Source organism: Monodelphis domestica, chromosome 8 (assembly GCF_027887165.1).
Source record: "Monodelphis domestica isolate mMonDom1 chromosome 8, mMonDom1.pri, whole genome shotgun sequence".
Taxonomy (NCBI): Eukaryota; Metazoa; Chordata; class Mammalia; order Didelphimorphia; family Didelphidae; genus Monodelphis; species Monodelphis domestica.
This window is the reverse complement of record NC_077234.1, coordinates 40,292,341-40,364,429: the sequence shown is the minus strand read 5'-3', so window position 1 is coordinate 40,364,429 and position 72,089 is coordinate 40,292,341. Positions and strand designations below refer to the sequence as shown.

At 37.3% G+C, this 72,089-nt stretch overlaps 2 long non-coding RNA genes across 2 annotated transcripts; one reads left to right on the top strand and one right to left on the bottom strand.

The window, feature by feature from the left end:
• Positions 1-25,436: 25,436 nt before the first annotated feature.
• Positions 25,437-27,076, bottom strand: LOC130455924 (uncharacterized). The gene is made up of 2 exons (XR_008914199.1): positions 26,894-27,076; positions 25,437-25,693 (listed from the first exon to the last, which is right to left on the bottom strand). It is a non-coding gene; the product is annotated as an uncharacterized LOC130455924 (long non-coding RNA).
• A 78-nt stretch (positions 27,077-27,154) lies between these two features.
• On the top strand, positions 27,155-47,606 carry LOC130455789 (uncharacterized). The gene is made up of 3 exons (XR_008913908.1): positions 27,155-27,469; positions 44,360-44,599; positions 47,212-47,606. It is a non-coding gene; the product is annotated as an uncharacterized LOC130455789 (long non-coding RNA).
• The last annotated feature ends 24,483 nt before the right edge of the window (positions 47,607-72,089 follow it).

The following is a 72,089-nucleotide window of genomic DNA, read 5'->3' as shown; positions in this document are numbered from 1 at the left end:
TTTTTCCTGTCATACATCTTTCTGATGACATCCTTAATGTCTTTGCCTGTGTAATCTTTCATTTGTAATGACTTACAGTCTGCTCAGCCCCAACATATACTTCTCCATTGCCCTTTGAATGACCCTCGACTGTAATTATTTGGGGACTCTGCTATTCCAAGAATAGCAATGATACACCATCCCAGGCAGAATATTAGGATTTAAAAACCAGACTTCTGTTTTGGGGAAGAACTTGGGCTGAATAAAGTAGACTGCTTAAATTCATAGTCATCCTCCATGGCTGACTTCCTCGCCCATCAGAATATCATAGTGAAACAGAGTTAATGAGGGTTCTTTTATTTTAATGAAAAGCATATTATCATATTTTCATGTATAAGAAGTACCTAAGTGTCATATCATCCGGAAAGGAAAGCCACGTGCAGAGGGAATCCCACTGAATTAGCCCCTCATTGTTATGTCTTTCTACAAGCTCATCATGATAAACTAATTATCTAATCAATGATTTAAAATGAACAAATTAAGGTAGATTTTGATGCTTGACAAAAAGATGTTAATTTAAAAACATGAAAAGATTTTTTTTTTGAAAGTGTTGGGGATATGTTTCAAGTCTTTAAGGGGTCGAATAGAAAAAAGAAAACAGAATTAAAAACAAAACTACTGAACATCCTGACACTTAATCAGAAATGTAATTAATTTCCTCCTCTTAAATATATGGAAATGATAGCATTATGTGTATCTATACATAGATAAATATGTGTATCTATATTTACATATATATATATATATATACAAATATACATAGGCATACATTAATCTGGGGATAGTTTCTAGAGAATGAATTAGGAGAATCAATCTGATATGATTAATGAAAGACTGTTCTCAGAGTCAGGAAGGTTCAAGTTATGTCTAGATGGCTATGGGTTTCCAGGTAAGTCATAAGTCATAAGTCAGGGTTCCAGAAAAATCACTGAGGTTCTAAGTTACAGAGTTGGGGCCAAATGATGTTGGGATGTTGGGATGGAGGGGCAGTTTCTTTACCTGGAGTTCACCGTGTTGATGAAACCAAAAATTTGAATTTATTTATTTTGGAAGAAAATTGCATTTATTGAACCCCTGTTAAAAGCCAAACACTGTCCTAAGCACTGTACACATTGATCTTTACAATAATTCTTATTGGTCAATGCTATTTATTACTATTCTCATTTTATAGATGGGGAAAATGAAAGATACAGATATTAAAGGACTCCTTTAAGGTCACACATTTACCATCTATGAGGCTGGAGTTAAATTCAGTTCTTCCTGACTCCAATAGTCAAGAAATATTTTTTTAATAAGAATTGTCTTCAAGATTATCTGCAAAGGGTACAGAAAATACAACAAATATTCTTTTCTTATGAGAAATAAATGAAAGGACTACAGGCATCAGAGATTACTTTGGATCTGAGTGTTATTTAATGCTTAGGAGCACCAAGCCACTTTGAAATCCCCACAAGACTCCAGCGAATGTTATGCTGCTTCCCTTATCCATTGCACAGTTTTTAGGCAATGACTCTATAGTATGTATAGATCACCTCTTATTTATTATCCATGCAGTAAATGAAGCTTGAACACTTGATGGTACTTGCAAAGGGTTATTTAGCCATTCAGTGTCCAAGGTAGGATTTTAATGCAAACACTTTGGTTTTGAAGTCCAAGACTCTGTGTGCATACACTGCAAATAGAGAAGTTAGTGAACCCATTTTCTTTTCTATCATCTTTTAATTATGGTTCAAAATTTTCTAAAGTGGGGGGTCAAGAGCCATCAATTAGTAGTCTGATGGCTTGGTTTGAACCCTATCTCTTTGACTTATTACCTGTGCGACCTTGAGTAAGTCACTATATTTCCTTTGGACCTCAGTTTCCTCCTGTAACAAACGAGAAAATGCAACTGAAGTCACCTTCTAGCTCTAAATTTATGATGAGTTTTTTAATTTACAACCTCTCCAAATATTGATATAACTATTAACTAGAAGTGTAACATTGGGCAGGTTATGCCACCTCACTGAATCTCAGTTTCCTCCTATGTAAATGGAGTTTGACTTGCTGATCTCTAAAATTCTAAATCTACAATGATATTTTAATCTATGATGCCTTCTAACCTTGGCCATTCCATTAACTATCTGTGTAACACAGGGAAATCAGGGTCACAGAAGGCAGCATTTTATCTTTTTTCAGTCTCCATTTCTTCATCTTTAAAATATAAAATTTATGCTAAGAGAAAAAAATGTCCCTTTTCCAGTCCTTTGACTCAAAAGTGATGAGTAATTCAGTTGAAATAAAGGCAGTATGAACTAAACATAGCTCTTTTTCCAGCAGGTAAAGATTGTAAGACTAATTTTTTCAGATGGCCTATGGTCTGGCTCCATGATATACCTTTGAATGGTTGAATTTTAGACGTGCTTTTGAAAAAGTCCCTAATCTCCTATTGCCCGGATTTTTCAGGCTGTGAAATGGAAATGATAACATTTAACCACTTTTAAATAATGAGTGGAAGCACTTCCTATCCTTGGAAACATGTCATGGGAAAGAAAACAGATAGAAGATTTGATATTTGAAAAATGTAATTAATCTGTATTTCTCAAAAGATCAATGGTGGGAAATGAATAATGCACCCACATATAAGGTTTATTCTATAATAATTCATATTGCTTATCCCTCATGGTAGAATATGCATTATTAAAATTACCCAGTGATCCCTTAAATATGTATAGAGAATATGTATATTCCCTATATGCTGTAAGGCAGCTAAGTGGCAGAGTAGAGAGAATGCAGTTCAAATCCAGCCTCAGACATTTACTAGCTGTATGACCCACGGCAAGTCACTTAACCATGTTTCACTCAATTTCATCATTTGTAAAATGAGTTGGAGAAGGAAATGGCAAATCACTCCAGTATTTTTGGCCAAGAAAACCCCAAATAAGGTCACCAAGAGTCAGACGGGATGGAAATGACTGAATAATAATATATGCCTTGCCTTTTCTGTATTTGATGTTAATGAATGAATCATCTGGTATTGCCAGGCCAAAGAGGCAGAATACAGGCTTGGTGGATGGGTCAGAAAACACTTACAGGGTTCTAGGGCAAAGCTCACACCATGGCACCAGAGCAGCCTTCTGAGGAAGATCATGGAAGATCCCAGGAATTGGCCTTAAGGTGAGAAATGTGCAAACTTGAGTCAGAAATATGAAGGTAGACATTGCCTTTCCTATGTCTTTGTGAGGCCAGAATTATCCATAAGCAGCCTGGGAAGTCACTTTCATATATTTTTAATATATTTTATTGTATTCCTCAGATTTACCAGAGTACCCACCATATATTAAGCATTTAATAAGGGTTATTTATTTTATTTTGTTTTTTTTTAAACCCTTCCCTTCCATCTTAGACTGAATACTGTGTATTATTGGTTCCATGGCAGAAGAGTGATAAAGGCTGGGCAATGGAGGTTAAGTGAAATAAGGGTTATTAATTTAATTTAATTAAAAAAAAACACTTCCCTTTCATCTTAGAATCAAAACTGTGTATTAATGTTCCAAGATAGAAGAGTGGTAAGGCCTAGGCAATGGGGAATTAGTGTAATAGGGCTTATTTATTTATTTTATTTTATTTTTTAAAAACACTCTCCTTCCATCATAGAATCAATATTGTGTATTGGATCCAAGGCAGAAGAAGAGTAGTAAGGTTAGGCAATGGGGATTAAGTGTAATAAGAGTTATTTATTTATTTATTCATTCATTCATTCATTCGTTTGTTTATTCATTCATTCGTTCATTCATTCATTCATTCATTTATTAATTTATTTATAAAACCCTTCCCTTCCATCTTTGAATGAATATTGTGTATTGGTTCCAAGGCAGAACTGTGGTAAGGGCTTGGCAATGGAGTTTAAGTGAAATAAGGGTTATTAATTTAATTTAATTTTTAAAACCACTTCCCTTTCATCTTAGAATCAAAACTGTGTATTGTTTCCAAGGCAGAAGAGTAGTAAGGACTAGGCAATGAGGGTTAAGTGTAATGGGGTTATTTATTTATTTATGTATTTATGCATTCATTCATTCATTTATTTGTTTGTTTATTCCTTCATTCCTTCATTTATTTATAAAACCCTTCCCTTCCATCTTAGAATGAATACTGTGTATTGATTCTAAGGCAGAAGAGTGTAAGGCTAGGCAATGGGAGTTAAGTGTAATAAGGGTTATTTTTTTTTAATCCTTCTCTTCCATCTTAGAACCAATATGTATATTGGTTCCAAGGTAGAAAGAGTGGTAAGGGCTAGGCAATGGGGGTTAATTATAATAAGGGTTATTTGATTCATTTGTGTCCCTAGTACCGACTACAATTCCTGGCACATAGTAGGCACTTTAGAATTTTTTTTTCATTGATTTACTCATTCGTTAATTCATTGTCTGAGCTCCAGCTTTCTGTTCCATAGAATGAGGATGATAACACCAACACCAACTCCATGACAGGTACACTGTGAGGCTAAACATGAAATGATGTATGAAAAATAACTTTATGAATCTCAACTCCTATATAGAGATGGATCCCACACATGCATCCACACCCTAGGGACAGAGGGTCCAGATTTATACTGCAGTGTTCCCAGAGGAATTGTGGGAAAATCCTTAGTTCTCCGAATGGATTGAATGGTCTCATTATGGAATCATGAAGCAGTCGTGGTGACCCGTCCTCTTGCAACTTTAGCAGAAAGCACATCATGGCACTTTCCTCTCGCCTCATCTTATGACAGCCAGATGTGAAGGGAAGATTAACTCACAGCTCAGTGTTCCTCATTTCCCCAACCAACAGCAGGAGCCCTGCAAATCAGAAGATGGATGCTGGGTGCACCTTGGGATTCTGAGTAATCTTTAACTTTCTCAAATAAGAAATGTTATTAGAAATTTAAAATAATTATATGTATTGAAGCCCAGGCCCCCCCAGTGAGCCTGCTGGAGCTCAAAATGTGGAAATGGCAGATTGCAGGGAGATTTTGCTCCAATTAAGATCAGTCGATTCACTTAAGCACTGACTCATTTGTAAATATCAACCAGAGTTGAAACTGTTTAATTAGAAGGAATTTGGAAGCTCTGGAAAGATGAGTAAGACCTTAAGGAAATTAGCTCCAGCCATGTATTTGAAACTAAACCATAGAGCCCAGTCATCAAAGCATGGGCAAAGAGTAATTAGTTGGCCCTAATATTTGCATAAGAAGCTCATCTAAAATAACTCCTTGGTTCCAATTCTTCATTCAGGGAGCCATAAAATTTTGAAAAGAACAACACATGTAAAACCCAGTGGAATTGCATGTTGGCTAGGGGAGGAAGGTGGGAAGAGGAGAGGAAAAATACAAATTATCAAACCATGGAAAATTTTTCTTAATCAATTAAATAAAATTTTTAAAAAATCTTTGAAAAGAAGCTAGTTCTTTATCATACCCAGATTTGCTTTTAGCTACAGTAGGGAAAATATCATCTTTATAGGCAATAACAAAAAAGTACCTGAACTCTGTATAATTATAATTTAAAAACAGCCCCAGAAAAGATAAGTAGTCTGCAGTTCTCTCTCATTTCCTTTCCTGCCCTCACTTGTCAGTTAGTCAAATAAACACTTATTAAGCTCCCACTATGTGTCAAACACTATGTTAATCTCTGGAGATACAAGGATGAAAAAGATAGTCCAGGCTCTCAGGGACTCTCATGAAGGAGATAATATTCAAATGATTATGTATAAGCCAGAAATACACAAGCTAAATTGGAGATAATCAACAGTAGGAAGACCTTATCTTTAAGAGGAACCAGAAGAGGCTTATAGAGAAGGTGGGAGTTTAGCTGGGACTGGAAGAAAGCTAGATAAGACTCAACTGGATTCATTTCCCCCAAATAGCACCTTTTCCAGGTCCCTATTTTTAGTTATCCCTTAGGAGAAGACTGCACGGTCATGCCTCCAATTCCTATACCAAGGCCCTAAGAATGTAAGTTAGCCAAGGTAAAAAGAGGAAAGGACAGGACCCAAGCCTGAGCCCTCTGATAATGGATGACCATCTTCCTGTAAAATAGGAATCAAGGTCCTTTGCCTTATATCAGGAGTAAGAGTGTGCATGAGTAGAAAGTGGATGGCTGGAAATAAATAATCCCTATAAAGATGATCATAGTGACTCAACTAGGGCAGTGATGGCAAAACTTTTAGAGGGGTGGGTGATGTGAGAAATGTCTTCAGGCACCCATGGAGAGGTGAAGGGGAATAGTCAGGCCCCAAGACTGGCTTTCTAGTAACAAACTCTGGAAAACTCTGTGCTAGAGTGATGGCACACACATGTACACAGAGAGGGCTCAGGGTGCCCCTTCTGGCATGCATGCCATAGGTTTGCCACCATGGAGCAAGGGCTTAATGATAGTATCTTTTGAGCATTAGAGATCTGGATTTGGCCCTAATTCTTGTATTATTTCTTTTATCAATCACTTTGATAAATGCATTGGTGGTTTACTCAGTCAATTTTTGATCATACAAAGTTGAGGTGGATTCCAAATATCCTTTATGACAGCCTAAATCTGAAAAAAAAATCTTGACAAGCTAGAACAATAGGTAAGCATAAAGTGAAATTGAAAAAATAAATGCAAAGTCAAACTTAGGCTCAAAAAATAAACTTTGCAAGTACAAAATGCAGGAGACATGGCTAAATATCTTGTTTGGAAAACATATGGAAATTATAGAGGACAGAAAACTCAATATACATCAATGTCATGTGGAAACTCCCAAAGTTAATGAAATGTTGGGTAAAATTAAGAAAGGTATACAGTCAGAAATAAGAAAGTGATAGTTTTTTTTTCTCTGTATCCTATTTTATTTAGACAAAATCTGGACTGTTTTGTTCAGTTCATTTGTGACACCTCAAATTGGGAAAGACCTAAATAAGTTTACATAGTGTCCAGAAGAGAGTTATAAATTGTGAAGGGCCTCAATTTCATACTGAATGAGTATCAGTTGAATGAATCAGATGTGCTTAGCCTGAAGGAATCAAAGAGGAATCAAGAGGAACATACAATGCTATTCAATTATGGAAGCAGAACTGAGTTTGCTCCTTTTGGCCCCAAGGGATAAAACCCTGAGCAATGAGTAGAAATTCCAAAGTTCCCAGTTATTTATATTTGTCAAGAGAAGACTTCCTGACCATCAGAGCTATCCCAAGGAAGATTGGGGCAGTGTTAGGATATAGAGGCTCCCTTTTCTTTAGATGGTGGTCTTCATGCAGATGTTGGGTGAGCACATTATTAGAGAAGATGTTCCTTTCCTGAATGTGTTGAGCTTCATCGATGCTGAGGTCCCTTCTAGCTCCTAAATTCCATGATTCTTATTCATTTTCCTCCACATCCCCTATGTTTTCTACAAAGTCAATGTCATATCCATTCTATTTTTTTTTCACTTGCAATGCCTAATGAAGTGTTGCCATCTCATCTGAATGACACGGGATTTCATTGGTAACAATAGTTATCTGGGTTGGTGGGTGTCTAATGCAGTATCTTAGCCTTCTGAGGGAAGATGTGTCTACCTCTCTATTTCCAGATTTATAGGCTGTCAAATGAATTCCAAATATGGATAATTAACACTTGCTTATTGCTATTGATGAAGCTAACTTAATGGGTTTCTTTTTTTTTTCTCCAGTGGGAGAAGATTTGTGAATTACACAAGTTGCTTAAAACAAATGCCTCTTCAAACTGTATTATTCATGCAAGCAAATTACATAGCCATTATCCATGATTTAATTCCATAATTAATATTTACTGTAACTGTAAAAAAGCATCTCATGGAGGTGGAAATCAGCATATAGATCTATATAGTACAATCTATCATCATAGAGAAAAGATGGAGGTCTTACAGTTCTATTTAAAAAAAAGAGTACTAGAAAATATATCCAACTATTTGGTTATACTCATTAGAAAGGGTCTTTTCTCTCAGCCCTTTGCTTTCAACCTTACTCTCATCATTTTTCTCTGCTTCTCTGCAGCATCATCTGTATCAGAGGTCTTAAATGTAAGACTAATGGGCTACAGGAGGCTCCCAAGTGAAAACCAGAGTCATATTAAGATGTAATTGGGAAATATTCAGCAAAATAAATATATGATAAAATATCGATCAGGTTAATATTTGTGTTTTTAAGTCAATATGAACCCCCAGGATTCTTTATGTATAATTTAGTGGCCTCTTTTTAAAAAAAATAGAGTTTGACATCACTGATCTATGACTCTCTTATTATTTGACCTACAAACTGTGGGAAACCTCTTTCTCCCACCAGAAAAGTAGAGACACAAGGTAGTTGGAGCATTGTACTTGGAACCTGTATAAACTTGGTTCAAATCCTTCTTCAGCCCTTACCAGCTATATACCCTTAGACAGGGCCATTAACTGCTTTGGGCCCCAGTTTTTTTTCTTCTATGCCATGCAGCAAATGTGAATCTTCCTCTTTTTGCCCTTCTTCCTATTCTATAACTGACTGTTCATCCTTTGACTATTCTCGTTAGATATAGAATTTAAACTCTCCATCAGTAGGAAAGATTTCATTTTTTGTATGCCCAGCATAGAGCCCAGAACCTGCCACAGAGTAGGCATTTAATCAGTGCTATTGACCAATTTACTGATACTTCTCTAAAGTCAATTCCTCTTTTTTTAACCCCTTATCTTCCATCTTTGACACAATCTTATGGATTGGTTCCAAGGCAGAAGAGTGGTAAGGGCTAGTCAATGAGGATAAGGAGAATGGAATACATGTAATCTGTCCCCAAAATAATCTGAAGAAGACATGTAAAAAGATGTGGATCTAGGGCCAATTTTCCATGGATTATACCACTGAACCACTCAGGATCCCTCTGATGAATAAGAAAGAAGTGACTTGCTCAAGGTCACACAGCTAGGAAGTGCCTGAGGTCAGATTTGAACCCAGGACCTCCCATCTCTAGGTCTGGCTCTCAATGCCCACCTGCCCCCTAAAATTAGTTTTTACTGTCCTGCTTTGGAAATTCCTTTTTCCCCTTTTGAGTATCTGAGTTTAAACTCGAATATCCTCTTCAGTAAACCATAGCTACTTAATGATGTTTTATCCTGTATTTCTGATCCACAGGGGAGGACCTTGTACCTTCCCATCCAATAAATAAATAAATAAAATATTAAAAAACAAAACCAACCTATTTCCACCCAGTGCCCCTATTTGGGTACATAGGTGGTATAATCCATGGAGTATTGGACCTGAAGCCATGAAGACTGGAATTCAAATCTGGCCTCAGACATTTTGTAACTGTGCCCCCGAGCAAGTCCCTGAACCTCTGTTTGCCAGTTTCCTCATTTGTAAAAAGGGGGGTGATAATGGCATCTTCCTCCCAATGCTGTGAAGATCAAATGAGATGCCAATTGTAAAGCATGTAGTGCAAGAGTCCGACATACAGTAATTGCTACATAAACGTTTATCACCATCATCATTATTATAGTGGTTGTTACATGAATCAGAAGACAAAGATCCATACCCCTTAGCTGTCCCTTACCCGCTGTGTGACTGTGAGGTAGTCAAGTTCCTTGTGACTCAGTTTCCTCCTCTATAAAATCAGAGGATTGGACTAGATGAACCCATTGAATTTAGTTCAGCCTTTTTCATCCTTCTGAATAATATTTAGTATTTTGGTGTTCTGCAGAAGCTCGGGACTGTGGATGTTGTCCCTATTAATAAAATCCCCCGAGTGTCCTTGATATGCTAAGCACACCACGGGGTACTTGGAATCCCAGGGCTGAATCCACCTCATTTCATTGCCTTGTTATCATTTGCATTCCGATGGCAAATCTTCCAGACACTCCATGCAAGGCAAGATGCTATCCATAATCAGTCTTTTTTTTTTTCCTTTGGCTTTTGCACAGTGGAACAAAATGAGCATGTAATGAAATTATTCAGGCTCATGGAAGGGAGATTTTCAAAGTATTTAAAAGGGTTCTTTTGGATATCTGTTCCCATGCAGTTTATGGAGAATATAATCTGTCTCAAAAATAATCTGAAGAAGACATATAAAGATCCCTGGACCACTCAGAATCCCCATAATTAATAAGAAAGTAGCCAATGCCTTTAGCTTTTTTAAACCCTACCTTCCTTCATGGAATCAATACTATGTATTGGTTCCAAGGCAGATAGTGGTAAGGGTTGCCAATGGGGCTTAAGTGACTTGCTCAGGGTCACACAGCTAGTAAATGTCTGAGGATGGGTTTGAACTCATTTTTTTAAACCCTTACCTTCTGTTTTAGAATCAATACTGTGTATTGGTTCCAAGGCAGAAGAGTGATAAGGTCTAGGCAATGGGGGTTAAGTGACTTGTCCAGGGTCACACAGCTAGGAAGTATCTGAGGTCAGATTTAAACCCAGGACCTCCCATTTCTAGGCTTTACTCTCAATCCGTTGAGTCACCCAGCTGCCCCAGATTTCAACTTTTAATTTCTTTGTCTTCCACTGAAAGATGTAGATAGTTAGAAGGATCTTAAAGAAGAGCTTCTAGTTTAGATTTGGCAAGGAACCACAAGAGGTGGTGTAAGGTTGCTTATTAGCCTCCCAAGGTAGGTCTGATTAGATTGCATGATTTTATACAGGAGGCTTACAGAGAACAAATGACTGCTCTGATAGCACAGTTATGTGGTCCCTCAGCCAGTTCTCAGGTTACTATCCTTTGGCTGACGCATTGCCGTCTCTTTTGCCTCTCCAAGAAGCATCCTATTGGTTCATAGAGGGGTTCATCTTGGACTGGAATTTAAAGTGATAATTATATTCACAGGATCATTAGGATATAGATTCAGTGATGGAAGGGGCTTTAGAGGTCACCTAGACCAGCCTCATCCTTTTACAGATGAGGGAAGAAGAACTCAGAGAAGGGAAATGACTCGTTCAAGTTCACAAAGGTAGTTGGAGGCAAAAGTCATGCTTTCTAACCACATCCTTTGATCCCAAACCCATGGATCTTCCCATGACTCTCTCTTGAGCCTTTCATTTTAATAAAGTCACTTAGATGTATCCTTTGAGTGGACATTCTTTCAAAAGCTATATTAAATAGAGGAGGATCCGCGAAGCCCTGCAGGGCATCAGGAACAATCCAAATGGAAGTTGTTGTGAGATAGACGTGTTTGGTCAGATGGGAAAGTGCCGCCTGTTTCCCACAGCATTTTGGGGGGTACCTTTCAGCCGGACTATAAAAGCAACAAAAATAAGGAATAGGCGATGGCCCTGAGACAGTCAATGGGATCCAGAGAGGAGAAATTAAGGAGCTTGAATTATGGGGTGAGTAGTTTGCATTTTCTCCTGAGGGCAGTAGGGAGTCCCCAGTAATGTTGCATGGAGCAGAAGAGACACACGGTATGGTCTGGCTTCAGTAAAACGATCTGGGGAGTTGTGGGCAAGATAGTTTGGGAGGGAGCACTTCCGCAGATTACTTGGCTTTTACATTCTTTTCGGAGATGCTAGATCCAAAGGCACCATGCCTGCGATTTGTCCTCAGATTTACATAGAACATCTCCGTGCTCTGGGTGTGTGAATCCCTGCTTTCCAGTTGTAAATGTCCCTGTTGCTCTGCTTATCAGACAGGAGTAAAGCCAAGTGATGAATGCCTTGGAAACAAAGATAAATACAGTTTAATGAATGACCAAGAGACACGTTGAGGAAGCAAGAAAGCTCGTGTCCCAGGGTGCCGTGTTTTATGAGAGCATGGAGAAACGTGATGGGAATGTCCGAGTGGAGTCACAGTTAAGTTGAGTGTTTAGGTCAAGCGAACAACTTAACATGCAGTCAACTCAGAAAATACGCAATCCTCTGACTGATGAGCTTCAGAGGGAAAGGGCTCACGGATCCCTTCAATAAGCAAAAGTGTTGAGACTTACAAAGTTCTTGAAATTTTACAAAGCATTTTACGTGTATGATTCTTCTTGCATCTCAGAAGAACCTTATGGCATAGATGTCATTTTTCCTTTTATTTTACAGATGTGGAAACTGAGGCTGGATAGTTGATTTATTTGCTCAGTAAAATGGTGATACAAAGCACTTAAGGTGAAGTTTGAACTCAGGTCTTCCAGGAACCCAAGACATTAACTAATGCATGAGGCAGAAGGGGTCCCCTTAGCTCAGTATTGATGGAATTGCCTTTTAGTCTGTACTGCCTTCTGTTTTGATTGCTGAGAACAGACAGGTGTATACAGGAGTTGTGGAGACCTCCCAGAAGCCAAGGACAAGGCTCATGAAGCCTTGGATAGGAAGCTGGGCAGTCACTGATCAAAACTGCTCTAGGCAAGAATCCTTCCAATCACTTATCCAACAAATGGGTATTCAACAGAAGCTAGAAGGTCTCCATTGAAGGGATTCCTCTCTTTTGAGGAGATCCTCTACATACATACAGAAATGTCGATTGAAGGATTGAAGTGAATGGAGGGCTAGATCTGGAGTGTGAAAGACCTACTTTCAAATCCCATCTCATAAACTCATCAACTTGAGGAAAACTCTGTTTCACCCATAAAAATAGAAGGCTGCACTGGATCTGATCATTGCAGAAGTCTCTTCTATTTCTAAATCTGTTATTGTGGACTTGTTTTAGCCACATAATGACTTTTTTGTAACTCTGACTGGGATTGTCTTAGCAAAGATACTGGAATGGTTGGCCATTGCCTTCTCCATCTTGTTTTACAAATGAGGAAACTGAGGCAAACAGGGGGAAGTGATTCTCCTGTTATCACACAACCATTATGTCTGAGGCTAGATTTGAACTAAGGAGGAGGAGGCTTCCTGAGCCCTGGATCAGTACTCTAGCCACCGAACCACCTACCTGCCTCCATTTCTAAATCTAAGATGTTCCCAAAGAATCTCATTCCACTTTTAGATAGTTATTGATAATATTTTTTGTCCTCTGTTCTTTGCCTTTACCAGTTCTACACATTATTCTCCTTTTCTCTAGTGCTAAGTAGGAAGAAAAAAAAAACACATTTAAAACTTCAAATAGGTGGCGGTCCTTCAAAATCTTGAAAATGTCTGCCATGACTCTCTCCTCCTTTCCTTCTTAAAGTCAAGATCATAGGATTTAAAGCTAATAGGGGCCTTAAAGTTTATCTAATCTAGTCCTTACACCTAACCTATGAAGGAAGTCAGGCCGCAAAAGATTAAATGACTGATCCAAGGTCACACTGGTGGTGTAAATTGCAAAGATGGAATTTAATTTATTTTCAACAGGTTTCTACACTAATTCATATTTGTTTTAGTGCCAAGAAGGAATTTAGGAATCATCTAACCCAGAGGTGTCAAATACATGACCTGGAGGCCACATGCAGCCCACGACACTCCTGAGTGCAGTCCAAACCAGATTAAAATGCAATTGGGAAATATTTAGCAAAACAAAAATAGAGGAACACATAAATTTTAAAACTAAGTCAGGATGAGTGAGGCTTTCAGGGATTGTCATTTATGGCGCCGACACCTCCATTTCTATCTGAATTTGGTCCCAGTGATCTAGTTCTTCATTTTAGAAACAAGAAAACCAAGAGATAGAGGGTAAAGTAATTGCCCCAGGACACAGCCAGAGGCTGATGGAATGAGGACAGAACCCAGATCTTCTACCTCCTGCTTCAGGCATATTCATTCCACTGCAAAAGCTTTAAACTTCTCCTTCCAGAATCTTCTCAAAGGGTTTGCATCTAAATTTTCCTTCTTTCCTGTTAAAGACACTCTATAATATTTTTCTATCCCTTATTGTTTATCCTTACAAGGCAAAAACTAATATTTTGGGAATAATTTTCCTAATGGGAAAAAAGGCCCAAACTACTTAAGTCAGAAGCCCTGTCTATGCTAAGAATGGCAAGGGTCTATGGGTAATAGAAATAATTAGAAGATAGAGTCCTGGGACAGCTAGGTAGTATAATTGATAGAGTGGTAGTCCTGGAGTTGGAAGGACTTGGGTTTGTATTAGCATACAAATGCTTCTTTTACCTATTATCATATTCAAAAAATTAATTTAAAAGAAGGCAAAGATTTCAGTCCACAAATAAAATGTTAAAATGCAAATACTATCTAGATTTGTAATAGGTGAAGGAGTTCTATTAGATGATATTGAAGGTTCCTTCCAGTTCCATTTCTATGTAATTTCCATGATTTCCATGATGTCTAGAATGACATCTTCATGTAAGCCCCTCACCCAGTTCCTTACTGCCCTTTGAACTTGACATCCATTTTCAAAACTCAACTGCAATTGGGTTTTCCAAACTTACTAATGAGTTCATTTGCTCAGTCTTTATCCTTCTAGAACTATCTGTAACCTTTAACACATTTGATTCCCTTCTCAAGATGAACCTTGTTTTCCCTCTAAATATTTATAACTCAGCTCTCCTTTGGTTTTCTTCCTTGCCTCTCTGATCACTCCTTCTCAGTCTCTTTTGTTACTTCTTCATACATATGCCTAAGAATACAACCTGGACTCAGTTCTCATTTTCCTTCATACTCTTTCCCTTATTGATGTCATCAGTTCCTCCGGGTTCAATGGCCATCTCTATACAGATGGTAAATTACCATATCCATATTTCTCATCCTGGTCTTTCTCTTGGGCTAAAATCAACCCTTAGAGACATAGAGTTAGAAGACCTACTAAGGACTCACTATGTGCCAGGTGCTATGCCAAGTTATGGTCTCACCCACACACATATACAAAACAAGATAGACTCAGCCCTTTGGTGACTTATATTCAAATAAAGACAATTCATAAATGGGAGGGGGACATCAGCGAGTGAAGGGCATCTTTAACAGCATGATATGAATATTTGCTCAAAGTCCAATGGCAACCACCTTCTAAGCAAAATCAGTGAAAACTCATCTTTCAGAGCTGGATGACTTAGGGATGGAGTTCAAAATTCTGGGTGATGATGAGGGTGGGAATCAGAAGGATTTCCAGAGTCTAGGAAGCAGAGGGAAGAGAAGATCTGGAGAGGTCCCAAAGGATTGGTTTTGAAAGAGACAATTTGAAAACTCTCCTATTAGAAGCAGCTTTCAATAAATATTTTTGAACATCTCAGACTCAAAATGTTCAAAATGGAATTTATTAACTTCCCCAAAACCATCCGGTCCTCTGTACTTTCCTATTATTGCTAGAGATAGAACTGTGTTCCTATTCATCCAGGATGAGAACTCCAGTGCCATATTTGACTTCCTTTTTTTGTACTCATTCCACATATCCAATCTGTTACTAAGTAATCATTTCAACTTCCATGACATCTCTAGCACAGATTTGTCTCTTTCCCCTCATGCAATCACCACTGAAGATTAAGCCCTCATTGTACTTCTCTTGGACTATTGTAATAACATCCTGAATAGTCTCTCTGCTTCAATCTCTCTTCATTCTAATTCATCCTCCACTAAGCTGCCAAAGAAATTTTCTTAAAGTATAGGTCTGTTGATTTCACCTCCTGTTCAATAAACTCGTGTGACACTATTTATTTATAGAATAAAACAAAATTCTGTTTCAATCTAAATCTTTTCATAATCAGGATCCCTCCTAACTTTCTGATCTTCCAGCTGTTCATTACAAATGGTCATCCATTCCATAACTCTTCTGATGCTAACCAAGCCTGCAATGCTCTCCTTTCTCATCTCAACTTCTTAGTTTCCCTAGACTTCCACTTCAAGACTCAACTCAAATCTTACTCTCTTTAGGAAATGATTTATATTCCTCTCTCATCCAGGTCATTATTAATGACTTTCTCTTTCAGGTTGTCTTATACTCTCTCTCTCTCTCTCTCTCTCTCTCTCTCTCTCTCTCTCTCTCTCTCTCTCTCTCTCTCTCTCTCTCTTTCTCTCTCTCTCTTTCTCTCTCTCTCTTTCTCTCTCTCTCTCTCTCTCTCTCTCTCTCTCTCTCTCTCTCTCTCTCTCTCTCTCTCTCTCTCTCTCTCCCCTTGTATTTGTATGTATGGTTTATGTACATACACATATATTACATATATGATATATTTAACATATTGGTTTGCATCTTTCCTTACAACCTTCCCCTTAAAAGCTGAACTCCTTGAGAGCAGGGATTCTTTTGCCTTAGTATCTTCTGCACTTAGCACATAGTAATTACTTAATAAATGCTTGTTGAATGCCTAATTAACATGCTAGAGGCAAAACTATATGCTTCATTCTCAAAAAACCCAAACATTCACTGTCCCTTATCTCAAAAATGACCTTCCCTTCTTTCTCTCCAAAAGCATTGTGCTTCTTTGCTCACACAACCCTTCCACATTGACCCTATAAACCTGGAAGCACAAGAAGGATATGAGAACCATCATGTCTAGTCTAAACTTTGGCTCAGTTCCAAATTCAGACCCAGAACTTCGGAGTGGAAAGGGAACCCAAAGACTGGTGTATTTTACCTTCATCTGAATAAGAAACTATTCCATAAAATACCCGAAATGTTCTCTGCCTTTGTTTGAAATGTTCAAAAAGCAGTGTGATATCATTGCCTAAGGTTATCCCCCTTTGATAGCACTAATTGTTATAAAACATTTCCTTCTTTGTATCTTCCACTTATTTCTTCCTAATTAACAGATGATGAAACTGAGCCTCAAAGATGTGATGTGATTTACCCATTGGCTTGTAGCTAATAAATATCATAGATAGGGTTCCGCCCACTAGGACTTCCTTCCCTTTCCTTCTCTCCAAGCTGCAGCCTCTAGTTCTTTTCTCAACATTTTTTGCTGTACTCTGTCTTTTGTTCTTCCTGACTCATCTCCCTTTGGACTATGTCTTCTATGCCCTTCTGCAGGATATGTGAATTACTGTTAGAAAGTGCTAAGACACTTCAAAAAGATAAAAAGGAAAGAAAAGAACCCAAATGAACCAAAAATATAGCATCTTTGTTTACAGTAAGAAAATATTGGAAACTGACGGGGTGCCCTCATTTGGGGAATGACTAACAATAGGACAGATCAAATACTACTGCACTGTCAGAAATAATCCAGGAGATGGTTCCAGAGAAACCTGGAGAGACTGGTATGAACTAACGAAGAGTGACGTGAGCAGAACCAGGAGAACAATTTGTGTAATAACCATGATCTTGTAAACACAATTAAAACTGAAAGTCTTAAAAACTCTCCTCCATGTAATGATAGAACAGAATTCCAGAGGACTTGTGATAAAACAGGCTATTCACTCTCCTATAAGAGAAGCACAAATAGACACATACATTTTGTTATTCGTGTACATATGTGTAGACATGCATATCCATAACATTTACATAGATATGTGTGGAGTCAGTTCTGCACTAAACTTGTTTTGGAAATGTAAATTTCTGCTAACCTAATTAATAAATTAAGCAATGATTTGACTATAGTTTGTATTTCCCATGTGTTTATATGTGATTTTTTAAAAGAGAAGGAAAACTGCTAATTTATATCTCATAAACTGAAACTCTTTCCCTATTTCCACAAGCAAACTCCAGGTCCTTTTTTTTCCTTCTTTCTTTCTTTCTTTCTTTCTTTCTTTCTTTCTTTCTTTCTTTCTTTCTTTCTTTCTTTCTTTCTTTCTTTCTTTCTTTCTTTCTTTCTTTCTTTCTTCCTTTCTTTCTTTCTTTCTTTCTTTAAACCCTTACCTTCCATCTTGGAATCAATACTGTGTATTGGTTCCAAGGCAGAAGAGTGATAAGGGCTAGGCAATGGGGGTTAAGTGACTTGTCCAGGGTCACACAGCTGGGAACAGTCTGAGGTCAGATTTGAACCCAGGACCTCCCATCTCTAGGCATGGCTCTCAATCCACAGAACTACCCAGCTGCCCCCCTCCAGGTGCTTATTTTCAAAGTAAACTGCTATATTGATTGTCTCTGTTCTGGTGGATGAGGAGAGAAGGAGGAGGGCTGGTTGGTATCCATGTGTTTTCCCTCCACACCACCAGTGAGAGTTTATATAGGCTGTGCAGTAGCCAGAGGTCAGGAACAACACGACTATTTATGTGTTTCTTAAGCATTCAACATGTGTAAAGAAAACAAGAAAACAGCGCCTCCACATTCATTCGCTTCTGATTTTAATGTGTCACTGTTGAAATTTTCAAGTTTTATAGCTCTAAACCAACCCATTAAAAAAATAAATGTGTGGTTTGGGACTTAGTTTTATTGTGTGATGATGTTGCATAATGTTGTGATTTGGGATTTGCATTGTTGCATAATAGTATATACACACATACAAATTTATACACATATACAAGAATATGTGTGTTTATGTGTCTATTTCCACACAGATATGTATATAATACATGTATGTACATATGTGTAGAAATGCATACATGTGTATGTATGTATCTTATCTATATTTCCTGGAAAATTCAAGAGTTTTAATTTGTTTTACTCAAAAATTCAATTCTTTAGCAGAGGATGATGTTCTTCCCGTTTTTCCCCACCCCTAATATTTTTGGGAAAAAGGAAAGGCAGAGGAGAGAGGAAGTACATCCTTGAAAAAATAAAGTTTAATTTTAAAATTGTCTCCAGCTAAATTCTCTTGTAGAGTAGTTATCAGATAAAGTTAATCCCTTTTCTGATGAAGAGTGATTTACATATTTGTCTTGGAGAGAAATTTCCTTAATTTTATCAATACATGGTTTAATTCTGCCACTACATAATCCGCAATCCTCTTTTCAAAATAGAAGCATCACTATTTTTTTTTTTACTGTCTGTGAAGAGGATAAACAAAAGCAGCACCATCGGGAGGAATCCAATTTATGTGCCCCTGTCTGCTGCAGAGGGAAGGGATTGAGAAGCTCTAGGAAGAGCTTAATGGGTACCTCTGAGCAGGAGTTAAAATGACATTGTGGTACTTCATGGCTTGGAGGTGAGTCAGCATAAGGCAGAATGGTGAAAGAATATAAATGTGCTTAAAATTCACATTAACGATTAAGAAAACTAAGAGGATATTGCCTTGCAAACTACTTAGAAGCTTCACGCAGTGTCAGTGAATAAGCATTTGCTTAAGTTCCTACTGTGTGCTAAACCCTAGAGTTACACAGAAAGGCAATACGATGCTTCTATTATAAATGTGGACCAGCAAGAGATGTAGGATAAGCTGGAAATTTTCAGTAGAGGAAAAGCATTAATATTAATATTAAGGAGAGTGTAGGATGTTACCTGAGACCTGAAGGAAGTCAGGGAAATCTGGAGGAGGGATGAGAGAGAGCCAGTGAGTATTCTCAATTGGGAAATGGAGTGTCATGTATGAGAAACTTCAAGGAGCCCAGTGTCATTGGACCACAGAGTACATGAGAGGGGAGTAGACCGTAAGGAAAATGGAAAAGAAGGAAGGAAGAAAGGGACTACCGATGAAAAACTCGTAAAGCCAAAGGTCTATGTATTTTATCTCAGAACTAATAGGGAGTTACTGGTGTTTATTGAATAAAGAAGCAAAAGGAAGATCAATGAAAATAACAATAACATAATAATGATGTTGATGATGATGATAATTAAGCTAGCATTTATAAGGTTTTTAATTTTGCAGAGCTCTTTATAGATATCTTTCAGGAAAGCTAGAAAGAAAGTATAATTATCTCTGTCTTAACTGAGGAAACAAGTAGATAGATATGAAATTACTTGCTCAAGGTCATACAGCTAGTAAATATCTAAGGCTAAATATCAACTAATTTCTTCCAGATTCTAGGTCCAATGATCTGTCCATTTGCCAAAATCAACATAAAATTAGAAGAAAGGCTGAAGATGGTTCTTAAAAGTACTGTTACTACAACTCAGACATAATCTACTCAAAAAGCTATAGATGTCTAAAAATATACATCAATTCGAAAAACAACATATAATTTTATCGCCATTCTAAAGGTGTCATCATGGCCATTATGAGGCTCAACTGAGATAATGAATGTAAAATACTTTGAAAAAAATTAAAGTGTTATATATAAATGTCAGTTATTATTATTATTATTATTTCCATCATCATCATTGTTACCTGACGGTAATATTATTATTTTCATCATCATCATCATTACCTACTGACCACCAAGCCTCTAATATCATGATGATTTCATTCACTGATCCTTCTGCTAAATTCCAGCTGAATTCAAGCCATAGAGCAGCACAGGACTATGCTAATGGTTGTTGATCAACCTAAGCTTTCTGGGAGGGAAATTTACACATATACTTTTAAATTTAATCTGCATTGTTAGCATTCTTAAATCTAGATAACCAACAAAATAATAAATCACATTTTGATTTGTAGCTATTTTGAGTTTTTACGTTAAAAACTACTAGATTCAAATCCTTCATTCTGAAGATAAGGAAACTGAGACCCAGAGAAATTAAGTGATTTATTCAGAATTATAGAATGAGGCTCTGAGATAGGGTTTGAACTCAGGTCTTTATGACTGCAATTCTAATGCTTTCTCCACTGAATGTCATGGAAATCCATCTTCTCCCTCTTCTCTCTGGCAAAGGGAATTTTCTTCAAGGCAAAAGGAGCATAGCTGATATCTATTGTTATTTGATTTCAAGTCATTGGAAAATAATGTCTCTGATGAATGGAAAATGAATGCCACCCAGTGGACAATGGAGTGGCATGTGGTGGGTAAGAGCAGGAGACCTTATAAATAATGACAAAGGAGCAGTGCAAAAGATACCCTTAAAGAAATACATGAGTGAAAAAAAACTACACATGCCAAGAGCAAGGAATTATCAAGGAGCAGTTCATACGATCTGATGTTATCCTCATGATGCCATGAGAAATTGAGGAATGACTCAAGATTCTTGTGTAATAACCTCATGGTAGGATAAGGACAAGAGCTACACAGCCTAAGCAGGAATGGATAGATTCTAATCTCCTCAATGGAGTGAATGCCTAGATACATGAGATCACAGCTTCCTAGAAATATAGAAGACTTTTGCACCCAAGGGAGAAAGGAAGGTAATCAAGATGAATGATGGGCAAAGTCATATCTGTAAAGGGTTCTGTGCTTGAAAGGATTTACATCAATACAACTATCATTATCACATTTTTCATCATTTTAATGGAAGGGCAAAAGTGAAAGAAAAAGAGGATGATCTTAAGATTAGAATTGTCTACTGGGTATTAATGTGGACTCTGCAACCCACTCCCCTCTGCACACAAAAGACCTTAAAATGGCTCATTAGTGAATCTCTTTCATAACATTGGAGCAGGAGTTACATTTGATTTGCAATCTCCCTGACAGCTCTCTATGGTTTTTACAAATTCTGGAAGCAGATGAAGAATTGTTAATGACACTAATGAAGAGGTGTGAAAGCCCCTGGCAATTGGGTGTTCTGTTCCAGCTCAGGAAGAACACACAAGAAATTAAAAGTCATTTTTCTCCCTAGCCCTTGGCAATTTGTTTTTTTTTTCTTTAAACCATATGTGCTTTTAAATTATTATAGTCATCTATACCAGTTCATTGAAAATATACAGGATGTATTTATTGGAGATAAATATGATTTCCCTTGGTATGTTTTCTGAAATAATCACACCCAATATGTATCAGGAAATAAGGCAATTATATAATAATGTGTCTATTTAGGAGCTGCATTTCCTTCTGCCAGAGTTTATGAAGCATATAGAATTAACATATGTAAATGTTTATCTGAGATCATATGGAAAAGGCTTGGAACATGATCTATTTTCATCTATCTTTTGAAGGCATCATGTGATACATATTTCTTCCCAGGAGAGTTATTTTAAGTTGATTTTGAGGCTTGGAAATGACTCTAAGTCACTTCCTCATGACAGTTGTAATACTGGCATTAAGAAGAATATGCTGAATTCTCACAAACTCTTGATAACAAAGAATGAGTTCCATTTCCCTACCCAAAGAGAGAGATATGTGGATCATAGATCTAGAGCTTTACTGGCTTCCATCAAGATTTAGTTCAAATCCCAGGTTCTACAGGAAACAAAAAATCCTTAAAGCCTTATTATAATATAAGCTTCCTGAAGGCAGGGGGTATTTTTGCATTTCTTTGTATCCCCAACACTTAACTCAGGATGTGGAAAATAGTAAATGTCTACCAAATGCTCTTGACTGACTGATTTCTCATTATCTATAGAGCTTACTTAAGAGGCTGTGAAATTCTTGGGCTTTATGCAATCAGAATCCTGTCTTGCATAAATAATAGTATATGGAGGATCTATATGAAATATTATTTTGCAATGAAAATAATGATTGTGATTTTTTGCTAAACTGTTTTTACACCACAGGACGATAGATTGATTTGCAGAGGAAAGTCTTTTCATAAGGACTGCAGTAAAGAGAAGTATCTCACTAGTTTTAAGTAATTTGAAGCATCCCCATTTTCTGAGTATTGGGATTAGACATGATTTTATTACCACCCATTATTTTTAAGACTTCCTCCCCCCGTTTCCCCTATTCACTTAATCTGATAAAAATCTACTTTTTTTCATAATGGAAGAATAAGTACACCTTCCACCTTGAGTGGAAGAATGCTAGCAGAACTACAGTCAAACAAGAATGATTAGAGAATTAGATAGGTTTCTTAGATGAATTTGATCAAGTGAAGTAGCTCTGAGTTTGATTTTCTGAAGATGTATTGGATATTGAGGTCAATTTGAAAGAGTACAATGCCGAGGTCTGGGTTCTACTTCTGGTTCAAAAGTAGAGCAAAATCAAAGATGATGAAGAAAATCAAAGATTAAGCAGGATGAAAAGGTATAAGGCAGAAATATTCAAGAGGGAAAAGGAAAGTGATAATGAGGGCTAGACTGAGCATGGTAGATGTGCGAATTGAGAGAAGAGATTCTGAATATATAATGGAAGCAGTACTAATAAGAATTCACAAACTATTTAATAAGGGGAATGAGATAGAATGAAGACTGGAGAATACCACTACTTTCAGCATTAAGTGGGAGGTTTGTAGCATCTGTAATTTTGAGGAAGGATGAATTTAGTATGGAATGAATGAATGAATTAATTCAGTTTTGGACATGTTGAATTTGAAAAGTCTTTGAGACATATAGCTGGAAATATCTGATAGGTAAATGGAGATACAGTACTGATGATCAAGAAAGAGGTTATGGTTATATCTAGAGTTCTATTAATCATACATAAAGAAGCGGTTATAATTAAATCCACTTGAGTGGGTAAGATTGCCTAGGGAAAGAATGTGACCAGAAAAACAAAACAAAACAAAAAAACAAGAAAGCCCAAGACAGAAATAGGGAGAAAATCTAAATTTGGGAGGATGGAGACAGATGATGAAATAGTTCTCAAAAAGCCAGGGAGAAGCATGAGAAAATAGTACACAGAAGTCAAGGGAGAAGAGAGTATTTAAGAAGAGACCAACAGTATCAAAAACAATAAAGAGGTAAAGTAGGACAAAGATTGAAAAATTTTCTATTGGAGATGGAATTTAAGGGATGTGGTAACAATAAATTGGCATATTAGAACTCTTTTATTTTCCTTGTTTAAAGATGTGTTTTAAAATAATGGGAAAATATTTACAGATATAGCAACTGCCACAATTTAGGAATACTTGAAAAAGTATGTTAGAGTATTGGAGAGCTGGTCCTAGAATCAGGATAACCAGATTCTCCTCCTGCTTCTAACCATTACTTGCTGTATGACCCTGGGCAAGTAATTGCATCTTTATTTTCCAGTCAACTCTCTTAAGGCTAAGCTGGAGAATAGGAACAAATAACTTGCACTAATGAAAAGAATTTCCTTGTCTGGAGAGTTTTTCCACCAGTGAAATTGCAAGTCTAGTTTTTATCCCTGTGTCTGAATGTATGCTTCCTGGAGCTCCATTGAATTTCAATGACTTATTAATGAAGAATTGAAATCACTACTTAAATATGTGGCAGTTTATTATAGTGGAAAAAATGATAAATGTGGAAACAGAGGGCTTGGGTTCAAAATTCTGCCTTTGCCACTATATAACCTTGATCAAGTCATGAAACTTCTTGGAGCCTAGGTTTCTTTATCCACAAAATGGGAGTGCGGGGCTAGATGACTTCTGAAAGGTCCTTCTAGAATGAAATCCATGATTATCAATTTGTGAATCAGGTCTGGAGAAACTGGCATCTGCGGTGTTGGAGATCACAAACGTCATTTATATTTCATGTGTAAACTCCATATGGCACAACATTTCTCAGTAAGGATAAAGATAGAGGGCAGGTAGGTAAATCAATGAACAGAGAGCCAAGTCTAGAGAAAAGAGGATCAAGCTTTAAATTGGACTGCAGATGCTTCCTAGCTGTGTGACCCTGGGTAAGTCACTTAATCATAATTGCCCACCTTTTACTATTCTTCTGCCTTGTAATTGGTATTTAGTGTCCATTCAAAGACAGATTGTAAGCATTATTGTTCGTTCCATTTTTAGAGGATCAGTATAGAGATGGAAAAAGGAACTGGATCTATGTCATTATTGGTATAAGAAACTGGTGGAGAATAAACCCCCTGTAGCAATGCATGTTGGTACCTTTAAGGTTTTAGAGTGCTGTTTACAGGGACATTGAGACTTCTGACAGTTTGCCTAGGGTCAATCTTTATATTCAGAAGCTTGGCTTGAAGTGAGGTCTTCCTTTTGCTGAAGCCAGCTCCTCTATCCACTACAAATTATTTTAACTTAACTCAACTTACCCATTATAACTTCTCTTATTTCTCTGCGAAAACTTAATTTGAGTGAGTCAACAAATCATCTCTGAGACCATTTTGTCCTATGTCCATTGTAAAGGCAACCATAGACAGAGGGAAGCTAACCTAATAAGTGTCTCTCTTCTCTAATTTATGTCATTGAATCTGAGTTAGCTTGGAGCTAGTTCCTCTGTTCTTCCATCTGTTCTATTAGACACTTTCTTTCTTTAATATGTGATTGCCATCCTGGCTTCTCTCATATTGGTCTGAATATAATATGAGAAGAAAAAGAAAGAGAAGGAAGGAAGGAAGGAAGGAAGGAAGGAAGGAAGGAAGGAAGAAGGAAGGAAGGAAGGAAGGAAAGAAGGAAGGAAGGAAGGAAGGAAGGAAGGAAGGAAGGAAGGAAGGAAGGAAGGAAGGAAGGAAGGAAGGAAGGAAGGAAGGAAGGAAGGAAGGAAGGAAGGAAGGAAGGAAGGAAGGAAGGAAGGAAATAAGGAAATAAGGAAGGGAGGAAGGAAGGGAGGAAGGAAATAAGGAAGGGAGGAAGGAAGGGAGGAAGGAAATAAGGAAGGGAGGAAGGAAGGAAGGAAGGAAGGAAAGAAGGAAGGAAGGAAGGAAGGAAGGAAGGAAGGAAGGAAGGAAGGAAGGAAGTGAGGGAAGAAAATAGTTTTATTTGGTTTTATTTCTATAGATAGAACGTATTCTATCTATAATATAGAATGTATTTAGGGATTTTCTCCAAGTGCATGACCTTGTAAAAATGGGTTGCGTTAAAAAAGACCAGTTCTGTTCTGCCTTAGAGAAGTCTTATTTAATTTCCTTTCAAAACATATGGAGCCAAGGAAACTTGCAGACCATGGAGTCACCAGATAGATTCTGAACCAAAAGAGGAAACATGAAGAAGAGGAAGAGTTGGTCCATCCCTGATTATCTCAGCATTATTCCTCCTGCAACCTGAAGAGCAGCAAGGCAGACCATCAAAGAGAGGATGTGCAATGTGGATCAGGTAGGGAAGATGGAGAACAGTCTTTCAATAAATATCAAGAACCTCTCCTAAAAAAAAATTTTAGCTTTTATATTGTATAACCTGGTAGCTAAGGAACATTTGTGCTTACATGAAGAAAACTAAGTGCCACAATGGATGTAGCACTGCATTCATTGAAGTTAGGAAGACCTGAGTTCAAGTACTGCCTAAAATATTTGGCTGTGACCCAGGACAAGTTATCTGCAAACTTGAGAAGCTTTACATGCAGGTATATGTATGTATTTTTCACAGAGACATGCATGTGTGTATGTATAAATATGTACATATATATGTTTACGAGTCTCATTTCTATAGTGTGTGTATGTGATAGTATTAGTTAGGAGAACCCCAGCCATTGAGCTCTGGAAATCCAAAAGCTAAAGAGGATGGGGGGGAAGCCCATTCCTCTAACTTACTGAATGCCAAGGAACGTAGGCTACTTATGCCATTTTAAATGCCTTTTCAAAAATTCAGTCCCTTTAAATACAGAAATCAGCATAATCAGAACAACCAAATCCCATCCTAGCTGACTCTCCCTAATCTGCATTTAAGGCAACAATGCTTCTGAGTGGGATTTCTTTCCTTCAGAGCAGGGAGAGTATTTGAGGTCTTTGAAGACCAGTATTTTGATTTCCTGCTGCCCCACTATGGAAAACTTTATCTTTGTAGCTTTCCCTTCCAGGACATATACATGGGTTCCTGGGAACCTGGGAAGCAAAACTTCCAAGGGCTGCCGGGAGCGGGGCAAACAGTCTGTCAACAAAACCAAAAATGACCGAGTCACAGGAGACCCAATCATGACTTGAGGAACAAAGTCATGTCTGTTGTCCTCACTAATTTCTCATTTCAAATGAAATGTTTCTGGGTAGAAAGTGTCAGAGGGAGACAGGCAAGAGATGCTCTGACAAGTGCTATGGAAGATAAATAATTAGTTCCATCCGGGCTTGGAGGGTTTGTCTGGGATGCTCCTAAAAGAAAGGCTCTTTAAGAGTCTGACAACAGGGGGTTTGGGTGATGGCTAGAGCAATGCAAATATAGGCATTTTGTAATTTTAGTGAAGCTAACTTCCATTTCTTGAAATAAACTCTCTCCATCACTCCCCTATAAAGCTTGCAGGCAGCTTCTGGCAGGGATAAATTTGTAAAATTGTAACACAGGTGTCCTTAATGGGGCTGCATTTACACTTTGGAGATGACAGCATCAACTGAAGGCTGGCATGGTTTGCTTACTGGGGTATGGCTGGGGATCCTGAAGGGACAATAGATCTATCAGAGATTTTGGCAAATTAAGTGATCAAATCTGCATGCTATCATAGAATCACAGAGTTAAGTGGTATAGGAGACCTCACAGACCATCTTTTTTCTCAGTAGAAACTGAGTCTGAGAAAGATTAAGCAGCTTTTTCAAAGTTACCTAGGGATACATGTCAGTTGGAATTTGAACCCAAGACTCTAGAACTAATGAACACTCTACCTCACCAAGCTCAGCTCCTCTTTCAGACCAGCATAATGTCAAAAACAGGAGGGAGGCTGTGCTCAGCTTTATATGTTTTGCTTCCAGAATCATAGCTATAGACTTGTAAATGCATTTAGAGCTCATCTAGTTCAACATTTTCATTTTATTTGACACCCTGAGAGTTTGAGTAATTTGACCAAGATCAGAAGTCGGTTTTGAACTCAGATTCCTGGAAAAATCAGAATCAGGATCAGGAGAAGGCAACTAAAACAATTGAGAGGGCTGCAGATCTCTTGCTACATGCAGATGTAATAGATGTTTAGCATAGAGGAGAGAAAACTTGGGGAAAAGGTAGGAGAGCTTCCTTTAACGGTTTGAAGGACTGTCATTTGGAAGAGATTTTAGATTCTTGTTATCCGTGTATTTTAGTTGTGTCCAATTCCCAGTGACCCCCTTTGGGGTTTTCTTGGCTGGGATACTTCTCCAGCTTTTTAGATAACAATTCATTGAGGCAAACAGGGTTGAGGGATTTACCTATTAAGAGTCCAAGGACAGATTTCAACTCAAGAAGATGCATCTTCCTGACTCCAGGTCCAGGACTTTATCCACTGCGACACTTAGTTGCCCTGAATAAAGAAGTCGGGACAGATTTTTGATGCTGTTCAGCCACTTTTCTCATTCCAGACCATTCATGACCCCATTTAGGGTTTTTTTTTTTTTTTTGGCAAAGATACTGGAATGATTTGACATTTCCTTCCCCAGCTCATTTAACAGATGAAAAAAACTGGGGCAAACAGGGTTAAGTTGCTTGCCCAGATTTATATAATTAGGGAGTGGCTGAGGCCAAATTTGAACTCATGTCTTCCTGACTCCAGGCCAATGAGCCATCTCACTGCCCTGTTATACAATAGAATGGAAATGTCTTGGGAATACAAAATAAAGATCTATATGTATTTGGGATTTGGGGCTGCCAAAGGAAAATGCATTAATCACAGTCTCATTGCTATCATTAATGGAAACAACCATAAATAAACATAATTTTTAAATAAAAAAAGAAATGTCTTGGGGGCACATTTGTATCTCTAGAATCTAGAGTAGTGTTTGGCACAGAGTAGATACCTAAGGATATTTCTTTATGCATTGATCAATTGGGTTTATTGTACTTGGCTACAGGGGACAGAAACAGGAGCAAAAATGGCTAAAAAATGTAGAGAAGCTGATTTCAGTTTAGAGGCTCTCAACTCTTCCTCAAGGGATGGGGTCAATGAATCTGGTTTTTAACCCATCCCTTTCTAGCAAGTACCATTCCAGAGGCAGGATTCTTATCCTCTCCCACAATGGGGAGAGCACCCATTAGTCACCCTCCCCCAGCCCTTAGCATTAGATCACATAAAGAAAATTTGTCTACAAATGAAATCTCTATGATCTTTCTCTCCCCCAACAACACGATCAAGCAATCTGTTAGGGATCCTGGTGATCCCTAATCAATTAATGTCAAGACCTTCCTCACCCTCTGGTCAAAGAGCTCTCTGCTCAGGGTCCTGGGAGTTTTATAGCATTTGGAAAGTTATTCAAAATAGAATGGTCATCTTCAGAGTCAGGGGAGACTCTATGATTGGCCAAGGGACATGTCTGTCAATCGTAGTTTTTCAAGGGGATAATGAGTTGTTTTATATATATATATATGTGTGTGTGTGTGTGTGTGTGTGTGTGTGTGTGTGTGTGTGTGTGTGTGTGTCTTGAGGGCTTATCCCAGTGCCTAGCACAAAGTAGCTGAATGAATGAATGAAAGAATGAATGAATGAATGAATTCCAGATAAATGTCCAATCTCCCAGCTCAGTGGCGTAAGCATTGCTAAGTCCAGGTTAGGCACCATGTCTGGAAAGTCACTGGTGAGGAGGGGCAGTGGTGGGTCTCTTGGTTCAGTTTCAGGAGATTCCAGCTTGTCATCAGATAGAGCTCTCATTTATTGAAAAGCTTAGATATTCATCCATATTCCAAGGTCTGGTTTTAAATGATCAGAACCATTTCAAAGCAACACTATTGTGTTTTAATGACTTGCTGGAACTTAAGGAATCAATGTTTTCAGTGTATTTGATCATAGAGATATCTATATCTTGTTTTGAGTTTGCCATAGGATGATTCATTCAGAAGGCAAACACAGCACTAGTCTTCCTTATCAGGATGTAAATCCAGGGCCATATGCAGACCTGAGGTCAGCAGGTCCATCTCCAGAACAGAAAAGCTGGCACCACTAAGGGACCATTCATTAGCAGAAAATAGCACTGAGACTGGGTATGGAGGCCAGGCAGGTATGACAGGGGTTAAGAATTATATGCATTTCTGGGCACTATATTTTATTGTGGGTTAAAAGGACATTGACAAATTTGACTGTGCCCAGAGGAGGGTAACTAGGATGATAAAAGGTCTGGAAATTGGGTTGTATGAGTAATGTTTGAAGGAACTAGGGATATCTATCTTAGAGAAGAGGAGATTTGTTATAGAGAGGGAGGACATGAGTTAAGGTTGCTATATGTTTTGAAAACTGTAAAACACTCTTATTTGGATCCGAGATTTCATTGGGGTGGGAAGGACCTTTCATATGGAAACATCCTTGATACAGATTGGCAACATTTCTCTAACTTATCATGTCAGAGTTACCTGGGTAAAATGACTTGAAAAGGGTCACATTTCTAATATGTTTTAGAAGCAAGATTTGAACCCATGACTCTCTGACTCTAAGGCTGGTTTTATATGCTATGCTCTGTTGCCTTGTGAAGTACTCTAGGAATGTCATGTGTTCTTGTTTCCCCCTCCCATGACTATCATCATTCAAACATTTCTTCAAGAAAGGAAAAAGTAGTTTTGGTTTTTGATGCTTTGAAGGGCAGAACTGGATGAGCAGTTAGGAATTACATGGCTAATAATTTCTCAACATAAAGAAGAACTTTCCAACAATTAGAGATGTCCTAAATTGCATTTGGGCTGCCTCATAAATTTGCTAATGTGCCTGGATGACTAGGTGGGGGGTCATTGAAGAGAGAATTCCTCTATTCAACTTTGGGCTTCCTTCCTTCCAACTCTGAGACAGTACCAGAGATCAGAGCAAATGGCAGGTTAGGAAAGTAGGACACACAGCCAGAGTGATCATAAGATACCAGAATTTAGCCTCATAAAGTTGCCCTAATAATTATTCTGGATCCAGATCCACTTCTCTGAGCTTCAGCTCCTTTATCTGTGGAACTGAAACAATCTAAGGGTCTGCCTCACAGATAATTCAATGGTATGCACTCAACCAGAAGAAGGATAAGAGAGTAGGTAACAGCAGATCTGTTGTAGATTTCAAACTGGGCACCCCAGCCATGATAGTTGTGCTCAAGTAACTGAATGGCTTTCCTATTGATGAATGATTCAATGTGTTCTGTTTGGTCCCAAAGGGTAAAACTAGGAAAATGTAAGTAAGTTGCAAAGAGGATAGTTTTAGGGGAGAAATCAATCATGAAAGTTGTCCAAAGTGGAATGGTCAGCCTCTGGAGATAGTGGGTTCACCCTTATTGGTGGATTTGAAAAATAAGTCACAATGGTTCTAGATGGCCAATGATTTCTCTTCTATTCTTAATAGTCTTTTGTCCTATGAGTTGGAAGTCAAAAAGGGGATTATTTTGGAGAAAAAAATAGAAGCTCTAACTTTAATGATAGGTTATCTGCTCTCTCTCTCTCTCTCTCTCTCTCTCTCTCTCTCTCTCTATATATATATATATATATATATATATATATATATGTATGTATGTATATGTATGTATCAGTAGACCTTCTAGAATGAGATGCAGGAATTTTTTTGAAATTGATAGAGAAATGTCTCTTTGTCTTGAGTATAATTTTACCTTGTCTATGGAGGGAAGAGTGATTTCACTATCTAGACAAGCCCAATATCCTCCCTCAGATTCTTCATTTTTATATTTATTGTACTACAGTGCTTCCCATTCATAATCAAGAGCACATTCAGAAGAGGTCAGCTAGATTGTAAAGGGCCTTATACTCATGTAATTACCGATATAATGACAGACTCAATGAAGTAGTTGTGTTTAGCCTGAGAAGACTTGGGACAAATTATAAGTGCAATTCAGTATTTGATAAGGAAGAGGAATTGTGTGCTTATTCTGCTTGACATCAAAAGACAAAACAGAATAATGGGTAGAAGTTTCAGAGAGTCCAAGTTAGTTTGATGAAAGGAAAAGTTTCCTAACATTTAGAGCTGAACCAGTGGGGAATGGAATGACTTGGGTCATTCCCTTTCATTGGAGTTCTTTATAGAAAGTTGTTCTATGAAAGACATTTGCTCAATGTGATTTCAAGGGAATTCTTAATCAGGAGTAGGTTGCAATAGATGGTTACTGAGCTTCTGGCATCTTGAGATTCTGTGAGCCTTGAATCAATTCTGGTATTGAACTGAATTGAAAATAGAATCGAATGTATTGATGAATACCTCAACGTGACAATTTTCATGGGATCTGAGGAAATGCCTTGTCTCATCTATAACACATAATTTTGTAAAAGGTGGAACCAGGAGCATCTTGATATCTTATATAGTAGAGTTAGGTTAGAGGGAACATTGAATTAAATTCAACATATATATGGAGTTCCAGGTAAGATGCTAAGCAATTGGGAAATAGAGAAAAAAAACAAGACATTCTATACTTCTAGGATGCATACATTTTTGGAGGGGAAGAAATACATAGCAACAAGTGAGCAAATATAATATATATATAAATTAATGTATAAGAAATTCTTGAGCATCTGTTTTATACAATGCACTAGACTGATTTTAGTGATAAAAAGAAAAAGCACCAATAGTTACTGCCCTTAAGGAGTTTAAGTAACTAGACAGACCAATAGCAACTTGGGGATCAGGATAGACTTCCGATAGATGGAGAAAAAGGTAAACTAAGCTGTCAAGAAAGCTAAGGATTCTAGGAGATAGAGGTGAGAAGAAAGAACATTTCAGGCATAGAAGAGAGGCTATATGCAAAGGATCAGAGGAGAAAGATAGATTGCCACCTAGGGGAAACAGCACAGAGGCCATGTTAAGCTGGAATTTAGAGAGCAGAGGCAGAATGAATATATGGAGGATCAACTTGGAAAGACAGAAAGATTGAAAAAGGTTTTTAATATCAAAGAAATGAGAGGTTTTGGAGGGGAGTCAATAGACATACACTGAAAATTCCTGAGCAGGGTAGTGACATGGTCAGAACTGTGTTTTTGGAGTAAGAAAGAAGATATGTGGAGAATGGATTGGACAGGGCAGAGACCAGTGGCAGCTGACCAATCAGGAGTCTGCTGCAGTAACCTAGGAAAGAGGTGATGGGGGCCTGACCTAAGATGTCTTGAATGTGAATAGAGAGAGAGGATGCATTAGAGAGATATGAGAGACAAGCATTCAGGAATATCTGAACATGGGGCAGTCAGGTGGCTCTGGGGATAGAGAGCATACTTGGAGATAGGAGGTACTGGGTTCAAATTTGATTTCAGACACTTCTTAGCTATGTGATCCTGGGCAAATATCTTAACCCAATTGCCTAGCCCTTAATACTTTTTTTGCCTTGGAAACAATACTTAGTGTCACTGCTGAGATGGAAGGTAAGGGTTTAAAAAAGAAAGAAAGAAAAGAAATGCCTGGACTAGGGAATCAGTTGTCAACCTTATTTTGGCATATGAGTGATTCTCCCCATGCTTAAACTCTTGAATCACAATGACCTTCTGTAATGCCTTTAATGAGGAGAGTGACATAAGAGAAAAGTCCAATAAAGAAGCCTCATCCATCATGCATGGCTGTCCTCTCACAGAGAGATGTTAAAGGATTTTACAGGATCTTATGATGTGTGCACCTTGAGTTTTTTGGCATTTGACTTAAAAGAGCCCAAGAGACTATAATCAAGTAAGAACCTGCAGCCCTAGGCATAATTCATGGGCAATTACCATACACAGAAATGATATTCGAACTTCTCAAACTGGAACAAAAAATTTTCTTGATAAGTTAGAAAAATGGAATTCATCACTGGCAATTACAGAGTTAAAATATCTTGCTTATTACCTGCAGTACTCCCACATAATCATGCTTCTATCATTAACTGCACCAGTAATTGTTATACTAATTAGGCATATGCTGACATCAAAAATTCAAAGATAATAATTGAAAAACACCTCAAAATTGCTGTTTGCGAAATTATCTTCCCAAACTTCCCAGATTACATTCAGTTAGCAATATGAAAAGCCCTTATTTACTTAGGCATCATTTGAAATAGATACTGATTTGGACAGAGTTTGGGCTAAAATTTACCTTTATTCAAGAATATTCAATATAATTGACATTTATTATATGCATACTAGAAGGCACTGGAGATCCAAATGAAGAATAAAAAATTCCCTGCCCTCACATAACTTTTGGTTTCTACGAGGGATACAGCAGGTAAATAGGTAAAAATATACATATGATCTTTGGAAAGAAGAGAGAACACATCTGTAGGAAACGGGTTAGCTACAGAAATTAATAAACAAAATGTTATTTTGTCATTCCAAAGAAGATTTCAGCTTTGGGTTTAATGGGAAGAATAAGATGTTCTTGGACTTCAGAAAATAGCCAATGTCTATGTAGAAATCATCTATCCATTTATTTAAGTAGGGCTTTATTAATATTTTTCATGGTACTATATTAAATTAATCTATTTTCATGGATGTGCATATTTACATTGCCCTCTCTTCTCAAGTTCCTTTCCCCCAAACCTCTCCCTGATCTTTCCCTGATAAATGTCAGCTTTGGATCACTCCCTCCATCTATTACATTCATTCCTTCTTATGAAAGGCTGAACAAAGATGGAAAAAGATTGCAAAATGCAGCTGAGTGGGTCCACTACACATTCAAATCCCCTTGTTTTGACACAGTTATAACTGTGGCAAGACAATCATTTTGAAACATTCCTAACTCACTCACTAGGTCACTCACCATAGCAGTCTTTTCAATCTCTTTTACTCATCTTCAAATCTCCCATAGCTTTCTATTCCCCCTCCCCATCCCAGAGCTCCTGTTACTCCCATCTTCCACATTTCATATCACCAAATGTCTTTTGTCCCTTTTCCCTCCTTTACCCTTGTCTCCCAAGAAGTGGTCACCCTCCTCTTTACCATTTTACATGTACAAATGGTCCCATTCCATCCCATCTTTTCCAGAAAATTTTCCCATCATCCATTCCCACTTCCTTACTTACTTCCTTACTACTATTGCCTACAAACATATCCATTTCTCTTCCATCCTCAAAAAAACCCTCAACTGATCTATTCCTTCTATCATTTTGTATCTCTGTTCCCCTTGAGGATCTTAAGAATACTGTCTATAGTAAGTGTTTCTACTTCCCTTTCTCTCACTCTCTTCTTGGCTCTTCATCTGACTTCCAGACTCATTCAACTGAAAGCACTTTTGCCTCATTTCCTCAAGTTTCTCTCCATTCCGGTCTATCCTCCAGTCTTCTGTCAAATTTTTCTTTCAAAAGCTCAAGTATGAGCATGTTAATTCCCTCTTTAAAAAAACTCTAGTTGTTCTTATTACCTCCAGGATCAAATGTAAAATATTCCATTTGGCATTCAAGGTCTTTTGTTACATGATTCCCTCCAACTTTTACAGCTTTCCTATCACTTTCTTATTTCAGTCTACATTCCAATCCAGTGACACTGGAATCCAAACTTTTCCTCATATAAAATACTCTATCTCCTAATTCCATGCATTTTCAATATCCATCTCCTATATCAGCCTTGGCAAAGGTTTTCAAGTTCACGTGCCCAAACTGCAGCTTCAAGCTGCCTGTGAGACCTGGGCATTACTGCAGAGAGTGGAGGGAGGTAGTGCTACGGACAGAGAGGCAAGGCATGCAAAAAATGTCCTTGCTACTGGAAAGAGGGGGAACAGAGAAGTTCCCCATGAGCCAGCTGGGAACATGTGCCAATACTTTGCCAGGGTTGCTCTATGCCACAGAATTCTCCTCATCTCTGCCTCCCGGCTCCTTGGGTTCCTCGGAGTCTCAGCTAAAATCCCACCTTCTACAAAAAACCCTTCCCAATTTCCCTCTGCTGATTATGTCTAATCCATTCTTTAGAAATCTTATGTGTATGTAGTTGCTTGGGTATATTTTCCCCAATTACATTGTGAGCTCCTTGAGAGCATAGATTGTCTTTGTTTTTTTTAATGGCCCCAGAGAGTAGCACAGTACCTTATAAAACGCTTATTAACTGACACATGTATGGACATATAATTATACAGACATATATGCATATCTACCTATTGCAAATCAAAGATTTAGAACTAGAAAGATCCTTAGATGCCATTTACCTCAATATCTTTATTTTTCAAATCAGTAAATTAAGAACCTAAAGAGATTATAGTATGCCCAACTTCACATATGTACTAAGTTCTATAACTAGGAATCAACAATAAATCTTTGACTAAGAATCCAACATTCTTTCTATCACACCACAGTGGTTAATTATTCCCATGGTCTTCCACAAAGTGTTGGAAGCCTCAAAAAAGATGGCTCAGCTAGGTTCAAATCTGGCCTCAGACACTTCCCAGCTGTGTGACCCTGGGCAAGTCACTTGATCCCCTTTGCCGAGCCCTTACCACTCTTCTGCCTTGGAGCCAATACACAGTATTGATTCCAAGACAGAAGGTAGGGGTTTGAAAAAAAAAAGACGTTTCCATCTGACCATGGTGCACCAGCACTAAATGCCATTCCCACCAGAAGTCCATTTCCTAAAGTCCCAGCTCCATCCCTTCCTTCCCTCAGTTGTTGCCAACATATCTTATTTGCTGCCACAACTGTTATCAAAGATTGCCTAGTTTAGTGGACCCTTCCAGAGCTTGCAGTCTATGAAAATTGCTTTTGAAAACTCAGGGTTGCATCCATATTAAAATAAGGAATTGGGATAAAACATTTAGTCCCATTAAAATAGAGATATTGAAATTGGTCTCTAGTGTCTAGAGACCTTTTCAGTTTCAGAGGTTTTTTTTTTCCTTTGGAGTATGGATTTTCCTAGGCAGAACTCTATATCTCCTGGGAAGTTATGAATAGCAGCAAATCACCTGCACTGGACCTTAGCCAGCATCTGAGAAAAAAGCAAAGTAGAATGGGCGGACAATTGCCCACCCTCTAGACCGCATTTGGCAAAAGATTTCTTTGTAATGTCTATCTGAATGTAAAGGCACAGCTAATGATGCAAAACCTCAGTATGGAAAACCCCACCACTGAAGTGAAATTGACTTTTTAAAAATCCTGGCAGTCATTAAATTATTATGTAAATGTATTCACTGATCTCATTTAAATTCCTCTTCACCAGGTGCATAATGGCATAGAGAACATTCAAATCTCCTAAAATATTTCCCCTAATTCCTTCTGAACATCATGCTTCTTCAATATGTCATATCATGATCAAGTTTTTCCTCTATGATCCAAAAAGCAAGCTAGATATAACTCTAGGGTGCTAAAAAGAATATGCCAGCATCAATGGATGTCTCTACAAAAAATAAAAATGAGCAGCAGAGATTAGCCATGCCGGAGCCCCCTTTCAGTGGGTCAGATACACTTAGATTCAGAATCATGCCAAAGAAAATGTACTTCCATGTGAGTTGAGAGCCCTGTAAATTAATTAAAGCCACCCTGGAGATCCAATCAAATACATTTTTTCCAGTTCTCACAGTTCTTGTAATATCTATTTCTTTTTTGAACACTCCAAATATTTCCATATCCCTGATTAAGTGGCTGAATTTCCAAATGACTCAGGGAGGCATTCAACCAATACAGAAAATCAAGCTTGAATGAAGATGAGTTCTGCCTAATCTTCATTTCAAATCCATGCCCTACATTTACCAATCGTTGTAATGACTGTCTTCACTGGGGTTATTTTCTACACTCTGATCAGCTGATCTTGAGTCACAGGTCTTTTGAAAATAGACAAACAGTCCTGTTTTTCTTGATAATGACATTTTCTTGATAATGTGATGAGTCAAAATTAAAATGATTACCTGCGCCAGATGGACCATCTGTGTGACCTCATCACTATCAATGGTCACCAGAATGATTGATTATGCCTGAAATAACTGAGTGCCTTAATGAGTCACTTCCCTTAAATCCCCTCATAAGGTTCTCACAGCTGGTTGGAATGGAGTGGAAGTTAATATGAGGCAGTGGAGAACTGGGTTTACACAAAAACATTCAGGAAAGCTTATTTAAATCATAATTCTAGCCACTGAAAAACAAGCCTCCAGGAAATGTTTTCAGTGGGTCAGTAGAGGTTGATCTTCCAGAAATCAGCCAATCAGGAAATATGAATAGACTATGTACTAGATTTGAAATCAGAGGACCTGGATAGGAAGGCTAGGTCCACTACTAATTACCTGTGTAACCTTTGGACAAGTCCTTGGTAATATTTACAAGGTACAATGGCATAGTCATGAAGAGCACTACTCTGGAAGCCAGGAAGGTCTGATTTAATATCTCATTTCAGACCATTTACTAGCTGAATTGAGATGAATCATTTTGCTTCTCTTGGTCACAATTTCTTACTAGGTAAAATAAAGCAATCTTCCTAGCCTCGAATTTTATGATCCTAAAACTATGATTTTATGAATTGAATCCAACTGTCGACATGATAGCTGGGGACCCTACCCCACTTCTTGGCACATAGTACCAAGAGTTGGTATTTAGGTGTTGCTTTAAAGTTTGCAAAGCAATTTTTAAATTTCATCTCATTTGATTCTCATTATATTTTTGGTAGCTAGAATTATTATTATTTTCACTTTATGGATGAAGAAACCAAGGAAAATAGAGGTCCAGTGACTTTTTCAGGATCATACAGTCATTCAGGATCAGAGTCTGACTTTGAACCCAAGTCTTCCTGACAAGGACAATATTCTCTCCACTGTACCATTTACCTGCTTTGACAAAGAGGTTTTTTTTTTTTTTTGATGCTTCCAATTTCAGATGGTCACTTGGAGATCTCTCTAAGGAGACCAGGTTTTTCAAAGATACATGACAGAAGGTGCTTAAAATAATAATGCTCATTTATAAAGCTAAGCTTAACAAAGCACCTTAAATACATGATCTCATCTCATCCTTGCAAATCTAGTGTATGAGGGCAATAGTATTATCCCCACTTTAGAGTTAAGGAAAGAGAATCAGAGAACTTCAGTGATGTTCCCAAGTTCACACAGTCTACAAGTGATGGAGGTGGAATTTTATCCCAGATCTCTGTGGACTAAAGTCCAACACTAATATTCTACAGTGCCTTGATCATAAAATTAAGGAAAAAACAAGACTAATATGAGCTTATAACTATTTAAAGATGACTTTTAAACCTGGACTGGATTGAATTATGTGAACAATGATACGATCAACAAAAAATGTTTTTGTGGAACTGTTCAGAGCAAGATGATCAGGGCAGAGAAAGTAATGATGATAGCTGGCAGTATAAAACAGTTATTCAACTCCCATTTTTTTCTGCTTTCTACATCAAAGGTAATAATTTTTAGAGAAAGGCAAAACAAACATAGAGAGAAGATACAATACTAAATCATTTTTGAGGGGGAGGGAGAAGGATTTCTTAGACCTGTGATTTTTCCATGTAGGAACTTCTCATACGAAAACTCCCTTCACCAATGAAGATGATCAACTTATCAATAACTTATGTTCTTAGTAAATTATTTTAGAGAACTGAGATACGAAGAGGCTTGTCTAGCCTTATAAAGTAAGTTTGTTTCAAAGCTAAGAACTGAGTACAAGTTTTTCTAATCTCCAAATCTGCCTTTTATTAACTAAACTGATTTTTGTAAAATAACAAGTGATATTAAAGAGGATGCATGGATACTTTGGTGTATCCAAGTCATCAATTCCATAGTAATTATATCTCAGGGCACCAAAAAGACCTAAGGATTTGATACGAGAACCAATTTCACTAATCTTTGAACACTTGTAAAAAATGGAAAGGCAAATTTTATCATAATGTGTAGATTCTGAAAATAATAGATCGGTGAACTTGAATTAAATATCAGGCAAAATTCTGAAAATAATAGGTCAGTGAACTTGAATTAGATATCAGGCAAAATTATAGGAGGGATTTCTAAAGAGATAGTTGGTAAGTTGTTAAAAACAAAAGATGATAACTAGGACCTTGCATGGGTTCACTAACAATAAATCATGACAAACTGATGTAATTTCCTTTTTAATAGTGTTATAAGATCAAGGGAATGTTGTAGATATGATATATCTGGATTTCAGTAAGTTATGTGAAGAATTATATAGTCTTACGCAAGAGGGTAAAAAGGGGGTGTAATGAAGGAATAACTAATGGATTTGTACCTAATTGAAAAACTATCATAGAATGATATTGATGATGGAATTAATTACAGTTTGGAGATAAGTTTCTAGTGGAATGTTGTACAGATCAGATCTTGGGACTAGTTTGGTCTATTCTGTTGGATGTTCTCATAAGTGGTCTGGAAAAAGACATAATAACCAGGGTTGAAAGAAAGCTGGAAGATGCAGGTAATAGAGAATAACAGTTTAAAATTATTTGACTAGGATGGACTTACTGGCTTAAAGAAATGACAAAAAAGTATGAAACAATCAAAGGATAAATGCAAAGTGATTAATTTAGGCTAAATAATGTTGTTGGTGAAACTGGTAGCATGAAATAATCTGGTTTAACAAAAATTTGTATGGGGAAAAAAACTCTAAGCATTACAGCACAGAGGTGAACATAACATGAATATGTCCTACAACTTTTCCAGAGGATTCTAGTGACCAAAAATATTGGAAAGACATTATTTCAATGTGATTTCACTTATAACTCCATGTCATGGAACTTAAAACCAATTATTTCAGATCCAGTGTATACTTTATATAATATATATATATATATATACATTATATACATACACCTTATACCTTCAATTCTTCATAAGAAAATAGATGTCATTGTTGATACCATTTTGATAGATGTTTAGAAAGAGAATCAGATTAAGAATCATAAAAACCTGGGGTCAAGTCCCATCACTGATGCATCATGTTTATGTGGCCCTTGGCAAGTTGCTTAGCCACTCAATGCCCCAGATAATTCTCTAAGACTAATTTGCATAGCAGTTGGTGACCTGTATTGGCAAAGGACATCTGTTCATCAGAAGTTCCTGGCATATAATGACAATATAATATAATCACAAGTCTTATTATTAAAAAGTGAAAATTTATTTTTGGTATTTACTTTCCCTATTGACATAGGCAAAGCACTAAAACATTTGGTGCCCCTGCAATCTTATCCATACCACTATCCATGACTTTGGGAAATATCATTATGATAGATGATCACTAGGGTTTGCTCTATTTAGGGAGAATTGCCTTCTTTTTATCCAAGTATCCCCAAATCTACAGAGATTTCACACCTTTTCTGCTCTTACTGTTGTTTATCCTTTATCCTCCAAGAGGACCATTATCCTCCAATGTTGGGGTCAGGGTAGTGCATTCATCTGTAGCTAATCAGTCCAATAAGAACTCAAAAGGTTCTACCACAGGTCAGGCACAGAAAGTCTATTTGAACATTTGCAATGGAGATGTCTCTGTGTTTGTGCAATTCACTTTTCCTTTGTGCTACAGTGATTCTGCTTTGCTCATGGAGCATAGAACCTTTTTTTTTTTTTTAACGTGGGCACTCAATGCTGGGCAATCCTGTGTCTCCCATGTCTCACAATCAATGCTAACATTCTTCAGAGAGATCTTGAGGGTATCCTTGTATCACTTCGTCTGATCTCCTTGTAAGGGTTTGCTTTGTTCATGTTCTCCATAAAATAGTCTTAACTACATTTTTTATGAAAGCTTCTCTTTTCCTCTCTCATATTATCATCAAGGAGGCCCTTGACATGTGCCTAGATCACTCTCTTAACAATTCTCATAAAGAAATCAAATGGGTCAGTAGCTAATGTACTTTTTAACGTTCTGATGACAGTGTTCTTTTGCTGTTTTTACCTTTTTCACTATGTGATAAATAAGTAAAATACATAAGTTCTTATTGTTCTTACCATCAGACAAACCACCATGGTTCTGGAATGTCTATAGAAAGTCTACCTTTATTCTAGATCTTTTACTTCCTTCATTTAAATTTTGAAGCCACTCTTATGTAGGGCATAAGAGGATACTTGTTCTGGCATTGGGAGCTCATTTCAAATTCTAGCTCTGCCATTTACTATCTTTTATTTTTGGGGAAAATCATTTAATTACTGTACTCTTCCTCAATTTCTGTAACTGGCAGTTGAGATATCAATATCTGTACCACCTTCATAATGTCATGTGAATCCAATGTTATAAGGAATTTAAAGCTTGATGTCAATAGCAGTTATTATTATATTAGATCAACTTTGATTGTATGGTAAATAGCTCATAATGCGTGTCAAGGGACTACACTGCTATATAGCTAAGTCCTGAATACTGCAGATAACAAATTCCTTCAAATTTGTACAATTTATTTCCATTTTGGGTTTGAACTAGTGACCATATTTTATATAAGTATAAATTCTACCAGTGCACATTCAAATATGTGGAACCACTTCAGGAGACTCATTATTTGTACCATAAATCTTAAAATTAATGGTTTGGCTAAATATATGAAAATTATAAATCTTTTATTCATAAAAGAGGTGGAAAGAGTGAAAATAGAGAAATACAAAAGGGTAGAGAAGACACTAGCCTATCTAACTAAATATTGTTCCAGTGCTTGGCTAACAGGACTTGTTAACCTTCAACTGGAATTAAAATCTCTCCAGAAGACAGGAAGGGAAAACCAGCTATCCACTCACCCAAATTCCCTTCAAGAGGTGGGTCAAGACAATGACTTGAGCTGAAGATCACTCCTGAGGCCAACTTTCTTTGAACCTACCTTCTTTTTGAAGCTGACTTCCTTCTTGGAGTGACTCTCTTCTTGGAGTCCACTCTCTTAGCCTCAGATATTCAGGGCCTTTTATAGTGGCTTCTTGTCTCCTCCCCTCTTCACAGGGGCCAATTGCAGCTTTCAAATTGTCTAGCACTGCCCAAGGGGTTCACAGCTTCTGAGGGTCTTAACTCTTACAAGTTACTGAGTGATTGAGTTTAATCTTGCTGGCTTCTCAACTAGCACTAGGTAGGGCGTGAATTCGCCAAGTGGTTTGTGAGCTCTTCCACCTATTTCAAGCTTGTATTTATTCAATCAAAAGGTGTGTTAACTCAAAATAGGCAAAGGGAATAAAGGATTCCCTTTCACAAGTATGAACTCAGACTAGGCAAAGGGAACAAAGAATTCCCTTTTTACAGTACTATTCAAGACCTAACTGTAAATATTTGGTGGACCCTATGTGTGTGCTAAGATGTTAACAAAAGAATGCTTAGGCATTCTCAAGGAATCTCTAGAATTTGGATAAAATATCATGACTTAGGGTAAAGACTAAGATATATTTAAAAGACAAACTTCATAATTTTATCTGAAACACAGACTAGAATTCTGATTGTTTCTCCATCATTCTTTTGTTAATAAAACAAAGCTCTTTACTAAATTTAGCAGCAAACCATAATAATTCTAACCATCATTAGCAAATGCTTTATTTCTTTAAAAATCCTATTCCATATTTCTTTTAAATATAAACACTGACTAATTTTTTTAAATATGACAATCAACTGTTTTGCTATCTAATGATTTTATTTGATCCTTTCTATCTCATTACAAAGAACCATTAACTTCTCTCACTTTCATGTTTCCATGTCAAAACCTTATGTAATTCTTTTTAATGCTTCTTTGTAATTCCTTAACTTGACTACTTGCCTCATAGTTAAAGCCTTCATAAAAATTTGTACTATCTGATATTTCCATGCTCAGTTACTTAAGTGCAATAATTTTCTGTTATCTAATGAATACACTCAATGTTGAATTCAAAATACTCACAAAATTCCCCCAAACTCTGACCCACTAAATTTCCAGCATTTATCATATGAGCTAGCATCATAGTGAGAACAAGAAAAATATGTTGAGTTGTGTTAATTAACTGAGACAAAGCAAACTAATAAAATCTTGTGACTTATAATATCCATGTGTGAAGGAGAATAAAAAAATAAGAATCCTCCATTTATTCAACAAATATTTATTAAATAGCTATCATGAATCAGACATTACACTATGTGCTGATGACTCAAAGGAGAAAAAAGACCCTACCCTCAAGAAACCTAACTTCTATTGTGGAGAAATAAGTACATGATAAGTAAAATAAAAATATCTCTAATGTAATTAAAAATAAATGGAGTGAACCACTGGGTAATGGCATTTGAACTGGCCCTTGAAGCAAGCCAAGATTTTTCAGAGGTGGAGATAAAGAGAGAACATTTCACACATGTAAAGGGTACTGATGTGCAGCAAGGCTGGAAAAAAGTGGCTGGAGCTCAGTTCTAAAAGATCTTGAATTCAAAACAAAGGAAGATGTCATTTATCCTTGAGAAAAAAATGGAGTCCCTTTATGAAGTTTACTAGAGGTCACCATCTCCACCATGACTCTACATCTTTTGTTTTATAAGCATGAGAGAGGCAATGGAATATAATGGGAAGAACACTGACTCAGGTATTAAAAATGAAAAACAAAACTCCAGACAAAACCTTCCTTCAGTCATTTATTGTCTCTGGCCTGAGGCAAAATCTCTGATTCTTATTTGAAAAATGAGGACATGGGCTAAAGTTTCTCCTCATGCTACCAATCCTTTGTTCAAAGCTTCTGTATTTGCTGATGGTTAAATCTCTTTTCATCCTAGCCTCCTGCTTGATTAAAGCAGGAGTGACTTCAGTTTCTTTTAGTACTTTTCCTTTTACATGACCTACATCTTCTTGGTGACATTTTGTTCATTTAATCTCTTTGTCAATTTAAGATGCTTAGTGATAAATTACTGGTACATTTTGTTGCTTTCTGCTGTGCCTTTCCTCCCCTTTAATTTTCTGACTTCAAAATAATCTATTTTACTTTAATCTATTTCAGTTGGTCATTTAATATGCCTTGGGCTTCATCCCAACATCGGCTTTGGCTAGCATTCTGTTTTCCCCAAATTCAATGACCTGTGATCATTTTCCTCTCTGTATTGTTCTCTATATTTCTGAACTCCTGCCTTCTGGGTTATATCTGTCTCTCCATTTCCCACCCACAGGGGGCCAAGCTGAGGAGGAAGAAGGAAGGAAGGAAGAAAGAAGGAAGAAAGGAAGGAAGGAAGGAAGGAAGGAAGGAAGGAAGGAAGGAAGGAAGGAAGGAACGAACGAACGAACGAACGAACGAACGAAGGAACGAAGGAGTTAAAGAAACTTTCCTAACCATTAATTATCCAAAAGTAGAATGGGACACATTGAGAGAGAGGATATAGGTTTCTCCTGCCAGGAGGCTTCAACCAAAGGTTGGATTATCACTACTTGGGTTTGTTATAGGGAGGATTTCTTTCATATAGATGAGGACTAGATGACTGCTGGGCACCTTTAAATTCTTCATTTCTAGTTTTTTCAGAATTCTGTGCTGCCATTACCTCTGGGGTATTTAGAAGCTGAACTGAGGAAAAGAAAAGGGCTTCAGGCTTGTTCTGAGATGGGCAGTACAACTGGATTCCAGACAGAGCTCAATGCAGCAAGGTTCCAGGGAGTGTTCCCATTGTGTCACCTTAAATACTCAGAACAGCCACAGAGTGATGGAGGGCAATCTTCATGGTAGCTGGAGCTGCTACATGTATTAATCACACTGATTGCTTGTGAAACCTATTTAATTAAGATCTTCTAAAGAGCTACAAAAAGTCATGTCTTCCTGATGGCAAACAAGCCATTGCAGAAAGTGCTGCCTCAGTGAGAGTGGATGTTTCTTAATAAACAATCTTAGGGTGAGAGTTGGAAGGGACCTAATAGGTCTTTTGGTTCAGCTCTCATTTTGCAGACAAGGGAATTGAGGCTCAGAGAGTTCAGGTGACTTGCCCAAAGTGTACACAATTAGTAAAAGGCATAGATGGGATAATGGTTCAGGTCTTCAAGCTCCAAATCCGATACTCTTTCTTTATATACTTCAGTGTCCCAAGTTATTCATCAACATGTTAAGGCAATTTTTCCCACCAGGACTATATTTAAACATGTTAAATTGTTAACAATTTCATATTATAGATTCCTGAAAGCTGGAAGTGACCTTAGAGGTTGCTAGTTCAACATCATTATTCATATTGACATGAAACTAGATTATCCTGTGGGTCCTGGGAAGATCGTGCAGGTGAGGGGGAACTAGGTGGCTCAATGGATAGAAATCCAGGCTTAGAGAGGGGAGATTATGGGTTTAAATCTGGCTTTCTATATTTCTTATTTGTGTGATCCTGTTCAAGTCACTTAACCTCAATTGTCTAGCCCTTAGGGCTTTTCTGCCTTGGAAAAATACACAGCATTGATTCTAAGACAGCAGGTAAGGGTGTAAAAAACATACTTGGAGTTAGAAGCACTCTGTGGGCATATACCCCAACAAAGTACATTACATTTACCAAAGCAAAGAGAAAATACAAAAAAAGGGATTAAATGACAAGAAAACATGTCCCTCCCCATGCCCATAAGGTCATTCTCCCACCAGTTACCACAGCACCAATGAGGAGAATTCACATGTGCAGAGAATATGTGTGATCACAGAAAAGGAATGAACCCATTTCCAGGATGTATATCTAACTAAGGAAAAGGAGTGCAGAAATGCATATACAGTATGACTATGGTGGCCAGGACACACCCATGACCAGAGCAGCTGACAGCTGATGCTTCAGAGCAATTGATGTTCCCTAATGAAGTCATCATGTAGATTTCTGCTGTTAGCCACTATCTCCTAACCAACTAAGCGTCATGGTGTCTCTCTTGTATTTTTCTCATCTCTGCTGCCATTTCCTGGGGCTCAGCAGCTAGGAAGCCTTTCTTTGGGAAAGGAAGGAATGACGTCTTTTTGTACCAAATACCTAAGAGCAATGCTAGTTCTCTCACTCTGCGCCCACCAAGCAGATAGTAAATGCACAAATATCTTCAGACCAAGAGGAAGTCGGTTCTTTTTGGCCCTGTTTGAGATCCTTTCCTTGCTGTCCCTGGCCCCAGGCATCAATGTAACTCTTGACAGTTTCCTGATTGTCAGTCTACATTTCCTAAATCCATTCTTGGATGTCACCCCACAAAATAACCGAGGAACCCCAGAAGGCCACATTTACAAGCTCCACTCAACTTCCTGTAATGATCTGAGCTGGCAGGCAAAAAGAAGAGGAAAGGAAGAAAGGACTAAGTGACACTGGAAGGGCTCTGAGTCACTGCCTTAGACCCTTTGCTCAAATCTTATGCCCTTTTTTATGCAAAACTACAAGTGGCAACAGGAGAACACTGTCCACAGTAACAGCAATAATGGTAGATGACCAAGTGTGAATGATAACTATTAACAGCAATGCAAGGATCCAGGACTATTCCAAAGGACTCAGGAATAAGAGGGCTCTCCACTACCAAGGAAGGAACTGACAGAGTCTGAATGCAGATGGAAGCAAGCCGTTCTTCACTTATTCCCTTCATGGGTTTTTAGCTAGGGTAAGTGATATGTAGCCTACCTTCTGTCTTGGAATTGCTGGTGAGTATGGATTCCAAGACAGAAGAGCAGTAAAGGCTAGGCAACTGAAGTTAAGTGACTTCTCCAAGATCACATAGTCAGGAAGTATCTGAGGCTATATTTGAACCCAGGATATCCTGCCTCCAGGCCAGACTCTATCCAGTGAGTCACCTAACTGCCTCAATATGTGTCTTCTTTCATAACATGATGAACATGGAAATATGTATTATATGATAAGACATGAACAATCTATATCATATCGCCTATCATCTTGGGGATTCAGAGAGGTGGGAGAGAACCTGGTCCCAAAGTCTCAGAAAATAATTATTAAAAATTCTATCAACATGTAAATTTTTAAAAATCAAGCAATGAAGTCTGTTTCCATCCATGAATAAACATCCAATGTTCTCTGTCTTATAGGTGAAGAATCTAAGAATCCAAGAAGGGTAATGATTTCCTGAACTTCGTAGAGTTGAATTATGAATCTGGAGGATGATTTTTGTGATGATTGTTTGAAAGTAAAAGAATCAAACTTTTTTAGAAAGATTCCCTCAATTCTAGTCCTGTGTCAATTTAATTAAAAATAGCTCAGACTTCCATAATATTTTAAGGCCCCAAAACTCTACTTACGAAGAAGCACATATTAAACACCTATGAAAGCATCAGGTACTATGCAATGAAGGATACACAACAAAAATTAGAGTTCCTGCCATCCAGAAGTTTAAATACTATCATGGAAAAGAAAATACACAAAGATAGGTGAATACAAACTCAAAGCAAAGCTCTTGCTTAGTAATTTCCCAGGGAGGGGGGAAGGAAAGGTGTCGTTATCCCCATTTTATGGGTGCCTGAATTTAGGATCAGAGAAGTTAGATGGTTTTATTAATTTTGCACAGCTAATAAATATCCTATCTGGGATTTGAACCTAGTACTTATGTCTTGGAAGACAAGGGCTTTTCTCATGTGGTGCCTTAGGTTCCTGTCTTTTGTGATGCTAGTTTCCAGGTCAGACACTAACAGTGTCCAAGAACAGTAGAGCCTTGTCAATCTGAAAAACCAAATGTCCTCAAAAATTTTTTCCTGGGATTCCCCACCTCCTGCATCTCAATTTTCCATCCATGGGGCAGTATCTCAGCATCTGATTAGAGACAAACATTTTAATAAAGCCAGAGGTAGAGAAAAACATGAAAAGCTTCTGCTTTTCATTTTTATCAGTGAGCAGCACTCCTGTTCTCTCTCTCAGAGTGGTGATTGTCTTGATTCATTTCTTTAGGGGGAGGGGAGAAAAGGAGGATGTAATTGCAAATCATCCTCCTTCTCCCTCTCCTATGGCTGTCAAGCTATCCCACTGCACTTTTTTCATTTTCTGATTTTTCCTTCACGTAATTTTATCTTTGCATCGTCACGTTGGTGACTTGACCTGCTTAACACTTTGAAATGTGTTGACAAGAGGCAGAAGTAGGGCTTTGTCCTGGAATGACCAGGAATTTATCCCAGGATGCCAAATGTTGAGGGTGTTGACAATCTTCCTTGCCAATCAGCAGCTGAGGAATAGGCCTAATTAGATAAAAATAATAAGAGGTGACTAGGGGGCATGGGGATTAGACAGACCATGAAATCTCTAATCAGAAACTGAGTTCAAATCATGCCTCCATTACTTACTAGCTATATGCAAGACACTTAATGTCTGTTTGCCTCAATTTCCTACCTCATAGTACTTTGCAAATCTAAAAGAATAGTATAAATATCTATGATTCCTAAAATAGAAAGGGATCATCTTTTTTTTTTTAAACTCTCACCTTCCATCTTGGAATCAATACTGTGTATTGGTTCCAAGGCAGAAGAGTGGTAAGGGCTAGGCAATGGGGGTCAAGTGACTTGCCCAGGGTCACACAGCTTGGGAATATCTGAGCCCAGATTTGAACCCAGGACTTTCCATCTCTAGATCTGGTGCTCAACTCAGTGAGACACCCAGCTGGTCCCTATCGTCTTTAAAAAAATCCAACTGAAATATCTTCTATTTCTTAAGGCAGGGTAGAGCGGGCTTCTTCCCTACCATGTCATTCCCTGAATGTCAAGAGTCTAAGGAGCAGCAGGACAATGACATGGTAGGGAGGAAGCCCACTTCAGAAAGCCAGAACACTCAAGCTTCTCTCTTCTACTCAGCTGACATCTGTGGACCTTGCCAAGGGCATAAATACATTCTTCATACTAAGTCTCACACTGGCATCTCTCTTTGAGATCTCTGTCAATTCTGGTTTGTCCATTAGCACATTCTGTCACTCTTTCTGTTCCTATATTAGAGCCTCCACATGTTCTTTTTATATGTGTGAATGCCCTTATTTAATGGCTTTTACGATTTCAGTGAATCTAGACATTCCCTTCATTGACCCAGACCTCAAGCCTTCCTCGGGCACCTTTGTCCCTATCAGCCCACAATTTCAAGGATCAGAAGGATCTCTGAATAGAGGACATGACTCACAAAACTTTGGTTTTTAAGTTACAAAAGTAGACAGTATTGTAGATTGGAAAGGACATGGCTTAGAAGGAGAATGAGGAGTCCCACCTTGGGCAAGTCACTTACTTTCTCTAAGCCTTTGTATCCTTATCTATAGAATTTGAGGGTTAGACTAGAATATTTCTAAAGACTCTTAAAGCTCTACAGTCTAAATGCTGAACAAAAATTAAAGTGAATTCTTTTTACCTAAAATTATTTTTAAACCCTTACCGTCCATCTTGGAGTCAGTACTGTGTATTGGCTCCAAGGCAGAAGAGTGGTAAGGGCTAGGCAATGGGGGTCAAGTGACTTGCCCAGGGTCACACAGCTGGGAAATGTCTGAGGCCAGATTTGAACCTAGGACCTCCCATCTCTAGGTCTGGCTCTCAATCCACTGAGCTACCCAGCTGCCCCCTGTACCTAAAACTTTAAATACTAATGAATTTGGACTATTACTTAGCTTTCAAAAAGTTCCAACTAGTTTAGTGTGATATATAGAGAAAGGTCATATAGATTTTATATGAATATTTAGGACAAATCTTAGCAAACCATGGAAGTTTTCAACTAAAATTTCATTGTAAGAGAAAAACTGATTTCCAAAAAGTTTTAAAAATATTTTCATAGATTTTGTAGTAGATCCCTATTATAAGAAGAACTTTCTTGACTTACTAGTTCATTTCCAGGCTGACTATAGTTCCTTGTCAATATTCTAAGAGGCAGAGATATCTTTTTTCCTACTCAAATTGGCTCCATTTCCCATTTTTGTTTGCCCCTCCATACACATTGTTGGCCATTTAGGACTTATACTTACATTTAATTTAACTACTTACAAGCTCCTTGAAGACAGGGAGAGTTATTTGCCTTTTTTAATCTCTGAGACTTGCTACATTGCTTGAAACATAGTGGTTCTTAATAAATATTTATTGAATTAATGTATTGAGGCAATTATATTTTACAAAGGGATATTTGCTTTGAAGACACACCAAGAAAAGTATGAATATTAATGCTTTCTTCTCTATCACCTCAATTTCTCTCTCGAGAGTGAGTTCAGTCAATCAAGTCTCTATATATTATTGGTCCCACCAGCCTTATGAAAAAAAAAAACAAGTATACCATTGATTCTGGATAAGTCCTTTCCTCATCTACTGCCCAGTTATTATCCAAAGGACTCCTTGCTCCTCAAAGCTTTAAAGCTAGACTGGTTGGTTGCACATCCCAGTGCAGACTCCTCTTCCAATTATATGGTGGCTCATTCTACTAACCTCTGAAAGTTCATGAACTCCTAGCCTCCATTCTACTTCACTTAAAACATAAGAGCAGACACAGATGCAAAGGACCAAGACTTTTATTCATAGGCTACATCTTGGTCTTTAATGGAGAGCTCAAGGTTTTTCCCTTTAGGACTTTCTGTTTACATTCATCAGCACCAACCCAAAAGAAGTCAAACCAAGAGGATGATAAGTGCTTGGTTGGCAGTACCTTTTGAATATATCATTCCACCTTTAGTCTATTGGCATCTCTAATTCTGGCTCAGCAATTGTAGGGACATCTCTTCTTTGTGTACGGCAAACAGACTAGAGCCATTTATAGAATATTTACACATGCTCCACATTTCCCCAAAGCACTTCAGTTACACATCAGGACTCTCAGAAATAAGTTTCCCAACATTTTCCATGCATAGAAATTCATCATCTCAGCACACTGATGTTGCTCTGAAGGCCTGTGATCATGGATGACTCATCTATTAAACTCCTAAAACCCTGGAAGTACTGAGAGCGTGATTTAATTATAATAAATGTACAATTTAAAATCAAAAGACTTGGATTCAAATTCCATCTCTAACACTGACCACTGGGGACCAAACAGAGGTTGGTCATTTCTTTCCAGGCATCAGTTTCCTCATCTATATTGACTTTCTTTATTTCATGCAACATTAGATAAGATTTGCTTTCAATTCCAATATAAAAACTTGGGCAGCATGTTCCTGCCTACCACATCAACCTATTTTTGAAACTTTAAAATGTCATTTGTTCAATTTCACCAACTTTTCAGCAACCTTCAAGAGGACTGATCCAAATGGGCTTATGAAGCTCCATTAGCTGGAAATCTGTGATGATCTGAAAGACCCATTTTGTCCACAAATCTATTATGCTAAGGCTTGAAACACTGGGCTAAATCTCTGATATTTCTAATGTATTTATGAATCTGATACAACCATACTAGAGACCTACTATATGGACAGATAGATAGATAGATAGATAGATAGATAGATAGATAGATAGATAGATAGATGGATGGATGGATAGAAAAAGTATCAGGGTTTTCCTTCTTCACTTAAAAAAAATTAAATGATCACATGAAGCAGTAGCCTTAAAACAAACCAAAACAAAACAAAACCCAACAAAAGAAGATACAGCATAAGAGGAGATAGATTTTGGAGTCTTGGCTATTTTGTTTCTGGTCCCTGTGATACACTGACTGTTTAATGCTAGGGAAGTCCCTGAACTTCTTGGTACTCCAGGACATTTTCACAGATTGTATACTGCAGAACAATTAGAGATCAACATTGATAATGGGGATTTCCTCACTATGTTCTTACAGAAATGAAATCAGACTGATAGACTGAAAAACAACAATCAGTCTTCTTAGAGTTTAATTCTGATTCAACAGAGGAAGGAAATTCATGAAAAATACAGAAAAGAAAAGAAATAGCTTTCAACTTCTCTTCCCCTCCACCTCTTTCCCTTCTTTCTCCTTTTCTTTCTTCTGCTTCTTCTTGATCTTCAATCACTACTTACTTTCTCTGTACTTCCTGAAGTCTATAAACAATTCTAAAATCTAGTTCATCAACAAATATTTACTCATCACCTATTTTGGGCCAGGCAGTTTCCTAAGCACTTCTCAGGTGGATTAAAGAATCTAATCTCATGAAGTCACTTCTCGTTGGACTTATTGACAGATGGTTTTCCCTTAGGAAGTGAAGAATTTGCAGTAGCAGACACACTTTGGGATAATAGCAGTGTTTCAGCATATCTATTAATGCCTTCTATTTTGGGGGCATTATGTCATCTCCTGGCAAGAGACACAGCTTGGACAGAGTGAAATATTCTACAAAGGCCTGGCTCTTAGGAGACTGGACTAATTTTTGGAGAAAAATGTAGACATTTGACAGAATGGCATTTGTCAGTGTTTAAGCAGCATCCAGGACATATGGCAGAGCTGAGGATGAAGGCAGGAGATTGTAGGTAACTACTTTCATGTGTTTTTCTGGGGGACATCCTACTGAGTTGGAGCAAAGCAAAACAACTTTTCTCAGAAGCAAAAATGAAATTCCTAGAAGCCTTCCAAGCAGAGGTATGTTTCAGGTAATCTGACCCAGAATCCCTTTATTTCTCTCTCTTTTTTAATTTAAATTTTATTTTTTAAAACCCATTTATTTCCCAAAACATCCAAATTTAAATGGTTCTCTTTTATAAAATCCAATTCAAAAAAGCATTTGTGGGAATACCATAGCTCCTGCCATTAAGTAACTAATATCCTATAGGTAGGGGAGATTATGATGTGTTGGTAAATATCTAAAAAAGACAAACTCTAATTAAGGGCAAGAGAGAACTCAAATGCCCTGTACTCTGTGCCAGGCTCTGTCCTGGACATTTATGAGCCCCTGTTCTTATAGAGCTGACATTATACTGATGAAGAGGGTGCAAGAGATACACAGAGAAGTTAATAGAAAACTCACAGAAAAGAATGCAAAACAATTCCAAATGAGAGAAAGAAAAAACTGCAGGAATAATTTGGAAAAGGTCCATTTAAAAGGTGTCATCTAATCTATTATTTAAAGAATGGAACAATGGAGGTTAGGAAAGAGGACATTCAAGGTTAATGCCCAAAGGCCAGAACTAGAATAGTACATAGGAGGAAGTTCTAACAGGAAGTTTAGACTGTAAAGACAATATGCAAAGGGGAGTAATATGAAATAACACCAGCTCAGTAAATGGGGGCCATATTGTGAAGGGACTCAAATTCAGAAGCAATGATTTTGTATTTTTATGTGAAAAGCAGAAAGGAACAATTGAAGATTCGGGCACAAACTAATAATAGGATTACATTTGGGATTAGAAATATCAATTTGGTAGGTCTGTGAAAATAAATACAATCCTTCCAAATTACATTTTTTAATTATTATATTCTATCAGTTCCATTCCATTCTATTCCAATGAGTATATACACTGCATACACATGTGTATTCATAAATACATAAAATATTCATGGATGTGTGTTTGAATATGTATACATTGTAAAGATTAAAATTTAGGGGAGACTGAGACAGGTGGAAATTAGTTTTTCTCTGCAAGGAGTATTATATTTTTTAGAGGTTTATTGAAGATTAAGGATTAAAGAAAAGACAGGATAAGAAACATGTGCCTAGGCCAGAGTGGCCTAGACAAGATAATCTCACATCATGGAAGAGACGCCTCTGCTCCAAAAAGGAAGTCCAAAAAAAGAGCTCAAAAGCCTTTGCAGTCAGGTTAAATCCCTTCTCGATCTCAGCCCAGGTGAGATTACAAGGCATTCTGGGGAAGTGGAGCAAAGGCTTGTGGGGATTGAAGTCCTGGATTCCAAACCATTTTTACAACATATATACATGTATGTATATATATTAATAGAGAGAATACATTTTATGACAGATCATTTCACAGATAAAGAAACTGAGGCAAAAACAGGTAGTGACTCACTCAGGATCATACAGTGACTAAATGTCTGAGACAAGATTTGAATTTTGGTCCTCAGGGGTGTATGGGGTATTCAGGGAGAACTAGCACTTCTTTAGGCACTTTTCATGAGATGAAATCAAAACTATCAATAAACATATGAAAAAGTGTTCTAAGTCATTCCTGATTAGAGAAATGCAAATTAAAACAACTGAAAAACTTACAACTACCAGACTGGCCAATACAGTAGCAAACAAAAGTGATAAATGTTAGAGAGAATGTGGCAAAATTAGGACACAAATACACTGCTTGTGGAGTTGTGAATTGGTTCAATCATTCTGGAGGGCAATTTGGAACTATGAACAAAAGGCTATAACAGAATTCCTACCAGACTTCTGGGTAAACATGGTGGCAGTGTAGACCCAGGACTTTTCCTCTCCTCATCACCTACCGATATAGACTACCTCAAAAGGCAAAAAACAAAAACAAAACAAACAAACAAAAAAAAACAACCAAATTTATATGAATGAAGGTATTCTACAGTAGGGGTAGCATTGAAGGTATGTGGGATTAGGGAATTTCCAATCTATGAGGGGGTGAAATAGCTTCCACCAAAATGCAAGCTGATCAACCTTCCCCCACCCCACCTACAGAGCCAGAGTCAGATACAGTATGCTAGAATCATTGAGTGAGTGAGGGGCACCTCTAGAGCAAGCAAGGGGCACCTCTAGGTCCTTGGCAGCTGACAAAGACCACAAAAGACCTACCCCTGAAAGCAGTTAGACCTGAGACCTCAGCAGGTCCTCCTACATGGGGATAGCTCAGAGATGGGCACTAAATGGTAGAAGCTGCAGAGACTCGAGAGGTGGCCTCAGGCAAAAACTATGCTCCTTTGCTCCATAAACAGAGAGCCTGCTCTCCTCACTCAGATTTATGACAGGAAAGGAAAGGAAAAACCACCATAGTGATGGCAAACAACAGCCAGGAAAAACAGCCTCCCAACACCAAGAAAAACAAGAAGAAGGTATTGATCCTGGATAATTTTTATGGAGAAAAAATCCAGACGACAGAAGAAAGAGCAGAAGACAGCATACAAATAAATGCTTACAAACCTTCCAAAAAAAAAAGGAAATTGGTCACTAGCCCTTGAAGAGTTTAAATAAGAGCTTATCAAAAAGATAGAAGGGTTTTGGAAAGAAAAGTGGGAAATAGACAGGAACTCCCACTTGAAGAAATAGCTGGCGGCCATGAAAAGCAGGATAGACCAAACCGAAAATGAAAATCAAAAGATTATAGCAGAAAACCTGTCCTTAAGGACCAGAATTAAGCAGTTGGATGCCAATGATCTTGGAAAACAGCAAGAATTAACAAAGCAAAGTCAAAAGACTGACAAAATAGAAGAAAAAAATCTTACTGGCAAAATGATAGATCAGGAAAAGTGGTCTCTAACAGACAATTTGAGAATCATTGGTCTACCTGAAAACCCAGAAGTAAACAGAAATATTGATGTCATATTACAAGAAATTATCCAAAACAACTGCCCTGATGTTTTTGAACAAGGGGAAAAATAGACATTGAAAGAGTTCATAGAACACCCTTTACACTAAATCCTCAAAAGACAACCCCTAGGAATGTAATTGCCAAATTCAAGAGCTTCCAAGCTAAGGAGAAATTTTTACAAGAAGCCAAAAGGAGACAATTCAGATATCAAGGAATAGCAATTAGGACTACCTAAGATCTGGCAGTTTCCACACTAAAGGACCACAATGCTTGGAATGTGATATTCAGAATGGCAAGAGAATTGGTCTTCAACCAATGATCACCTATCCATCAAAATTGACTATATACCTCTAGGGGAATGTATGGGCATTCAACAAAATAGAAAATTTCCAAGTATTCATAAAGAAAATACCAGAACTAAGTGGAAAGTTTGATATCCAAACACAAAAATCAAGAGAAACATGAAAAGATCAATAAAAAAGAGAGGGAAAAGGGAAAATGGTTTTTATTTAAATTTTCTTTTCTAAGGGCTTCAATAAGATGAAATTGTTTATATTAATATATGGAAAATGTTATTTGTAACTATCAAAAATTATATTCACTATTATAGTAATTATAAGAATCATTCTCAGGTAGAGACTGAGGTAATAAGAGGTATAAGATGATATACAAGAAAAGAAAAACGGGAGGGTGGAATAGAAGATGGCACCAAGAGAAACTTTAAGGAATAAGTTAAATAGGATAATCTATATCACACAAAGAGGCACATTGGAAGGGGAGGGGAGGAAAAGAATACTATTATAAGAAGGAGAAGAAAAGGGTACTAATAGGTAATACTTAAATCTTATTCTCAGTGAAATCAATTCTGAAAGTGAAGAGCATATAGATATGTTGGGGTATTGAATTCTAACTTACCCTACATGGAAAGTGAGAAGGGAAAAACCAAGGTGGGGGGGTGGGGCAGAGAGTACAAACAGGGAGAGAAAGGGAGGGGGGAGGGAATTTAACAGATCCTAAAAAAAAACAAAGGGAAGTATAACAAGGGTGGGGATAAGGGGGACTGATTAAAAACAAACCACTGGTTTAAAAGGATATAGCAAAAGAAGAAAGGGCAGAACTAGGAGAGGATGTTAAAATGTTGGGGAATACACAAGTAGCAATTATAACTTTGAACATGAATGGGATGACCTCACCCATAAAATGAAATCAAATAGAGAAGTGGATTAGAAACCAAAATCCTAACATATGTTGTCTACAAGAAACACAATTGAGGCAAATAGACACTCACAGGGTTAGAATTAAAGGTTGGAGCAAAATCTTTTGGGCCTCAATTGAGAAAAAGAAGGCAGGAGTTGCAATTATCATATCTGGCAAAGCCACTGTAAAAATAAATCTGATTAAAAGAGATAGGGAAGGTAATTACATCTTGATAAAAGGCAGTATAGACAATGAGAAAATATCAGAACTCAAGTTGTATGCACCAAATGGTATAGCATCCAAATTTCTAAAGAAGAAACTAGTAGACTTGAAGGAGGAAATAGATAGTAAAACTATACTAGTAGAAGACTTGAATATCCCTCTACCAAATATAGGTAAATCAAACCAAAATAATAATAATAATAATAATAAAGAGGTAAGAGATGTGAATGGAATCTTGGAAAAAAATAGAGTTAATAGATATATGAACAAAAATAGGGACAAAAAGGAATACACCTTCTTTTCAGCAGCACATGGTACATTCACAAAGATTGATCATGGGCATAAAAACATTGCATACAAATGCAAAGGAGCAGAAATAATAAATGCAAATTTTTGGATCATAATTCAATAAAAATAATAATTAGTAAGGGTACATGGAGAGATAAATAAAAAATTAATTGGAAATTAAATAATATGATTCTCCAAAATCAGTTAAGGAACAAATCATAGAAACAATTAATGATTTCATTGAAGAAAATGACAATGATGAGACATCCTTTTAAAATCTATGGGATGCAGTCAAAGCAGTACTCAAGGAAATTTATATCCTTGACTTCATATATTAACAAATTTGGGGGGGGCAGAGGTCAAAGAATTGGACATGTGAATCAAAAAACTTGAAAGAGAACAAATTAAAAATACCCAGATAAAAACTAAGTTAGAGATCCTAACAAGTAAAGGAGAAATTAAGAAAAGTGAAAGTGAAAGAACTATTGAATTAATAAATAAAACTAGAAGATGGTATTTTGAAAAAAACAAACAAAATAGACAAAGTACTAGTCAATCTAATAAAAAAAGGAAAGAAGAAAACCAAATTAACAGTATCATAGATGAAAAGGGAGATCTCACCTCCAATGAAGAGGAAATTAGGGCAATTATTAAAAATCATTTTGCCCAATTATATGGCAAGAAATATGGCAATTTAGGTGATATGGATGAATATTTACAAAAATATAAATTGCCTAGACTAATAGAAGAAGAAATAGAATTCCTTAAATAATCTCATTTCAGAAAAATAAATTGAACAAGCCCTCAGAGAACTCCCTAAGAAAATATCCCCAGTGCCTGATGGATTCACAAATGAATTCTATCAAATATTCAAATAACAACTAATCCCAATATTATACAAACTATTTGACATAATAAGCAAATAAGGAGTCCTATCAAATTCCTTTCATGAAACAAATATGATTTTTAATCCAAAGCCAGGCAGGTCAAAAACAGAGAAAGAAAACTACAGACCAATCTCCTTAACAAACATAGATGCAAAAACCTTAAATAGAATACTTGTAAAGAGACTCTAGCAAGTGAGGATTATTCATTATGATCAGGTGAGATTTATACCAGGAATGCAGGGATTGGTCAATATTAGGAAAACTATCCACATAATTGACCATATCAATAAGCAAACCAACAAAAATCACATGATTATCTCAGTAGATGCAGAAAAAGCCTTTGACAAAATACAACACCCATTCCTACTGAAAGCACTAGAAAGTATATGAATACAAGGGTCTTTCCTAAAAATAATAAACAGTATATATCTAAAAGCATCAGCAAACATCACCTGCAATGGGGATAAATTAGAAGTATTCTCAATAAGATCAGGAGTGAAACAAAGATGCCCATTACAACCTCTATTATTCAACATTGTACTGGAAATCATTAGCAATTAGAGAAGAAAAAAATTGAAGGTATTAAAATAGGCAATGAGGAGACCAAGATATCACTCTTTGCAGATGATATGGTGGTCTACTTAAAGAATACTAGAGAATCAACTAAAAGGCTACTGGAAATAATCTATAGCTTTAGCAAAGTTGCAGGATACAAAATAAACCCACTTAAGTCATCAGCATTTCTACAGATTTCCAACACATCTCAGTAGCAAGAATTAGAAGAGAACTTCCATTTAAAATGACCCTTGACAATATAAAATACTTAGGAATCTATCTGCAAAGACAAACACAGGAATTTTATGAACACAACTTCAAAACACTTTCCACACAAATAAAACTAGATCTAAATAATTGGAAAAACATTAATTACTCATGGGTAGGATGCAGCTAACATAATAAAAATGACAATCTTACCTAAACCTATTTACTACCATCGAACTACCAAGAAACTTTTTACTAAATTAGAAAAAAAAATAATGAAGTTCATTTAGAAGAACAAAATATAAAGGATATTCAGGAAAATAATGAAAAACTAATGTGAAGGTGGCCTTACAGTACCAGATCTCAAACTATACTATAAAGCAGTGGCCATCAAAACAATATAGTACTTGCTAAGAGATCAGAATGGAGGATCAAATAGAATTGGAATAAGGGACCTCAGCAAGACAGTCTATGATAAACCCAAAGATCACAGCTTTGGGCACAAAAATCCACTATTTGATAAAAACTGATGGGTAAATTAGAAGAGAGTAAGGGAGACATTGGGTTTGGATCAACATCTCACACCCTACACCAAGATAAATTCAGAATGGGTGAATGACTTGAATATAAAGAAGGAAATTATAAGTAAATTAGGTTAACACAGAGTAGTATACATTTCAGATCTTTGGGAAAGGAAAGATTTTAAGACCAAGCAAGATTTATAAAAAATTACAAAATGTAAAATAAATAATTTTGATTACATTAAATTAAAAAGTTTTTTTGTACAAATAAAATCAATGCAACCAAAATTAGAAGGTAAGCAACCAATTGGGAAACAATCTTCATGACAAAAACCTCGGACAAAGGTCTAATTACTCAAATTTATAAAGAGCTAAATGAATTGTATAAAAAATCAATCCATTCCCCAATTGATAAATGGATAAGGGACATGAATAGGCAATTTTCAGATAAAGAAATCAAAACTATTATTAAACACATGAAAAAGTGTTCTAAATCTCTTATAATCAGAGAGATGCAAATCCAAATAACTCTGAGGTATCACTTCACACCCAGCACATTGGCTAACATGACAGCAAAGGAAAGTAATGAATGTTGGAAGGGGTGTGGCACAATTAGGACATTAATATATTGCTGGTGAAGTTGTGAATTGATCAAAACATTTTGTAGGGCACTGTAGTACAATCAAATGTAATGGACTTCTCTACTAGTAGCAATGCAATGATCCAGAAGAATACAGAGGGATTTATGAGAAAGAATACTATCCACATCCAAAGGAAAAACTGTGGGAGCAGAAATACAGAAGAAAAACAACTGCTTGATCCCATGGGTTGATGTGGATATGATTGGGGATATAGACTCTAAAGGATCAACCTAGTGCAAACATCAACAATATGGAAATAGGTTTTGATCCAGGACACATGCAAAATCCAATGGAATTGCATGTCGACTATAGTAGCAGTTGGGAGGGAGAGGAGGGAAAGAACATGACTCTTGTAACTAAGGGAAAATATTCTAAATTGACTAATTAAATAAAATTTTCAAAAATAATACCTATCCTTTGACTCAGTCATACCACTGTTGGATTTGTACCCCAAAGAGATAATAAGAAAAAAAGACTTGTACAAAAATATTTATAGCTGTGTTCTTTGTGGTGACAAAAATTGGAAAATGAGGAAAATGAGGGGGTGTCCCTTGATTGGGGAATGGCTGAATAAATTGTGGTATATGATGGTGATCTAATACTATTGTGCTGAAAGGAGTGAAGAACTGGAGGAATTCCATGTGAACTGAGATGACCTCAAGGAATTGATGCAGAGCAAAAGGAGCAGATACAGAAGAGCATTGTACAAAGAGACTGATACACTGTGGTACAATTAAATGTAATGGACTTCACTACTAATAACAATGCAATGATCCAAAACAATTTGGAGGGACTTATGAGAAAGAGCACTATCCACATCCAGAGGAAGAACTATGGGAACAGAAACACAGAAGAAAAACTTACGACGGATCACATAGTTCGATTGGGATATTATTAGATTTTGATGTTAAAGGATCACTCTACTGCAAATATGAATAACATGGAACTAGGTTTTGAACATTGATACATGTATAACCCAGTGGAACTGCTTGTCAGCCTCAGGAAGGGGAAGGAAAGAGCGGGGGCAGGAGGAGGTAATATGTAACCATGGAAAAAATATTCTAAATTAAAAAAAAAATTTAAACAACTTAGCACTTCTGGGTAAGGGCTTGTCAATAGGGCTGTTCTTTCAACCTTGGTATCTACTTCTCACCCAACTTCTACCTTTAGCTCCAAGAAAGGAAATATACATAGGAGCCATTTCCCAGTAAAGATGTTTTGGAATTTGGGTTTAACCACTTTGAGAGTAACTGACAGGTCTCAAACTTGCCTGTGACTTGGGGGTGTGGGGATGTCTACTCTAAGCTTATTAAGGTTTCTCGTTTAATGACAGGTGAGAACAGTTCATTACATTGACCATGAAGTTGACAGAAGCCAGTCCAGTGGAGTGCTTAGAGCTTGGTCAACCAAGTTCTTTCACTGCATCCTGGCCATCACCAGCCATCTTGGCTTTTGTCCTGCCACTGGACTTCAATAACTGGAAGAGAGTGTGAGATGGTGGCTTTGTGCTAGTCTAGCTCACTTAAATCCAGTTCACACACAAGTCAAGACATTACCTTGGTAATGTCAATGGTCTTCTATGGAAATGAAGGCTGAAAAACAAACAAACAACCCCCCCACAATATATATATATGTGTGTATATGTATGCAAACACATATATATACACAGTTTAGTTATTTGTATATATATATATATGCATACATATGGAAATATTTGTGCTTAAGTTGTGTATTGCTCAATTGTGTATATATACTCATATTGTCAGATCTATCATTTATATTGTACATATAATTATATATCATATTGAACTTTCCAATAATTAGCATCAATATAGGAGGTGAGATCCTCTCACACATTTTAATATAATAATTATATTTTAAAATTATTAATCAATTGAATTATTATTCCATTCAAAAAAATCAAGCATCTATTTTGTTCCAGACACTGTACCAGAGCCTAAATTTATAATCCCTGTACCTCAGGAACTTACATTTTACTGGCAGCAGTGGTTAGGACATATTAATAAGTATCCCACAAAACGTAAAATGTGTTGATGTTAAAGGAGAGGTAAAATGTTCTAGGATAATTTGGAACTGTATAGAATGCTGTCTACTGAGGGGATCTTGGACAGCTACAGAGAAGAGGTGTTATCTCATCTCATCTCCACCAAGCCTTGAAAGAAGGCAAGGATTGTGCCAAGCATTGATGATAATGGTGAATGCTTGGAGGCAGGAAATGGGGCAGCTAATTGGAAGCAACTTTTAGTATTGAAATGCCTGAAAAAACAAAGGTTACTAATGAGGAATAATTCATAGCATTCTTATGTAGTATCATGATTTAGAAAGCTCTTCTTCACAAGCACCTGGAAGGTCCTAAGCTCCAATATATTTTGACCTAGTTTGTAGTTAAGTAAATTAGCTGGTAGCATCTCATCATGTGAGTAAAACAGCCAGCATACTCTCAGGCAGAATCACCCAAGGAATCCCTTGACCTTGATGCCTGTCTCACTTCTCCTTTCCCATCTTCAGATCCTGATTTTAGTTCCTTACTATGAAATTATAATTGTAGGAACTATTATCCAAAATATTATTGTGAAGCTCAAATCAACTTTGGAATTCATGGTATGAAAAGACCATGAGAAGTAATGAAGACAAATTCACTCGAGTGGGCAGGGGAATTAGTTACTGGAGTTTCTTATTTTTAATAATTAGTCTTTCTAATTAAATTTTAGGCTCAGTTATTTCTAATCAAGTAAACATTATAATTTACCATGAATGAATGAATAAAACATTTATTAAGCACTTATTAGATGCTAAGCACTCTGTTAAGCTGTGGAGTATATTGTATTTGGATGAGGATACAAACAGAAAAGCTCAACCATGCCTGCCCTCAAGAAGCTCACATTCTAATAGAGGAGACAACACATATGGAAGGTCTTAGTGGCCTGTCCGATGTAAAAGTCCCATGGTCCTTTGGGTCCATCAGCAAAGTAGATGGTAATGCTTCTTATTTAAATACCAGTTGCGGTGGTCAAATCATATCTGATGCTGAAACGTATGATAGTGCCAATGGTTTGGGGGGAGGAGGATTTTCTATTCTGGGTTTTAAATAAATTTAAATTGATAAATCCATTTAAATAAATAGATGGAGCAATTGGTGAACTTTATTTTCCAAGGATAATTTTTGACAAATCTAGGCTAAAAGCATCAGTATTCTAAAAGTAGTTGGCTTCAGGGTCTTAATATGTTTCTGTCAAAAGTTGGAGTTGGAGATGCTTATCTAAGTAGAGGTGGTGGTGACTTTACATGCTGGGTGAATGAATGCTCTTTCCTGCCTCTTGCTTGGGGTGTTTTGCTGCCTCACATAGTCTGGTTTGCCTACTCTGTGAGTGAGAATTAATTGGGAGTTGGAAGGGAGACCTGGCCCCTTCTCCTTAGGAACTATCTCCCTAGATGATGGCTGTGAAGACCTAGACTAGAAAGAAGTCTGGGGGGAAGCTAGGTGGCTCAGTGGATTAAGAGCCAGGCCCAGAGATGGAAGATGTTGGGTTCAAATCTGGCCTCAGACACTTCCTAGCTGTGTGACCCTGGGAGAGTCAATTAACCCCTATTGCCTAACCCTTACCACTCTTCTGCCTTAGAACCAATATCCAGTATTGATTCCACAACAGAAGGTAAAGGTTAAAAAAAAAGGCTGGTATTTGGGGAAATGTTGCTCTTCCAAAGGGTCCTGGTATATCTCCATCAGGATCTGAGTGGAGGTGATAGTCAGTATAGTGATTATGGTAGTGGCATTTTAATTTGCCTAGCATATGCAACCTCCATGTTTTAAATTTAGGGACATTGGTACAAATCCTTAGTCAACTCACCCAAACAACATTTTTATTTCAGGTGCATTCACCCCTGAAAGTGGAGGGTGAAATTCTTGAGAGTATTACTCACTGCATGAGCATATACTGAATCAGAGAATTGTGACATCATTGATAGAAAAGTGGAAGCAATCACAAAGATCATCTAGTATAATCCCTTCAGATTTTGAAGGTTATTCTCCCATTTCCTCTCCCAACCTTGATAAAAAGGAAATGATCTTTCAATCAGTCTCCTCTGTCTTATGTTTTAGGCCATCTACATAAATCAGAGATTGACAACTAGAAGAGACCTTAAAGGTTCTCTAGACCAGCCTCTAATATTATTTATGCAGACACTAGAGTACAGGGAGTTTATCACTTGCCCATAACCATGCAGTTAGTAACTTCTAAAGGCATGATCTGACACTATAAAGAAGTACTCATTCTACTGTGCCATACTTCCTCTCAAATAAAGGTTTCTAGATTTAGAGTTGAAAGAGATATAAAAATAATCTTGTCCAATATTTTAGTTTTGAAGAAGAAACTGATGACTAGAGATGCTAAGCAAATTTCCTGAGGTCATGATACTTATTCACTCTACTGGACTTTTGGCCCATTGCATAGGAATTTCTACAAGCCAAACTAGCAGGTGATAATTCTGTGTTAAAAATGTATACCTCTGTAAAAAGACATTCTAGATGGCTAGAAAGACAATTGGTTTTGAAGCCAGGAAACCAAGATCTAAATCCCAGTTCCAGCCTTTAATATTTGTACATCTATAGGCAAGTCATTTAACTTTTTCTGGCTTTTGGTTTCCTCACCTGGAAAAGAAGTTGAACAATAATAACTGCCCTCCCTATCTTGCATGATTGTCTGAGGGAAAGTGCTTTATAATCTTCATAACACTAGAAATGTGAGCTATTATATTTCTTAAGATTACCACTGGCACCAATTAGGCAGGTCTGATAACTTTGCAAACTGAAATGGACCATGACAAATTAGAGAAATGTCATACCCTGATCAGGATTCATCTCAGCAGGGAAAAGTAGAATAAGAAGATACAGAATGCTTGGCCAGGCATGAGTATAGAAAATTTTAAAAAATACCTAAATGCAGAAGGACTCACAAGCTAACTGTGAGTCATAAATGCAGCGCTATGCTTTGAAAAGTTAGTGTGACACCTTGCTTTATTAATGGGACCGTGCTAGTCAGACATTGAGAAGTAATTCTCCATTGGATTCAGTTTTGTCCCTGCCCTTGGTGGAATGTCACGGCTTATTCTGGGCCCTGTGATTTCAGAGAAAAATTGCAGAAGCCTCAGAGCAGCAGAAGAGATTAAGAAGAAAGAAAATAGGATCCATGAGGAAAGAATAAGGAAATTGAAGTTATTTCACATCAGAGATGGAACACTTAAAAGTAACCTAATAGTTATTCTTGAGTCTATGATGAGTTTTCACAGGGTAAAGAGACCAGCTATTGTTGTACTGGTTAGAGAAAAGAATAAACTAAATGCTTTGATGGAGCTATAATCTTGCCAATCTCATCTACATGGGTACACACATTCCCTTCACCACTGCAAATAGCAACCCATCTTGATCCTCTCTCCTCAACAACTCTTGCTCTTATCCTTCCATAAATCCTGTCGGAGGACTTCCCTATGAGATTAGATGTATCCTTCTGCTCTTTAAATATTGTATGGATATCAGTGCTACCCCCAGGCTGGCCATCTGTTTCTATCAATTGGCATTGCCATATGCAATCTACTTTTGCCCTTGAGGTCTACGCAACTTGCATATAAGTTTTTGTTGATAACCTGCACTAACCTTCCTACAGATATTGTTCATCCTTCTCTTGTCCTTTGGGTCATCTGTAATTGTTCTATTTCTATATTTCTATTACTCCATGATTTCCTTATGACCTTATTACTTAAATAAAATTCTTGGCATTAAAGTTATCAAGGACCTTTTAATGGACAAATCTAATGTTCTTTGCTCAGTCTTCATCCTTCTTGTCTTCTGCCGTATTTCATATTGTTTATAATCCCTTTCTCCTAGAAACTTCTTGAGAGTTCCTGACATTATTCACTCATGCTTCTATCTGTCCCAATACTCCTAAGTTTCCTTTATTAAGTGATCATTCATGCTGAATCTACTAACTAAGTGTTCCCTAAGACTCTGTCCTGGGGCATCTTCTCTTCACTCCCGGAATAGCCTCATCAGTCTCATGAGTCCAAATGACATCCCTATGCTAATGATTCTCAGACTTACATATTTAGCCCTAGTTTCTTTCCTGAGCTTTCATCTCATACCATCAACTGCCCATTGTAAATTTCACATCTCAAACTCAACCTGTCCAGAACATTACTGTCTTTTCCCATATATGCAATCTTTTTTTTCCAGATGCCACTTTTCTTTCTTTCTTTTTTGAATTGAAAAATTTTATTTAATTAATTTAGAATATTTTTCCATGGTTACATGATTCATGTTCTTTTCTTTCCCTCCTTCCCCTCCCTTAGCAATTCTACTGGGTCATTGATCAAGACCTATTTCCATATTATTAATATATTGCTTATAGTTGTGAATTCATCCAACCATTCTGGAAGGCAATTTAGAACTATGCCCAAAGGGCACTAAAAGACTGTCTGCCCTTTGATCCAGCCATAGCACTGCTGAGTTTGTACCCCAAAGAGATCATAAGGAAAAAGACTTGTACAAAAATATTCATAGCCATGCTTTGTGCATCCAAAAAAATTGGAAAATGAGGGGATACCCTCCAATGGGGGAATGGTTGAACAAATTATGGTATCTGTTGGCGATGGAATACTATTGTGCTCAAAGCAATAATGAACTGAAGGAATTCCATTTGAGCTGAAATGACCTCCAGGAATGAATGCAGAGTGAGAAGAGCAGAACCAGGAGAATATTGTATACAGAGACTGATACTCTGTGGTACAACTGAATATAATGGACTTCTTTATGAGTAGCAAAGCAATGATCCAGGACAATTCTGAGGGACTTATGAAAAAGAATGCTATCCATATTCAGAGGAAGATCTGTGAGAATAGAAACAAAAGAAAAACAATTGTTTGGTCACATGGCTCAATGGGGATGTGATTGGGGTTATAAAACCTAAATGATCGACCTAGTGCAAATATCAATAATATGGAAATAGATCTGACCAATGACACATGTAAAACCCAGTGGAATTGTGAGTTGGCTATGGGAGGGGATTGGGGCAAGGGGAGGGAAAGAACATGATTTTTGTAATCCTGGAAAGATACTCAAAATTAATCAATTAAATAAAACTTTAAAAAGAAATTAAAATTAAATAACAAAAAAAAAGAAAAAGAAAACTCCTTAGGATCTGGATAAGCAGGGAATTCTCACTCTGAAAGCTCCCCATGATAACAACAATAAAAATATTTGCATTAGGGTGATCATTTAGAGTCTACATCCCCAATCTTATCCCCATAGACCCATGTGATCAAGCAGTTGTTTTTCTTCTGTGTTTTTGCTCCAACAGTTCTTTCTTTGAATGTGAATAATGTTCTTTCTCATAAGTCCCTCAGAATTGTCCTGTATCATTTCATTGCTGCTAGTAGAGAAGTCCATTACATTCGATTGTACCACAGTGTATCCATCTCTGTGATAAGGTTCTCCTGGTTCTGCTCCTTTCACTCTGCATCAATTCCTGGAGGTCGTTCCAGTTCACATGGAATCCCTCCAGTTCATTATTCCTTTGAACACAACAGTATTCCATCACCAACAGATACCACAATTTGTTCAGCCATTCCCCAATCAAAGGCGGATGCCACTTTTCTGCTGAGGTAATTGACAGCCTTTGAGCCATCCAAGGTTTGAAGTTGACTGATGGAAGCTATATGGCCATGTTGGCGAAGATGTGGCAAGTGTGCCCCAGTGTGACAAAGAGGGCTGCTCCATTCCCACCTCCACGGTTCCTGAGGACATTTTTCACATGCCCAGCAACCCAATGTGAGCACTTCCCCACCTCCTCTCTGGAGTAATGCAGGGAGGCTCAAAGGAGCTTGAAGGTGCAATTTGGACACATGATCTCTGAAAGGTTCACCAACACTACTATATGGTATTACTAAACAAATATTGGCTTTAAATAGCATCTTTTATGGTAGAGACAATTTTGGGATTAATGAAAGAGGGAGCTATATGGTACAGTGGGTAGAGTGCTGGTTCTGGAGTTATAAAAGCCATAGCTACAGCTTTGTAAAGGTGATCCAGCCTTGCATTCCTATAGTACTCTTCTTTCTCAGGAGAGATACTTCTAGGTACTTGTCCATTTTCAGTGTCTGTCCAAAATATTATGTATTTTTGGTCTTATGGACTAACTAAATTGGCTCCCCATGAAACTCTATGCCCCAATTTGGGCATTAGGTGTTTCTCATCCATTTGGTTTTTCTGTGCATATTACAAAGCTGATCTCTTTTTAAGTGACTGAGTATTGCATTAAATAATAAATCAACTAATAAGTAAGCATTTGTTTAGAGTGTTCTACATGGCAAGCATTATCCTAGGTATGGTAGGACACAAAACCAAAACCCATCAGCCTCTGCACCCAATGACTTTACATTCTCCTAAGGAGACACCATGCATATAAATTGATATATGCAAAATGTATACCCACTGGTTTGGTGGGTTAAACAATAAAATGCAACAGATTATATCAGAAAAGTCACTTGGGATCAGGTGACATATTGTCTCGACATTAACTGATAAAAGGTGGAGATGAGAAGGAATGCATTTCAGGAAGGGGTCCCAACTAGTGATTAAATTGGAAATTAATGAGTGATTGTTAAGTATGAAGAACAGTAAGAAAAATAGTTTGTCTGGAACAACAAATTTGCAGTAATGTGTACTAAAGATGAAAATATCAATTTGAGTCAGATTGTGAAAGGCATTAACTATGAAACAGTTGTATCTATATTTGATCCTAGAGGTAAAAGGGAGGTAAAACTGGAGTTTATTGAGCTGGAAGAGTGGCATAGATAAATCTCAGCTTTAGGAATATCACTTCAGCAGCTGTGATGAAAATGCACTGCATTGGGGAGATATTAAATCTAAGGAAACCAATTAAGAGTTATTTCACTAGTGAAGAAATGAAAAGTGATAGGTTAAAAAATTGTCATAAGTCATCTATACTAGAACAAGCACATGAACAAAGATGAGCAATTTGAATTATAGTGAGAAAGAATCTTGTTGGATAGTATGTAGAACTTTAGTTTAAGGGTGATTGAGTCTTAGAGAAGACTAACAAGAAAGGTTCTAGAATATTCAATTACAGAGATGTCTGAAAATAAGGTAAATGTTTAGGTGCAGACTTTCCTAGAGGCAAGAAATGAGACTAGTTGACTCTTTGAAATCCCTTCAGTATCTAAGATTTTATTTTAAGTATAATCCCCCCACCAAAAATTAGAAAACATCTATCTTGTTATCCATAGTAAAAAGTAATTCCATTTTCTCTTTCTGCAACTTAATTGACTCTTTTGCCCAGAGCACATCTCGAGTTCTGAATCTCAATAAAGCTAAGATGGTAATCATAAAAGCTTTAAGGGTATTCATTTCTCATTTCATTACTGCAAAAAATGCTGCCTGAATTTAGCCTTTTTCTATAGGCTGAACACAGCTGTTGCTAGAGCAGTAGCCACTGTACTTATAATCCTAATAATCACTAATAAACCTTAAAGAAGCAAAGAAAATTAGAAGTTCATCAGAGCTACCAGCATGCAGTCATCCCAGAGCCTTTACAGGGTTATTAGAAGAAATAAGATCATAGACCATTTCATTGGTCTTCACTTTGGGAAACTGCCTTGGTGGTCCACCCAGATTCAATTTAATTCATTCTAATACTATCAGTACCTGATTTAAGCACCTATCAGCATAGAGTGGAGAAGCTCAAGCTGATGCTAGGGTTGAGAGTCTTTAGTGCAAATTGCACATGGGAAACTGACCAGTCTATGTGGTCTATGTGGTTAGAGACAAAATTCAGAGCAGAATCACAGAATCTCAGCAGTGGGTAGGACTCAATGGTTAACTAGCCCTACTTAGACTCCCAGAAATTCCCTACTACAGAAATTTAGCATTTCAGTGGTCAATAAGGCTTTGCTTTGAAGACTTCCAAAGAGGTGGAGTCTTCTATCATCCAAAGCAGCCCATTCCACCTCTGGAAAGCTCCAGTTATCAGGAAGCATCTCAGGAGAGAATGGTTAAATTAGCCTGATTGAAACTTGCGCCTGTTGTTTCAGTCTCTGATCTATGGTTCTAAACAATATGTGTGGAAAAAGTGAAATATTGCATTGGGATTCAAAGGACCCCTGGTCCTACTCTCAGTTCTTTTATTTGCTACCTGTGTGACTGAAGGCAATTCATTTAACTTCTCTTTACCTCAGTTTCCTCATCTGTAAAATGAGAGGTTTATACTAAATAATTTATGAGATCCTTTCCAGTTTTAAACCTGAAATCCTTTGATCCTATAAGGGAATTGACTAACTATATTCCTCTAACTCTTCTCTTCACTGGAAAAACTATTTCCTACTCCTTCAATAGATCCAAATGTACAAGGTACAAAGTATAAGTTCAACTTGTCAGACCTTCATTTTCTCCATCTTCAAAATGAAGGTAATATTTTTCCCTCCTTACCTCGCAGAGCTTTTGTGAAAAGAAGACTCTGACAGCCTTCAATTGCTCTAGAATGAGTAAGGTAGAAAAAGTAGGAAGAACCAAAGGTCCCTTTGAGATTAGAAAGAAATGATTTATAATTAGAAAATGAGAGAATTGGCTAGAATGGAAAGGGGGCAGGGGGAGCATGGACTTCATGTCCACAGGACCTGGCTTCATATTGTGACTGTTGTTTTTATTTCTTGTGACCTTCTATTCTAAATTCCACTCCAATCTCCATTTCTAACATTTTATATTTTCACTATAGCTTCACTTTTGACAATCTAAGTTCTTAGGTCCCACAAACTCAGATATTCTGTGTTTTAAACGTTCTCTTTTATCTTCTCTGAAAGGCAATGTTCTAAAGTATCAAGCCCCCTGCAGTTCTATATTCTGTGGATTGTTATATCTTTGACATTCTATATTCTGCTCTTTTTCCAGCCCTGATATTCTATATTGAAAGAGTCCCTCTATCTATGACATTCCATTTTCTAAGATTATGTTCCCATCTACATCAGACTATGTTCTAAGTGTCCTTCCACATGTGATATTCTATGAACTAAAAGTCCCTCTACATCAGACAGTCTTCATTCTAAAGTTCTCCAGACTTCTAATATTCTGTGTTCTTTAGAATTCTTTGATCTGAAGCTCTTCATCTCTGACATTTTCTGTTCTAAGAGTCCTTTCCCTGACACTATATTATTCCAATGTCCCTATAGCTCTAGTCCATGTTCAAAGATACTTCAACTTTTTTATTGGCTTTCCTCTGACATTCCAGCTTCTAAGGTGCTGCCTACCTTCTGCTTTCTAAGCAGAATTCAAAAATTCTAATACCCTCCTCTGAGCTATGATTATTAATCTACAAAATGATGAAGTCAGCCCATGTTTTCTTTGAGTTCTAAATCTAGGATTTATAGTCTTAGACCCAATGGACAAGTATTGGAAATAGAAGTTGTCATCACAAAGATTGTTGAGGAAAAAAAAAACATTTGATTCAGCAGCCGAGGATCTCTTCCAATAAGATGTCTCCCAATATAGAGACTTAGAGTGGGGTTAGAGGAACTCTCTCTTTCTTAGAGCATTTTTTAAAGTATTCACTTTCTGTCTCTCTCTGTCTGTCTCTTTTTTCCAGATAGGAACAATAATAGTGGTAGTCTCTCGTTAACCAAGGATGACGATTGTCTTTGTGCGTTTTCATTTATGATGTATAGATGAGTGTGCACAAAGATACTTGTGCGTGAAGGAGATTTAAGTGGAAAAGTCGATGCACAGAGACAGTCCCACTCTCTTGGCATTGGAAGCCTGGGTCCAGTGGCACGAAAAATCATTACACCTGGAGACTTCCTCAGCTGCATTGGATGGCCGTGTTGTCTTTTGTGCTCCAACATGCCTTAAGCACTCCACAGTGCTTTGCTGCGTCGCCATCTCAGCCGTTGAACCTTCTTATTGGTTTCTTCCGTCTGTTCAGCCGAAGCAGTCTTCACATGCTGGGTGAGCAAAGCCCTGGTTCACCAGGGGTCAACAACCCAATGGCTAC